At 43.5% G+C, this 71,593-nt stretch overlaps 1 protein-coding gene across 5 annotated transcripts; it reads left to right on the top strand.

The window, feature by feature from the left end:
• The first annotated feature begins 12,991 nt into the window (after window positions 1–12,991).
• On the top strand, window positions 12,992–47,349 carry PDGFA (platelet derived growth factor subunit A). 5 transcript variants are annotated; one of them, XM_069870469.1, is made up of 8 exons: window positions 12,994–13,539; window positions 14,167–14,263; window positions 21,503–21,607; window positions 23,741–23,928; window positions 31,239–31,365; window positions 32,971–33,053; window positions 34,036–34,149; window positions 34,266–35,524. In XM_069870469.1, the coding sequence occupies exons 1-6, from the start codon at window positions 13,477–13,479 to the stop codon at window positions 33,024–33,026; spliced, it is 636 nt and encodes a 211-aa protein (XP_069726570.1). In that variant the 5' UTR covers window positions 12,994–13,476; the 3' UTR covers window positions 33,027–33,053; window positions 34,036–34,149; window positions 34,266–35,524. The 5 variants fall into 5 exon arrangements, with proteins under 5 accessions (XP_069726569.1, XP_069726570.1, XP_069726574.1 ...); XM_069870468.1 differs by lacking the exons at window positions 32,971–33,053; window positions 34,036–34,149; window positions 34,266–35,524 and adding exons at window positions 39,233–39,406; window positions 45,389–47,349 and having other exon boundaries at window positions 12,992–13,539; XM_069870473.1 differs by lacking the exon at window positions 32,971–33,053.
• Window positions 47,350–71,593: the final 24,244 nt, after the last annotated feature.

Genomic DNA, 71,593 nt, shown 5'->3' with positions numbered 1-71,593 from the left:
CAAAAGAGGGTCTCTAGACCAGCACAGCACCCACCCCTCTTCAGCTCCCCCAGGCAGCACACAGGGCATGTCTATGGCGGTGCTAACTGGGGGAGGATTATCTGTGTCTGGATTCCACACAGCAACGTACAAAATTAGATTATTAAAGGGAAGAAAAGCAGAAATATAAACTGATAAGAGCTCTTCTTATGTGGCTGCCAAATATGATCCTTTGGCATTAGCAGATTAACGTAAAAACATTCTGGCCTCTGGTTTTTAATCTGTTTCATGTCCCACCCACCACTACAAGGGAGGCTGCTGGCAGACCTGGACGTGTATCTGAAGGATTGGAGTGTGTCTTTAGCGTGTCACAAGGGGTCCTGAAAAAACATCATCACCTTTCGTCCGAGCAGGCGCGACGGAGACAGGGTGCTGGGATGGGAATAGACAAACCAGAGCTCTGATTTCAGCCCACGCAGCAGGTGAGGAAAGAGAAACAGTCTGCACAAAGCAGAAGGCAAGGGAGCAAGGGTTATTCCGTGTGCTTCAGACCAAGCAAAGCCCCATGCTGCCCATTAACCAATACGTGTGACAGCATCTCAGCAGAGCCCCAGGCAAGACCTGCCTGTCCACCATCCAACAAACGCTCCTGAAAACAGCCTCGCAACAGCCTCCGGCAGCCAGAATGCTTCGTTTTACCCAGAGAAAAACAATTACGCACCAAACCTCAGTTCCCAGCAGGGCATGATTAAAGGAATGTATTTTGGCTAACAGTGGGAATGGATCAAACCCACATATTTGCACCCAGCAGCATGGTCCGTTGGGTGCTGTGCAGGTAAGGGGAGGGCTGTCTGCGGTACAGGGTTTGCCTGGAGCTGCTGCTAAACTCATCTTTAATGCAGCGTTTTCGATTATTTCCTATTCACTTGATACGCCATCAAAATAGATCCAGTTCTCCCCTGTTTTAGCCTCTGCTAAAACCCTCAGACCACATCTTCTCCTATAACAAAAAGTATGTGGAATTGGCTAAAAAAGAAACATTCCTGTTCTCGCAACACTTAAAAAAAAAAAAATCTACTTCTTTTCTGAAGAAAAAATAGCACTTATAAAACTTTATAAAACTGCTTCTGTCCAGAAGGCTCCTGCGTCAGATCAGCTTTGTCTCTTTAACCATTGCTGTGCCAAGCCTCACTGTAAATTATTAATCATCCAAAAATAGCTGCTGAAAATAGAGGCAAAAGGGAAAGCTTGATAACAGCAATGCGTATGACATAATTTATTTTGATCTTACTGAAAGTCTTGAGGAAAATCTTTAAGAGCTCGGGGCAGGAGAAGGGAATGATGAAGCTGTAGGGATGCAAGCAGCAACCCAAGCACAAGAGCTCATGGGCTGCTGGGAGGGACGAATGTGGGACTCTGTGTTAGACTCAATAAGTAGCTGCGAAGGGAGAACGAGAGAGAGAAATCAAGCAACAAGCTGAACTTGCAAATGTTTTTGGCATGAAATCATGAGGGCAAATGCAAAACTATCCGCCCACGAGCACACACGTGGAGCTGCCACTCTGTAGGGACAATCCTATATATATATATAAATATATATGTGTATAAAAGGGAGCAAATTAGATTTGCAAGGGGCTTTCACAGGCTCGTCACTGCAGAGGAGAAGACTTGCAGGTTGCACTACTCTGCTTGTGGGCTCAGCACAAGACACCAGCGCTGCACGACGGCAGATGCTGAAAGGGTGATATGGGTCTTACGATGAAATCTGGATAAAAGCACATTTTCTTGGCAGCGTGATGGCTCCGGGCAGGCACCCGGCTCTGCAATGGGGACAGCAGTGGGGTGACCCTGTTGCCTGCAGTGCCGGAGAGAGCAGTGCCGAGCGCTCCGTGTCCCAGCTGCGGGGGAGTGTTGGGAAAACCGCACCCAAGCAGAGCAGCCGGGAGAGAGAAGGACACTTTGTTATGAAGGGTTTTTTCTTCTTCTTAGATTTTTTTTTTTTTTTCAAGCTGTATTTCTTTGAGAGGCTTTGTGGACAGTGTGGGCAGAGCCAAGTGGAAGGAATTTAAAGGGAGAAGCCAGTTCAGGGTCATAGCCCGGTATGTGACTATAAACCAAACAATTACTGATAGAACGAAGCAGATCCCCAGAGCCACTGCAGGGGCACCGATGGGCGATGCGGGACTGGCCGCGGCACGTGGGAGCACTGGGCTGTCTGGCTGTGTGCATCTAGCAGCCAGGAGCACCGAAGGGCACGGGGAGCAGCCAAAACAAGGATGAAGGCACGAGACAGACCTGCACGGGGAAGCAAAGCAGGGCAGATACCTACATAACAAGTCTGACTCGGCTGTTGCCTTCACATACAGTAAAGACTTTACCCATGAGGGGTCTGATACCCTCTCAGACTATTATGGCTTTAGTGAATGAAACCCAAAAGGCTGGATTGCTTTTCTCCTGCTCCGTGTGTTAAGGACCTTAGTGCCATCTCACACTCACCTCTTCTCCTGTCCCTCCTTCTTTCTAGTTCTAACAGCTAGGTTAGAAAATAACCATCATCATGAAGGAAGCCTATGCTACGAGGAATTTTGGCATGGCTTTTGGCTCCCCTGTGCTTTGCTAGGTTTTGTTCTCACAGTTTTTATTCTAGGGATGCTCCAGACACAAACTTCATACCTGCTTCTTACTCTTTTTACCAATACCTCTGAGGAGTCTTTCATTAGGAATATGTGGGATTGAAGTCAGACCGCTAGAACTGCAGAGTTAAAGGCTTCATGAGACTTAGCAACAAGGCTATTTTAAAAATGGCTTGAAAGGTAACTTGGGAGAGAAAGAAATGTTTTTCCTGCAGAAGCCAGCCAGGTGGACAGTGCTGTAATTGGAATTTCCCTCAGCACAGACCACGCGCAAGTACATTTCACTCCGATTTGAAGCAACTGCCACACACCTCTTCAAGCTTCCCAGCCAAAGCAGGTGGTGGAAGGTAGGGGAAGTTTTTCTGGCATGACCATGCGTACACTAGAAATTGGACTGAGACCACGAAGTTCACTGTGGACCAGAGCTGCATTTTGAAGCAGCGAGGTAGAAGTTAAAAGAGTCCATCACTGATTTCCAGTCTCTTGAGCCATCTGGCTCCCTATCACTATTTTATCTTTCTCAAGTGCTGCGAATGCTGAGGCCCTGTTCTGGTGTAACGGCGTTTCAAATTAAATCGACAGCCAATTTGGATTATGCAACCGTGAAGCAAAGAAACACAAGACGGAATGCAGAAAGTCTCTCCCAGCAAAAGGTTTCTGATGACATTTATGGGAGTAGGTGGCTCAGGGGCTTCAGGGGAAATTCCAGATGGATGGGAAAGTAGCAGTGATACAGCAAACCTCTATGGAGGGTGAGACCAAGGGCACATGGTGAACCACCAGAGATGATGTGGTTATGAGATCAGATGGATGGTCTGGGGAAAGTCAGCGGAGACGTGTGGAAACCCAGTGGGCAGCTAGCAATGCGAGGCTGAGATGAGCGTGAAACGGGAAGGGTGTGGCAAAGCAGCGCCAGAAGACTAAATGCCTGCTTAATGCCAGGAAAAGCAGCAGGTCCATCCTAATGATGTCAAGAGAACAGTCCATGCTGTGGGTTAGTCATGCTATTAAGCGCTGGGGGGAATCTGGGCTGCGCTTGACCCTGCCTCTCCATCCCTCAGAAAGCCAGGGTTGAGTAAGACCACACATCACACCACACACCTCCGGAGGGAAGTGATTAAGCCATGAATAAGAGATCCACCAGCTGTTTTGCTTTGTGTATGTGCATACAGCATGGAAGTACTGCAAAAAAACCCTAAACTTTAGACCAAGAGAGCCTGGGACCAGAGGTAAGACCTCCATGAAGGACCATGACATCACCTACAGGACTAAAAGCATGAGCAGTGGAAACAGACACGATGCTAGCCTGGATGTTTGAATTCAGCATCTTAATTTTAAACAAAGGAGGACAGAGGAGAATTTTTCAAATCCTTCTCATTAACTAATGCTGCCAACTCCTGTTTCAGTGGGAGTTGAACACGCACATTTCTTTGATGCCCGAATTTCTACCTAATTTCAGTACCAGCCCTACAGAGAGAGGTGTGGGGTTTTTTTTGGTAGAAGCCAAAAATAGCTGGCTCAGATTTGGCCCTTCCTTGTTTCTGAATGGCTTTTGTGTCTGGCCACAGAATATTTTTAAAGTAATTGATAATTATAACAGAAGACTAATCCCCAAAGGCTTCTACCACTGTCTTCCCTAAAAGCAGGATTTTACACTGGGTGTTGCTAAGGGCAAGTATTTTCCCCAGAGACTTTGGACTTGGACACAGATGACTGCATTCAGAGTTGAAGTGGAGGCACTCAAACAGCATCAGTCCCTGATTTGGCCTTTTTCATTTCCATAGCAGCCACTGAGAGCATCCAGAGTTGAAATGGTGGTGCCCCCAGTTAGCAGCACTCCCAGCACTCCCAGACATGCACCGGCTGGAGGAGCATCCCTTCGCTCTGGGGCTGCAGCCTTCATCTCTGGCATCCACAGAAACTGAAATGAGACAGGAAAGCTATGACAAAAAGATGGAGAAAACGAGATGGAGGTGATCTGGAAACCACAAACTATGGAAGGGATGGGCAGGAACAAGAAAAAGAATGCAGCGAGAAGAGGAAAGCAAGAAAAAGTCATAGTGAAGGAACAGGAGTCATAAACCCTGTGATGCAAACAGAAGCAGTTTAACGTTTTACACATTGTGGCTGGGCCCACGGTATCTAACTTCACAAACTAACCCAGCCATTCTGCACTGAACGATAGTTAATGCAGCTGATACAGCCAGATATATGTAGGAGTGTGTTAATATAAGGCCTGATGTAAAAACCACCTGCTAGTTTGGCACGGTGTCTCAGCAAAGATACATGTGGCTCATGTGATTGTCCAGTATTTACCAAGGTTTCTGTTGGTTTCTCATCACACCACGTGTAACTCGTATTTGCCTTAGCGGGAGCTTCACACAACGATGTATAACAGAGATGCTGGACTGAAGTTAAATGGAGCTGGTCCCATTTACACTAGCAGAGAAGCTGACATCTTAAATGTTGTTCTTTTTTTTGTTTCCATCTGAAACATCTAGGACACAGGGAGGAAATGTCTCTACAACACCTAGGCTCCAAGGCTGCCTTGTTTACAATGGCTTGAGCTTTTATAAGCCTAAAAATTGCACTGATGCCACAAAGTTACACGGGGAAAAGACACTTTTGGAAAATTATCACAGTGTGGCCTGCCTTGTCCTAATCCCCAGCGCCACACCACTGAAATGAGTGTCATCACTGAAGCCTTACAGGGGCTGACACACTCTCCTGGTGTAAGATGCTCTTACAAACCGAAGACTGGGCTGGTACCAGGCAACTCAGCTGCAGTACAGGGCCAGGCTTTTTCCCGGAGCATCTCAGGGATGGAGGGCTCTGACTCACATGCAGAGAGCAAACAGCTGCAGTGGTTTAAGACGTTACCCCACAGCTGTCTGCCCGGGCTCTCTGTGGGAGGCTGCCCACAAGCAGAGGACATGGATGGATGTCTGGGGCTCAGCTGTCCCAGCTCAGGGCCCAGGGGGATGCAGTGCGGGCACCGATGCTGCTGCCGTGAACTGAGGAGGCACATCTGGCACAGGGGCAAAGTATGATGAAGGCAACTCCAATGACTGTTTCAGCAAAACTAATTAGAACTCATTTGCTTGGACTCTCAGCGAGCAGGTTTTTTTGCTCTGTTTCCCCTTTGCTCCACGGGATTTCTTTCCCAGGGTTTGCCCACTTTTGCCTCTCTCCTGGTCCGGTTGCTCTTAGTGGAGCCCTGGCATCCCCCACTTCCCATCTCTCCACAAGGTGCATGCAAGGGAGAAAGCCCCCAGCACAGGTAGCCCCACCACAGGGGCAGTGGTGGGCAGCCAGAGCTACAGCCCTCGCAGTTAGCCGGGACACAAAGCAAGGATGCAGAGAAAGCTGCTCTTTTATGCCCTGTCTCTTGATTTTCTTCTCAGTGTTTGAAACCTTGTCTGCTCACCTTTCTCTTCTCAGATTTTCCTCTAGCCTAAAATAACTGCAGCAACACAACCCGCTGCCTTGCCTTTCGTTCTCAGTCTTACAGTCTCCACTTTATTTTGCCTTTTCCCAGTTTCATGAAAGAACGCAGTCGCATGAATAACAGGATTATTTATCATCTTCTCCCTCCCCTTCCAGGATGACTTGCTGTTTATGGAAAGCACTCGAGTGCAGGAGAGAGCGTGCTACAGTTAAACAGACAATGCTTAAAGGGGCATTGCCTGTGCTCTGATTTAACATTGCATTTCTCACTGATTTCCAAGAAAGAAGCAGTTCTGTACCCAGATTGATGAGTAGAACATCACAAATCACTGCTGAAAGGTAAACAAATGCTCCGTTCAACAGGATGGAGAAAATGGCACTGCACTTCACTTTTTGCAAGAACCAAGAAATTCACTTTTGGTGTAAACACAGGTACTTGTCCCCTTTGTAGCCCAGCTGCGTGTGAAGAACGTGCTCCTAGTGGACAGGCAGTGGTGTCTAGCAGGTGACAGACTCCACTAAGATACCTGCGTATGACACAGCCAAATGATGGGACTGCTGTGTGCTGCTAGGAGGACTGTTGGTCCTGGAACGTAGCAGGACAATGCTAAAACTCGTCCTGAGGTGGGTAGCTGAGAAAAAAGAGCTATGGAAATGATTGTTCCCAGCTTCTCATCTGCAGCTTGGCAACAGTCACATGGAAGGCTCCCTATGTAACTTCGCTATGTTCTCTTTGCATTTTGGATTACTGATGTGCCTTGTGGTTACAGAGGATCTTTATCAGCTTTTAGTAAGAAATTGCCTAAGTATGAAGTGTTGAGAATAAGCAGCTGGAAAGCATTGAATTCTCTAGGAATTTCTGCCGAGGAACACAAGACACAAGGCTGGTTGACTGCTCTGGTCTGTCCATCACCACTAGTGGGTCTGTGTGCCTCGAAAAGATGGAAGCGCTCTGAGAGGCTGAGGCTTGGGGGACCGTTAAAGTCCTCTGGAGAGTTATTGCGCTGCACTACGGACTTCATGCATGGTCCTCTGAACTACTGTGCAACTGAGTCCACGTGAGGACCAGGCTGCTGTATTCCTAGATGTAAGAAAAGGGAAAGAAAAATGTACAAAACTCTACACCGGACTTTCTGTTAAAAAAAACCCAACAAAACAAAGAAAAAAAAAGTGGAAAAATCAGTCCTTCTATTTGTTCTTCTCTTTCCCCTATATTAACTGGGTTTCTGTGACAAAAAGGGTCAGAAATTCAATTAGGAAACTTCACAGCCATTGCAAACATCTGCAGTTCAAAATAAATTATCAATTCCACTACAGCAGCTTTCCTGTCTCCTTTATCCTTTAGGTAGTGCTGGATCCCGCAGCCTCTGGTGTGAGCAGAGCTGAAAATGTGTGTATCGTTCTCATGAGTTTTTATTGTAAGGGAGGGAATCTCACAGGACAAATGTGTAATGTTGTAAGACCAACAAGGTTGCATGGATACAAGAACACAAACGGGCGGCTTGCACTTTGAGAATACGAATTCTTCCAAAGAACAACCATCTCACTGTGTTTAGAGGGAGCTTAATAGAATGGATTGCTCCAAGCTAGGCCTCCTCAGCCTTCCAAGCTACAAACAATGAAGAATAATATCACAGTTTTATGGAACTTAACATGAGTTACATCCTGGATGGTCTCCACAGAATTGTCCGGCTTTGACTAAAGTCAGAGGAGACGTGAGCACACGAGGCACGGGACTCAGGGGGCTGAGCCTTGAGCACATTGCTTTCATTTACAACCTGTATCAGCATCCCTTGAGCTGGGCTGGTGCTTTTACACTTATTCAGCTGGATGAACTAAGTATTACTGACAAAACACAGCTCATTTTTAATAGCTTTAGCCACCAAGCAGAGGAGATCCTGTGCTCACAGCAGCTCTGTCGTCCCATAGGGGTAGAGAGCAGGGAGCAACTTCATATACCCACTAAAATAGCGGCCTGTGCTGGTATGCAAGTGCCCTAGTTTAATGCCTAAACATGGTCCTCGCTACCCAGGCTGGCAGGGCTGCCAGTTCCTGCTCCAGCCCTGAAGGTGAAGTGTGTGTCACTCAGCAGTGGCTCCTGCAGCAGGCAAGGTCAAACAGCCCCTCGCTTTCGGCTGCACTGCTGAACTTCCCGGTAAGAAGCAGCTGGGCAGGGGGGAGAAAACAGCTTGTTAACAAGAGTGCTGCTACCTGACTTTCTTTGCCATTAACACTAACTATTTCTCCAGGGAGAGCTGGGTCCAGCCCCCCCCTCAAGTCAGAAGGGTAGTTTTTGAGGGGGTGGATGAGCTCTAGTGGGACCCTGTGCCTTTCATAGGAGGGCAAAGCATCTCCAGAAATAGTGTGGCTTTAAGAGTCAAGCTGCATAGGTGGTGGAGACCATGGCTACCCTCTGGGTTGAGGGGCAGGGACATCATAAAACTTTTCTGAGCCCCATCTGATCACTCCATTTAGCTAAAACCTTGTAGCAGATTTGCATCTTACAACTATTTAAGAAAATTAGCAACTGTGAAAGCATCTGGAAAGCCGCACCAACAAAAATTTCAAAGAAAACAAAGCTCAGCCAGGAGGACGAAGCCAGTGCAAGGATCCAAAAGGAAGAGCTGGAAAAGGAGGAAATAATGTTTGTAGGTGTACCAGCTGGAATAATAACTGTCTTGCTTGTTCTTGCAGCTTTCCTTGTTGCTCTTTATGGGCCAAGTTTCAGGAAAGGGAATGGTTTGCCTGCCATCAGCACTTTCTGCATTCGTAACCCATTGCCTCGACTTCACCTGCATCTGCGACAGCTTTGTGCTTGCTTCTCTAGGCAGGCAGCAGTCGAGCAGAAGAGGGGGAAGATGACCTTCCTCCACCATATTCAAGACCAGAGAGGACCCCCCTCCCCAAATGGGTGAGCTTTCTGATGAGCTTTCTGGATTTTATGTTCTAACTCCCATCCTTTGTATTAGACAGCATGGCACTGACGCTGAATGACACGGATCCAAATCACCGAGAGCTCCCTTTCCGGAGCCAGGACACTCCTGGCTTGTAGTCCCTTTTCAGCTGCGGTGGTAGGATGTATCCTGGTGAACATATCAAATCACTTCGGCCAGCCCCAAACAACCACTACAATAAAAGCACACCACTCCTCCTCCAAGAAAAAACAACAAAAAAACCCAAAACCCAACCCCAAACCACGCAAACCCTTACCCAAACTCATTCTGTTGTCTTAATTTTAATATGATAATCAGTGAGGCTAAATCAAGTCTGAAAAAGACTCGGATGGGTTTCCCAATGCTCCTCCATGTGATTGCAATGCAACAATTCCTCTTGCAACTTTAAGGCTTGTCAGGAGGGCCAAACAAGCATCGACATTTCAACCTGACCACCGAAATTGTCGCTATGGCTTGCAGGTACCTCTTTGAAGCCAGCCCAGTGCCCTCCGTGGCTTCAGCCCCCTCCCAAGCACCACGGCGCCTGCCTTGCTGCCCACCCCAGACCCCGCTTCCCCCAGTGACCCAGGCTGCTCTTGTGCATCGTGGCCCCGGCACGCTTCTCTGAAACATGAGTTGGTCCCGCTACATGGCTTGACCTGTATTTACAACCGAGCCAGTGATTTAAATGAGCTTTGTGGCCGGTGCTGGTAGCCTGCTTTGGGGCACCCTGTGTCACCGCCTGCAGAAAGTGCTAGTGCCACTAAAGTAGCTTCATTTTGTGTCAAGGAGCTTCTGCATACTTTCCCCCATGCCTAGTGCCGTGCAAACCCTGGAAATCCTCCCTCTCAACACTCTGTCATAGCATAATTCTATTACAATCCCTGACATTTGACATTTGCTTTAAATTAGACAAGCAATATCTTGCTTGCCGCTCTCAGATAAATAAAAAAAGTGCAAACCCAAATTTTTTGGTGCTCTGTTCTTTGTACTGATTTTCTTTTAAACCTATAAATACCACCCTGTCGCTCTTTCCACATGTGTGGCTTGTAGGTATTACATAAAAGCTGGTATTTCACGTTTGGTGCACACATGTTTAATAGACTTGTAGACTGTAGGAGGGTGCCACGCTGAAGAAAAGACGCACTTGTGTGGCGCTTACAGATCTTTGCACGCTGGTAAAGACTTACACAGCACAAGGCATTTTTAGATCAAACAATACAGAAGGAGAAAATGTGTTGTAAGCAGACAGACAGCCCAATTATAAAGTTGTTTGCAGAATCTGTTCGAATTTTATTTATGTTCCCCGGTCTTCGGTCTCTTCTGGGATCTTGCATATTTTGCGTGATTATCAAATATTTGCAATGATCCATATAAACAGTCTAATGTTAAAAGCTACTCCAAGTGTAACTCGACCCAAAGGAAAGATGCTTATCAGAGCTCCACAATGACAGATATAAAAAAGATGCTGATGCCGTGTGTTACTCACAAAATGAAGGAAATAGAAGAAAAATCAAAACTGCATAGATTTTTTTTTAACCAATAGATAACGCATGATTTCTCTCTCTGTTGGCTTTCGTAGTGGAATACCACTTGAAAGAGCTACAAATAGCCAGCACTTCTGTTCCTAGACACATTGACCATGGAGGAAGTAGAGTAAACGTGCAGCAAGCTGACGCTGTCAGAATCTATTTCTCTGTTGGGTAATTATTATTATTTTTTTTTTATTACTATGACACCACAGACTGTAAGAATTGTTTCTTCAACCCTAGCAAATAACACGTGCAGGTGAGACTTTTTTTTTTTAACTGAAGTGATTGGTTTTTATGTCTGTGATGTTAACTCCTGTGTAAGGAAGTGATGGCAAGCACCAGCACCACCTGCCCTGCTCTGCCTCCCACTTGTCTGTGCCCAGGGGTCTGCTGCACTGTGGCACTTGGGTCATTTTTTTTTTTATCTCAGGAGGCATCAGAGAAGGCTACACACTAGCTCAGAGTTTTTGTGGGTTTTTTTTTTTTAAAAAAAAGAAGCATTCCTCTTCTTAAAGTGCTTCCAAATCTTTTACATCTCTTTTCCTTTCCTCTCTTTTCAACCCCCCCTCCCCCGTGGTCCCGGAGACCACCCTGTAAGCCTACATGACATCACGAGAGAGAATTAAACGTACTTGAAAGGCCACTTCTGCTCTGGTGGGAACTTCTATGCAATTGCAAAGTGCCCATTAAAGCACAGGTTGTTTCCTAGAAGCATGTCCGAGCCAGTAGCGTGCAAACCCCTCCAGGGCTTCTAGAAAGCATTCGCTTTTGAAATGCTGAAGGAAATTCAGAGATGAAAGGGTAAGTCTCCCTGGCTGTGCATTTACAGTCTATTGTCTTCCATGAGGGATAGTATCACTCCTCAGTTGTGTTATTGCAGTTAATCCACTTAAACGCTATTGGATTTTCAGATGAGCTGAATTCTTTGCATCTGCTATTAAGATGCTTTGTTTCGAGGAGAAAGGGCTGTTATTTAAATCACAATGAGTTCAGGGAGATGTCGGGGTGCAGCAGGCACCTTGTGCCAATCTGCGACTGGGAAAAAGAGGGATTGGGGAGGGGGGGGGAAGAGAGATTCTCTCCGGGGAGGGGGGTGATGCGAAAGGAGGAGGGATGCGAAAGGAGGGGGGATGCGAAAGGAGGGGGGATGCGAAAGGAGGGAGAGGGGGTGCCCTGGTGCTCGGGGTGGGGGGTGTGTGTCTGCGGCGAACCCCGCTGCGGGGAGCCCCCCGCCTGCCGCAGCCGCTGCCGCAGGGCAACCGCTTCTCGCTGGTTTATTTTCGGGAGGTGCCCTTCTATGTCTTAAAGGTGGTGGTGAGGGGGGAGCTTGTCTCCTTTGCAACCAAGGCTTCGCTGAACCACAGCCAAAAAAAAAAAATAATAAAAAAAAAATAAAAAAAATCCACTGCCACCCTGCCCCTCCCCTTCTGCAAAAGGCACCCCCCTCCCCGCCGGATAAATAATAACAGCGATTAAAAAACCAAACAAACAAACAAACAAACAAAACGCAAAGCATCCAGCCCCTCCGTGGCGATGGCGAGCTCCTGCACCTTATATAAAAGGCAGGGGCTCAAGGTGGATCCCGTAAGGTTCCGCGGCGGCTGTGGCGCAGCAGCAGCTCCCCCGCCCCAGTGCCGCAGAGAGCCCAGCCCGAGCCCTCCGGTGTGTTTTTTTTTTTTTTTCCCTGTTTTTTCTTTTCTCCGTTTTTTTTTTCCCTGTTTTTTTTCCCTTGCTTTTTTTCCCCCTTTTTTTCCCCTCTTTTTTTTTCCCCTTTTTCTTTTCCTCTTTTTTTTTCCTCTTTTTTTTCCCCTCTTTTTTTTCCCCTCTTTTTTTTCCCCTCTTTTTTCCTTTTTTTTTTTTTCTTTTTTCCTTTTTTTTTTTCTTTTTTCCTCTTTTTTCCTCGCCCCCTCCCCTTTTTTCTCAGGAGTGGGCACACCCCCCTCTCGCAGCCGGCCCCGCAGCTGCCAGCAGCCCCCACGACTTGTTGTTTGCGGGTCTGGGAGTCGCGGGAGGAGGGCCGGGGGAGGCGCATGGCAGGGAGGGGAGCGCTATATGCTGCTCCTCGCCGGATCCACGCTCCACACCGGCCACCGCTTCGGAGCCCGCTTGGGAATCCTCCCTCCGCTGGGACTTGCAGTTCGTCTCCGCTCCCCTTGGGATTTAAACCTTCTTGCATACATATATTTTTTTTTTTCCTCTTTCCCCTCTCTCTCTTTTTTTTTTTATTTTTTAATTTTTTATTTTTCTCCCGTGCAAAGTGGAGAAGGAGCAGCGATCCTGCAATATTTATCCCTGCTGTTATTCCTAATTAACCCTTATTTTTAACCTCACCGCAGCCGCGGAGGGCAGCGGGGACCATTCCCAGCCAGCGAAACGTTTCCATCCCTATCAATAAAGATTATTATTATTTTTTTTTTTATTTTTTTTTTTTTGGTTTCCCGTGCCCCCTCCCCTCCCGAGGAAGGGGCCGGGGGGGGCTCCTCCGCCAGCGCCGGCGGGGGGAGGCGGGACCCAGCGCCGCCCGCGCCGGGGGGGGGGCAGCGGCCCCAGACAGGTGATGGGCGTTTCGGCTGCGCTCCGGATCGACTCCTTGGGTTTCACTTCGGTCTGATCTAAGCAAATATGCAGAAGTACCGGCTGGTCTAGTCCCGAGAGCCAAAAGAGGAGCGAGAGCAGCCGAGGCGGCGGAGGGGGGGGAAGCGAAGAGAGCGGCCGCGCTCCCGCTCGCCGGAGGGGACCGTACAAACCAGCGGCGGCGGCGGCGCCGTCCCCCCCGAACCGACGCCGCCCCGAAGGCGGCCCCCGACCCACCCTGGATGCCGAGGACCCCCGAGCCGCCCCGCTGCCTCTCCCCCGAGGGATGGTTGTGAAGCCCCGCGCGGCGGGAGCCGGCCTGCAGCTCCTCTCCAGCAGCGTTGCCTTCCCCGCGGGGCTTGAGCGCACGAGACCGCGATGAGGACCTGGGCTTGCGTGTTGCTGATAGGTTTTGGCTACCTGTCCTTTACCTTCTCCGAGGTAGGTGGCTGGCGGCGGAGCGGGGTGGGGGGCGGTTACCGTCGTTCTGGGTCCGCGGGGGCCGGCGGGGGGTACGGGCTGACCCCGCGGGGCTCCGCGGGGCCGAGGCGCCGTTTCACGCCCTCGCAGCGCGGACCGTTCCGCTCGGGGGCTGCCCCGTGTAGGGCTACCGCGCGTCTATCGCGCCCCGCGGGCACCGTTAGCGCCTCGGGGCTGGAGCTGGGGGTTTAAACCCTCCCGGAGCGCCCCCCCCCCCCCCCCCCCCCCGCTACAGGTGGCCCCGCCGCTCCCAACTTTTCCCGGGAGCGGGGTCGGCGCGGAGCCGAGGGACGCGGAACCTTGGGACGCGGTCGCGCTCCCCCCCCGGCCCGGCGGAGCCGCGCACCCCGCGCCCCCCTTGGGCCGCTCGCCTGGCCCCGGGTGGGTCTCCAGCCGCGGGGCGCAGGCGGAGCGGGGGCGGGGGGCGCGTGGATTTCTTGTTTTTCCTCCCCTCTCCCCGGCCCCGTCATGCGAAGACGCGCCCGGCAACCTCCCCGTAAGGCCCCGCGGCGCCGCGCGGGCGTGGGAAGCGCGGGGCTGCGCGGTGACCCGCGGTGTGTGTGTGTGTGTGTGTGTGTCTCTTTGAAGGAGGCCGAGATCCCGCAGGAGCTGATCGAGCGGCTGGCGCACAGCGAGATCCACAGCATCCGCGACTTGCAGCGCCTCCTGGAGATTGACTCCGTAGGTAAATTAGTCCCGTCCTCCTTCCTTCCCCCGGGGGGAGGCTCCGCGGGCGCCCCGCACGCCGCTCGGGGCCCAGACCCGCGCGGGGAGGCGCCCCCAGGCCCCCCTGGACATTTCCAGGCCCCCCCTTCATTTCCAAGGGAGGCGGCGGCCCAGGGGCCGATGGGGAATTAAAACTTAGGGGGGTTCAGGGTGGAGAGGGAGCTGGGGACCCCCCACACCTCTCAGTCTCTCAGCGGAGAAGAATTTCCACAAGGTTTGTTGCTGGTCTTGTATCGCTCTGTTATCTTTAAACTACTGTCCTGGAGGTATTTAAAATATTTGAAACAATATTTATGAATGAAGTCATGTCTCTTCGAGCACTGGGCTTTATTAAAAGGAAAATAAACCGTCCGCACTGATTTTAAACAGGAACCTGCGCGTGAAGCTTGCCCTGAAAAAATACGCTTTTTTTTTCCTCAGTGCAGGGCTATTTTCTGCATCATTAGGCATGCAAATGGGTGTAGTGAGAACGTGCAGTTCAAACAGATCGTTGCAGCAGTAAATCAGATCTAGAAGCCCTGTATTGCTGTGTTTCTTATCATTTGGTTTCACTTGATGCACTTTGTGCCTGGTGGTTTCTCCCCTTAGTTGAAAGAGAATAAACCCGGCACCTTTGATGTGCCCAAGGGAAACCTGCATCTTTCTGAAGAGCAAACATGGAGAAAAATGAATGAGTTCTTGCTTGCGTTGGTACTGGGCCATCTCCTTTTAAACCATATGCTGTGTATTTTTGTAAAGTCTGTGCCAGGTTCAATCCCCTTCATTCAGTGTTGCAGGATCCTTCTAGAGTTTAACTCGCTGCTTTTTGTGTAGTGTTGTATTAATGAGCAGGAATGCACTAGGAATGTGTTTTACAGGCATAGCTTTCAGTTTTCCTCTGAATAGGGAGCAAATGGTTTCCCATTACACTGAAAATGTGAATATTTCTCTCTTGCACAATACTTCACCAGAGAGGTTAATTGCTAATAGCCAGATTTGTTGGCTTCAGTGTAATATTTTTGGAGAGAGTGCTTCATCGTTATTGCTCATCACCGTGGTTAAAGAAGCTTTCACAACAGGGAAAGGGTATGCAATCCGTATTTCCTCACTGAAGGCTGTTTTGGACCAGACAAGTGCACTGCTGCTCAAATCCTTTTCCCAGTGAACTCTGTGGAAGGCTTGGCTGCTGTTGCAGTAGGGCTGGATCTGAACACTAGCATTATAAAATACTGCATGTTTCTTCTGTGTTTGAGTCAGTATTCTGTAGCTACCAGAATGCGTTATTTTTTTTCAAGTAGCCCAGTGTAACAAGCACTTGCTTCATTTTTAAATACCGTTTACCAGGAGAGCAAAAGTTCACTCGGCTCCATTGCAAGAGAATCGAGCAGACAAGTGGAGCAGCGGCAGGAGCTGAATAAATTAGTAGATGTAGCAGAGGAGAGAAATTTATTTCAGAAAATAATTACTGAACTCAAATATTAACCAGAGCATTTGTGATCAGAAATTGAAGAGATCAGTCACAGGTTTGCCATTTCATTTTGTTGTTGTCATGCAATTTGTCAGTTTAGAAACCCTTTGAGAAACAAGGCACATACATCTTCTACTATTTCAGCATGAAACAGCGATGCCTTAAGACATGATCTCAGTATTAAAAATCAAAACAATAAATTGGGCCTTTCACCCTGTTCTTGCTTGTGTGCTCGTTTTCTGCGCTACACAGGCAGAATTGGAAATTCATAGACAGTAACCAATCTTTACTACCCACATTCATATTTTCTGGGCACAGTCCTGCAGGTTGCAGTGTGATGAGTAATTCTTTTTAAGGGTGTATCAGAATGATTAATCGAACATTGAAATTTCTGTGTTTTATTCAGTAAACAGGATCGGGCCTGTTTACTATATTTAGTGTTAGCTTGGATTAGCGAATCAAATGTTTTCTAGTTGTCACTGGTAGGATGATATTTCAGAAATGTATTTCCTTAGGGCTGCAGTTGCATGTAGGGAAGGTCTAGTTCAGTGAGGGCTTGTACAGTAGATGTGTTTATCTTCTGTAGCATGTAGTGATTTTAAACTGAGGATCAGAATAAAAACACTCCAGTGATTCTTTTCGCCTTCATTTTAGTGCATGGTATTGCCAGTCCTTCTGCATCTGAGTAGCCCTGTTTAAACTCAGTGGGTGGACTTGAGAATTAAGAATGATCTTGTAGGGGAAGAGTTTGCAGGATCAGGCATGCTTGCAGAAAATATCTGATATTCCTGAGTAACAAGGCAGAATCTGTGGAAAACGCAGGAAGAACAGTCATTTTTCTCTCCTGCAATGCAAAGCATGCATTTTTTAATTGGAAAAGTAAGTTTTGCAAGTCAGAGTGGGCAGGTTTTTCTTCTATTCTGACAGATTTGGTCTCTATATTGTAGCGCAGAGATGACTGATAACCCCCTTCATAAAATTAGAAACCACACCCCCAGACCATCTGGCATATTACTTAAAGAAAAACACTACCCAACATGGAGCGTATCATTGTATTCAAAAAAGAAAATCCAGGCCAGTTTGTCAGCCCAGTGCTGCCTGTCCAGTTCAAAGAGAAATCCCTGTAAAGGCCATGTGAAAATCCTCAGTTAATGTCATAAAACAGGGGCTGATCTGTGGTGATTGGGATCCGTAGTCAGCTCTGGCGTGATGGAGAGCAGAGTCTGACCCTGTTTAAAACAGAAAGCGTGCACGATCCCAGGAAGTCGGCAGCTGTAGCGTGCAGAGTACAGTTTTACTACTAACAGACTAAATCACCGAAACGGGGGCACTTCCTATGTTCCGCCTGTGCAGTTCTCTTTGGCTTAGCAGTGTGGTTTTTCTCCTCGTGCTTCACCTCTTCCATCTGTCCTGTGGGAGGTAGAGTTCATTTCATCACCTATTATGTTTGCCTCCCGCTGGGAACAGATTTTTCCCCCAGCCATCACCCTGCGTGGGGAAACACAGGGCTGAGTGTGCTTCTTTGCATGGTTTAAGGGCATCAACCACCGGGTCACCTTAGGCCATGTGAATTTAACAGCCTGTGATTAAGAACTAGCAGAGCAGCTTTTGTTAAGTGGAGAAATGTTCTAAATTAACAGTGTACTTTCATGGAAAAGTGTATTCAGATTGCTGCAGAGCTCAGTCTGTTGGAAAATCTTCTGTTGACTTTGTGGCTTTTGACGTGGTGCTCAAATTAAGGATGTTACAATGCAGTGTGTTAGCTTTCCTTGCACCTCTTCAACGTTAGGAGAGGCGGGTATTTGCCATGTGTATCCTGTGTTTTCCCTTAAACAGACAGAGGGAATACTCCTCCTCCTTTGCAGTTGGTTGATCGCATCGAGGTGAAGGGGAAAAAACCAAAACAGGATCTTGCAGGCTGCTACTTATATTTCCTTTAACAGATCAAAGTTGAAAACTTAATGACATCTCTCTGCATTTGGATGTCAGAAGGGCATATTCTGCATCAGCCAGAAAGAAGATCAGACGAACAGGTTGACGTTGCCTTGGGCTTTCTGGCTCTAGGACTGATATGTAAGACAGACCATTTCACTTTTTTGTACCTTGCACTGAATTCCTGAAACAGAAAGATAATGAGAATCTCCTCTAAGCTGGTGCTGGTGGTACTCGAAAGTCTTGGACCTGTGCTTCTGGGATGTGCATCAAAGTGACGTCTAGAAGGGTTTGTGTGAAGACTGCATTTATTAGGGATTGTACCTCACGTAAAATAGTTGGGAAAGGAAATGGCAAAGCAAAAATATAAATTGATAAATAGAAAATAACAGTAATCTTAGGATGCTTTCCACATGCTTATTTAGGGAGAAGTGTAATCATGTATTGGCAGAATGTCACAGGAACTCTGTGATTTATACTCCATGACCCAGTGGAAAAATGCCAATCTGACAAAAAGAACAATTTCAGCTGCACTAATGGATTGACCAAGGCTAATTGCAAGAAGTTTTCTACCCATCATTGATATGTTGTCAGTACAGAAAAGATTAGAGAGAAATTTTTTGATCAGCTGCCATGAAAACATTTTTTTATTATTAAAACGTTAAAAGAGAGCTGTATTCATCTGGCTTTCTGCAGCATCCTCCGTCTTCCCTTAGTGACAAGCCATGTTCAATTTCTAAACTAAGAACCGCTAGTTTCTAAGCTTTCTGCTGTAAGTCTTATTTTGTGAGGTGCTAAGCACCCATAAACTCCCATTTTTTTTTTTGCTAAGAGCTGAAACACCTTATACAGCTACTTCATGCTACTAAGCCGGTACGTTTAGTGGAAAAAAATGGTGCAAATCAGCTATCGAACTTCTTTAAAGTCAACTAGAGAGTGCTGTTTGTAATTACTGTAGCATCATTGTTTCAATGAAGTAAAAGAAAGTCTTCTGGCCACACATCCAGAGTCAAGTCTGGGTTTCTGATTCCTCAGTCCTGCTCAGGCAGGATTTCCATTGGCTTAGACTGCTTGAAGTGCAGTGATTTTCCCATTGACTTCACTGGGAAATGAAATTCCTTCCAAATGCCTGTGGGGATCAGAGGGACGCCAGGTCCCTTTAGCATTATAGTGTCTTCTGGCATCAGCCACGTGCTCCATAATTCTGTTTATTAAAGAAATAAAGAAAGGCCCTGTGCTGATAGAAGTAATACAGTTTGTGTTGCGTAATGCGTCAAGGTTTGACTAGAACTTGTTTTGCAGTCTGCTATGCTAGCTGTGTAGATCTTTTATTTTATTTTTTTTTTAAGCCCCACAACAAGACATGAACTTACGAAATGATAATACATGCCGAAGATATGTAGCGAGACAGGGAGGTACTGTATGAGCCAGAGGCCTTCTTCACCTTAGAAATCATCTTATAAGCAACACATGCTCCTCGACATGTCATTTTGCTTTATAAACATGATGATGGAATATGGCTAATTGCAGCTGAGTTGAGCAGTTATATATAAGCACATGGCTTAACATATTGGTTAGCCGATCATACTATTCCTTTAGTCTTACCGATTTCTTTAAACAAGACAGCAAGAAATCAGTGACGTTGAAAGGGAGCTATGCCAGCGTGTTGAGTGTAGGATTAGGACCTGTGGCTCAGGCCTGTTGGCATCGTTAATGGTTTCTCTTTTCAGCAAGATGTCTGTGCCCACCAAGCAGTTCGGATTAGAGGCATTAGTTCTGTATTTAATCTTTTTTAAACACTGTTTGTATGAGGACAGAGGTGCTTCTTGCTCTGAGCCTGGCTGGGACCTGACTCCGAGCAGAATTCATGCTGTTTCTTTTGAGTATCACTTCATTGCCTCAAGTTGAGGGAAAGGTTGTGACAATTCACAGCTGCCAAAAAGGAGGTCGGTATTAAGGGGTTGGATGGCTGAGCGTTAGGAAGCGGAAAAGGGCTGGAGAAACATCAGAACACATCCTCATTTTGCATCGCACCATTTGGAGTCAGGTGGATGGCCTTGTGCCATCGGGATATGGGAGACCTGGCTTTGCTCCCCAGCTGAGTTGCAAACTTCCTGTGGGGGCTCAGTCAAGCCATTTTATTTACTCCACTGATGAGTTTTCTGGAGTATGGAGTACAATAAAAGAAGAAATGAAATCTATTAGTCATTGTTGTGTGACATTGCAGGACTGGGACTGCAAATGAGGCCCACTGTCGGCTAATTAGTTATGCTGCAAAATTTCTTATGGAAATCAACAAGCAATTGTTGCGCCAATTTATTTGGGTAAATTGAGAGCGTGGATTGCACACTGACTTCCTTCAAACAACGATCTGCTCTGCTGATGAGGAAAATGGGCAGAACCAGTGGGTGATCCTGGCATTACACCTTGGACCTCCCCTTTCAACTTCTCTTATCTACCAATGATAATGTTTTCCAAGGAGTGAAGATAGACTTTGAGACACAGAGCTCTTTCTAGGGTGCTGAAGATACCAGTCTTAATGTCTTACCAGGCTCTGCAGGTGATTTCACCAGCTGGGTGGTCTTTAGGGCAGGATTTCTTGGAGACAGGAGAAAAGGAGTTGGTTGGTTTATAGAGCAAACCCTTCTGATGTGCGTTACTAGGAAAGCTGAGAATAAAACAAGTTCCAGAGTCACAGTCAACTGTGCATACAAAACAAACTGGAAGCTGGGAGCATGACAGTGCATAAGACAGAGGAGTGTAGGATCTTGGTAGCACATAGAGAGGGTAATTGAATCCTGTGTAATAACAATTTACATTTTTTTAGTGCACATCACTGTTTTCTTTGGAGCCAGCATTGAAACCTTGAAACTCTCCAGTGACGTTATGGAGGGCACTCCAAGCAGCGCAGAGCTAAACATCATAGTTTTGGTGTACTGGAATCTGTAGGCAGCCCTCAGTTTGCTTACCTCTTCTTGATCTCCTGTTTGCAGATTATGCTTGTCGTTTTCAGAACCCCACGGCATGGGACACGACCTGGACTGCTTCACTTAACAAAACTAAATAGTTGGAGCAGTTATTTTGTTGTTTTTTATGATAAATGAAATGCCAAGTTTTCCATCTTTCCTTTTTCTCATGGCCCTTTAACCCATGTGGTAGACTTATTTAGGGAACAAGACAAGCCTGGATGGCGTCCCAGAGTTTTCAGTAGCTTCAGATGCCCCTCCAAAAGTTAGTATACTTCACAGGGGATTTGTTCTGCAACAGAGAGGCTAAAAGGAAACCCATGCTAGTTACTTTTTGCTTTTGATTCTGTCCTAGCACTGCCCTGAAAACCAAGCAAGAAAAAAATTTACAGAGGCTGCATTGTTGCTGTTGGGTGTGTAATACCATATTTTCTACTGTAGCCTCGTGCCAGAACTTCAAAAAACTTTTTGTAAGAAACATGTCACGTGAAGTATTGTTGTCCTTATTTCTACACCTTTTCAGTAAGAAAAGCTTCATTATACTTTTCACATAAAAATACAGCTGTTTAGATTAGATGTCATTCTGTGTTACAGTGTGTGTACTGTTTTTGGGGACTTTCAGTAAAATAGGTGTTAGAATTAAATTGTGCATGCTTATATGTGATATTGAATGTCTCTGTCTTCCCTGCCTCATGTCCTTGCAATTACATTGACAGGAGTTAAATTAGACTAATTGCAGCAAGATTTGGTCTTGTGCACGTATACAGTGCAGATTTATATGTGTGGAATAGCACTGCAGCAACGTCGATGCGAGTTACATAGCTGAGGTTTAATATTTTATTTCCTCTTTTAGGGTATGATGATGTTTCGGAAACAAACTTGAGATCTTATAGTGTTCATTCTGCTAAACATGCGCAAGAGAATCGTCCTGTGCCCATTCGCAGAAAAAGAAGCATTGGTAAGAAACGAGCTATTTGTACTTTGTAAATAACAGAGGGGGTGCGTTTGGTCAGCCAAGCAGGACATTTCACTGGAAAAATGTGACACAAAGGAAAAAGGCCATTTCTAGTTTCTGCCTTTCTTTTTTTTTTTGCACAAAACAAGTGTTTGCCTGAGAAGCTGTCTTCTGGAGGATGTCCATAGGAGACAGACATGCACAAATTCTTTACATTCACTTTCTTGTTGCAGCACGTTAGAAAGCTAGACCTTGGTTAGAAAATGCTGTGATATTCAATGTATAATTCATAGTGTGGGGAACAACTACAGCAGTGTGCTTTGAAAAATATAAACAGTTGGTAGAGTTTTCAGTACAGAAGCTCCACAAAAGGAAACAGCTTGACTCTTAATTTAAAGAAAAATGTGGTTTATAAAAAGAATTAAAAGCCATTGATGGAAATGCTGGGACATTGATTTCTGTCATTGCGTAGGGCACCAATCATGTTTCCAGGGTATCTTTTTCTTATTAAACAGCAAAGGTGGTGGTCTAACAAAACTCATACATAAATTTAGAGATATGTTTATGAGTTTTAGAATAGGGTTTGTATGCATTGCTAATTAACGTGGTTAGGTCTGAGTGTTTCACCATTCCATTTGACTGTGGAAAACATCCACGATCTTATCTATTGTAGGTAATTCAGAGTCAATATATTTGTACTTTAAGCTGTGGTGGCACACAGTAGATAGCACAGCATGCTGTCAGCATGGATTTGCAGTGAGAATTGGCAAGTGCACTCGTCACATTGAATGCCTCTAGAGAACAGCGGTTCTGCAACAGTCTGCTACACTTGGCACCGTACGCTGCAAGGTGTTGAATGCCTCCCCATAAAAGTCAGTGGGAATTGGATATGCTTAATAACTTCTAGGAGTTGCCAGCTGTCCTGAAGTATTGCATCTGTTGATTTTCATGAGTTCATGGCATTGGGGATTGAGAAGAATTTTCACTCTATTTACCCAACTGAAATGCATCTCTTTCAATACTAAGCTTAGATTTTCATGTAACAGGCCCAGGGCAGGCCTGAACTTCTTGTACTTCGGAAGTAACTGAAGAAGTACAGGCAGTATTCCAGTTCCCTGACACATCTAACCCAAAGCTATCACAGTTCCGTTGTATGGCAAAAAAATACAAGCTGTCTTCGGAGAATTTACGATCAAACAAGTTGTCTCTGCAATTGATGTTGTTTTCTGGACTGTCTGAATTACCACCTTGACTTCTTAGGCAGTCCCTGGGTTGAGGAGGATACGTGTTCTGAATTTTTATGGCAGCATCATGGAGCAGTACAGAGCTACTCTTTATGATTCTCGTGTGGCTGAAGCTGTTGCCTACAAGCTCACCATACCTGAGCGCAGCAGAATATTGGCTTATTTGCAGGTCTTGTGGTCATGCTACTATTGTAGTTTTGCTTCATTCAAGAAATCACAGATTAAATAAAACCCACTGTGTACAAAGCTTTGATAACTTCATTCAGAAAAAAAGGCAGTTGCCTTTTGGGATGGCAGATGGACCAGACTCCATGGTGTGGAGATGCTAAGGTTTTGGAAATGGAAACCCACGACACAAAAGTTTCAAGCTGGTGCAGGTTGTTTCCCAGCTCAGCCAACTTGGGTGTGATATAAATATCTTCAGTGCAACTTCTTTGGTGATGTTTGCCAGGTGTTGCATGTTTGTATGATAATACATGTCCAATGATGACCCCAGTATTGTAAAATAATAATTCCTGTTACACAGTTGCTATGAGGCTGTGTTGGAGGATCATCTAATCTGGAGAAGCCCCTGGCTTGCTGTCGCTTCTGAAGAGCTGGGATTGTCTTATCTAATGGCATGTGCTCTGAGCTATGCTGGGGGCCAGGCCATTGTAAACTCGCATTTTAGGACCGGCCTTCTGGGTGAGAGTCAAGCTTCTTTCTAAGGTAGCAAACACAGTTAAGTGATAGAGTACTCAGCATTGACTTGTCCGTGAGCAGTGGGAACTGAGAATGTCATCGCATCCTGCCAGCTAAGGGTGCCACTCATAAATTGGTGGTGTAAGGTATCTGGGTGCTCTGAGGTAAGAGCAGCTGCTCACCTGGAGGTGTGAATTTCTTGTGTTCGCAGAGGAAGCCATCCCTGCTGTTTGCAAAACACGGACGGTTATATACGAGATACCTCGGAGTCAGATAGATCCCACCTCTGCCAACTTCCTGATATGGCCACCCTGCGTGGAGGTGAAACGTTGCACTGGCTGTTGCAACACCAGCAGCGTGAAGTGCCAGCCATCGCGGATACATCACAGAAGTGTCAAGGTGAGTAAATGGTGGCTACAGAATCCCCAGAGAGTGCTCTTAGGTCTCAAAACTCCAGGTATTCTTCTGGCTGTTCTGTGCGACCTGGATCTTTCTTATCATCCTCACAGCCACAGGACCGGATACAATCCTCCTCTCCATTTTGAGTGAGCAGATGGCCTTTTCAAATTAGATGATTACTGGGAACTCTTGGGTTTGGATTTGATTTTCACAGGATTCCCTTTGGGTTTTTCATCTTTTGTAACCAAAATAAAGTTGATCGTGTCTTTCCCATGATCTCGCACAGTACAAATATTAAAGTTAAGAAGATAAAATGACTCAAGGGGCATTGGACTTAAAAAAATAAATCACAGTATGGAATGCTGTTTTCTTAATTAAATATTATGCAGCTTAAGTGGAGCTTTTATATTTGACAACATAACACTTTTGATCTGAAAAAATGTGTTTCAAATTATCTTACCCTAGGGATAGGAGACTGTACGGCTTCATGCTGTATTTACTCATTAGATGAAATCCCTGTTGCAGTTTTCCAGTAAATATTATGCGAAATATTTCTTAAGTTCATTCAGCTTCACTATGTTCTAATTTTTATCAGTATTTAAACAAGTAATGTTGATTTACATCTGTGTGTAGGAGATTAGACTTACACTTAGCATTTATATTGTTAAGTCTCCAAGTTCTAGTTGCCTTGAGTATTTTAAGAGCAGAGTTTAAAAAAAACTAACCACAATCTTTAACATTAAATTGCTCAGCACATCATACTGATCACTAATCTTGCAATGGATTTCTTATTGAGAAAGGTGGTGTTAACCCATGTAGCGCTGTACATTTTAAACACAAAATATGGCATCTAAGCCAGTTCATTGATTTTCATACACACAGGCACGGATCTGAGCAGGACTTCTTTTTTCTGTTTCTGAACATCTGAAAAATGTTTTCACACCCAAATAGGCTGGAGAAACATCTGAACAGATTTCCTCAGTCTTTCAAAAAAATAATTATACTTTACAATTGCTTGCTGTCCTTCCTCTGGGGGATATGCTTTGCAGAAACAATTAAAAATGAGGGAAAAAATGGGATCAGTAGTTGTTTGATGGCTGAGAACAAACTGTGGAAGTTGAGGCACTGCAATTTGCAGCCATTCAAGGTAAGAGCTAAACAGCAAAGCACCTCAGGGTTATAGTACCTAGTGCTGTTCCCTTTGGGTTTTATACAGTTTCCAGTTCATTTTGTGTAGCAACAAGTACATAAAAAGCAGCTGGAGATGCCCAAGGAAAGAGCTGAGCCCTGTATTGTGAACTTGCTGTTGGTACTTGTGGCATTGCAACCTGTGCTTGTTTCTGACCCCTGCAGTGATGGGTAAGATTATAGACAGAGAGCGAGAGAGGTTTGGCTGTCAAAGTCCCCTGCTGCTGGGAACACTGAGGGTTCCCTAGGAGCTGCAAACTCCACAACTGGCAGCTGCTTTGCAGTGTCATTGCTGGGGCTGCTTCTCCAGTGCACCAGCAGAGTAAAGAAACCTTAGTTTCTCATTCAGTCCGCTGATGCTGTTTTAGCGCTTTTAGATTTGCATTCATTTTAGTAGGGCACAGGCTAAAAGTAGGCTCAGCTGAGCAGCTGCTTTTTGTGGCTGTGTAAATATCTTGCCACCAGCAATATCAATATGCGTCAGCCAGCTTTGGAGAACTTCTTTTTTTTTTTTTCCCGAGCTCCAAGACTGCTCCAAACAGTCATTAAGTAGAAGGGGAAAAAAAGGACAAGAGGTCAAGCAGGAACAGGATGTTCATTGTAAAGGTTGTAGGCTGACCCCACTGTCACACCAGAAACCTCTGAACAGAATCCATATTTATGCCCTCAAGAGTCAGATCCTCTTGTAGCTTTGATATAATTGATGGTTTTAAGAGCCTTTTGGCAATCCTGCATTCAGAGCTGAATGTCTGCTCATGCCATTAAATGGCTGGTCCAGAGTGAGGGTCGCTGGAGAGGTAGGGGGAGTGGTTTTGGAGAGCGTTCTCAGCTGTTGCTGCAGTGTGGTTGGAAAGCCGTCTTGTGTTTTCCCCTTATGTCAGACTGCATGAAAGGCCTCTTTTGATTAAACATTGAAAAGGCTTTCCCCACTTCCTCTTCATTGACAAGGTAGTGAGATCATAGCTGGCCCATTCACACTAGAAAAATGTTCACCCAGAAAGGTCAGCAAGTGGGTTTGCATCATCCAACAGGCGAAAGCAAAGGGTGTTTTCTTTGTCTTACTGAGGGCCACTGTAGTCAAGGTTAAGAGACAGCCATGGCAGAGTGGGAGGAGCAGCAGAGGTGCTTGTATTGGAGCATTCCATTCCTGGGACAATGATTCAAAGGCTGTAGGATTCAGGGATGTCCTTACTTTGCCTTCACTGAGCCTTGGTCAATGATGTATCCTTAATGGCCTTGTGGAATCGGAGGTGTAAGGAGGCTCCAAGCTAGAGGTGTTCGTGGAACACCTTCCCTGAAAAGCGTCCTTTAAGTTTTCCCCTTTATGTGGTATATTAATAAAATTCCTTACACTGGAACAGAGTAAGCCCATGAGAGTACAGCCTCCTGGTCTTGAAGAGATATCTATTCAGCAAGCTGTATGTGTACAGCACTGCAAAAGTCGGAGTGAAATAGAGGAGCTGGCTGGTAGTTCTCTTTGATAAAAAGCAAAGAATTGCATTTCTCGGCTGGTAGAGTAAAGGTGACAAGTACTGGTGAGTTAGGGGTGTCGGTGTCTGTTATGGATATATTTCCTCCCGTCTGCAAAAGCATTTCAGTAACATCTGCACATTCTGTTGCTTCTGCACGGTGAGATCAAATATTTACCAAGTACCACACCATAATTTATTTGGGGGGTTTCTGAATGGAGTCTTCCCAAGAGGTTTCTCGTAATGTTGAGTGTGATGTTCTTCATATATTTGGTCATGGCAGCAAAACCCAGTTAATATTACAGTGCTAATCCTGCGTTATACTGTTAATCTGAGTATTATAGTTGTTTGCAGCCATGCTCATTTCCAAACTAAGAAACAAAAAGCTGAATCAGTCCATCTATCTCAGCTTTGCCTTATGCTTGGCCTTGAGCCATAGCCATACCAGTTTTAGCCATTTCTGAATAGTCAATGTTGAGCTGATTTGGGGAAATTTTACATCGTACAATCTTACAGTAAATCAATATGAGGGAAAGATGCAGACAAAAGGAGCTGGAAAGGAAGGAATGCAGGAGCAGTTAGTTCTTCAGCTGTCACCTGGGAGTTGTTCAGAGAGGTTTTGAAGAGAGAGGGAAAAAAACGCAGGAATTCAAATGAGCAGAGCTGCCCAGCCTCTGAAGAGGTTAAAAATGCCTCAGAACAGATTTCATGTGTGGTTAAAGTGGCTGTGTGCAATGTTTGTGGGTTTAAGAACATTTTTCTTCGATTACTGTTTCTATCGTTGGGATAAACAGCACTTTGATTTTAGCTATGGCTGAGCTGATTACTGCTAGCTCTTGGTGGGACCTGTGAGCAGGACCAGCTGACAGGTATCAGAGCTCAATTTAAGAGTTGGAGAAATAAGGGAAACACGAATATAGGTGAAGGTAAGAAGGAAAACCAGAGAGAGAGGTGCCCTCAGAGTGCGAGAGGAACCCTGCCATTGCAAGCTGCCTGACAGAAGGCAAGGCTTGGCTGCTCCTGCTTGCAGGGAGAGGACACAGAGACCTCCCCCCATTAGCCATCCTGTGCCCAGAGCTGTGACAGGGCTCCCCCGGGCACAGATAGGGCTGTTCTTTGTGCGCAGAGCTGTGACGGGGCCTCTCTGTACTGCCAGGACAGTGCACCCTGAGCCTCCACCCTAAATAACTGCGCGAGGCTTTTCTGGGGTAGGGGTTTTGCCAAAGGAGTGCCCTGTAAATGTCTTCAGTGGGTATTTTAGGATGGGTGGCTGCCAGGTTCTGAGCTGCCCACGCTGGGGACGCCTGCACAGCTGCCCTGGTGTGCTCTGGAGGGCAGCATGCCAGTCCTGCCCTCCTGGCCCGGGAGCCGCAGCTCCAGCCCTGCAAATCACTCAGTCACTTGCCAAGCCCCCGCAGGGTCCCTGATCCCTCTTCAGCGCTTGTGGTGCCTTTATACCCTGTTGATTTATGTCTGCTTTGCGGACCTGAGAGCTGTGAAGATCATAGTTGCAAGGGGAAGGTAGGTTTTCCCTCCGTTATATCAGCACATGTTTATTTTAATACAGAAGAAATAGATGCCTGCAAAAAGCATCCTTATTCAGTTTTTTTTTGTTTTATTTCCCATCCTGTATTTAACTATTAGCCACATGAGTTTTCCTGTTATGAGGATTTTTCTGCGCTGAGACTTACTTTGCAAGTTCCTGCCCGTGATAAATTTTGTGTTTGTGTTAGACGTTACTCCGTGATTTCATTTCTTCTGGAGAAGCTCTAGAAAAGGTTGCTATGATCTAGAATCCAGATTTTATTAGCCACCACACCATACTGCTAGATAGCAGTAGCGGAGTCTACAGTGATACAAGTATGGTGCCACCTATTAGATCCTGTTTAGCTAAGCTAGTCAGTTATTTCACTCCTTTTCTTAGAGAGTTCTTCTATGGTGATATTTTGTGGGTTTGGAGGATTTGAGGTTGTCATGGTTTTCAGTTCTGCTGGATTAGAGATAAGTAAAAGAAGCGGATGTTGGTTTGTTGAGGGCTGACCATCTCAAAGCATTTGGCAATACTCTTGAGAGTAACTGTGAAATAAACACCTGGGAGAAAAATACAGAGAAGAAAAAAGATGCTAACACTAGGCCAAATCCATCCTATTAGCATAGCTATCCCTGTTTATATCCACTGAAAATCTGACCTGCAATCTCTATCATTTTAGATTGACATCCTGTATAGCAGCAGGTGTTAACAGATGGCACAAGCACAGCAATTCACCTGGTTTGTGCTGCTTCAGTTTGAATATTTGCAGCCTCTTACAAAGCAGCATTCCTTTAGACTCATCTAGCGTGAAGCAGAGCAGTGGAACATGTGCTGGATTGTATTTTAACTGGAATACAGTAAAAACCAGCTTTAAATTGCTGCATAAACTCATTAGGACCCTATTCTTCTTAGTATTTTTTTTTCCTTTTACCATTGTTTAATGCCAAATAGCCACAGGAATCGCATATCTTTTGGTTTGGAAAACCAAGCAAAATAGGCAGACTTCAAAAAAAGCTTGATTACAGTTTATTTTTATTGCATGTAATTTTCAATAAGACTGCTTTATTCTAACAGCTGTAATAAGCATGGCAGATCTGAAAGATGTTTTATGATTGCTCGGTCTCTTTCTTTGATGATGGAGGTGTCTTAATTACTGTTTGTTTTTGTAAATTTTAAGTATTAGTCATCCTTTGATTCCAGATGATTCAGTTGTGCCATGTATTTTCAAATCTTTCCATTAAAAGTCTTGATGGAGTTGGGTTCTGATAGGAGATTTGAAGTATACTCCTTTAACCCATTGTGAAATGGGTGAATTGAATTTTAGTGAAAGCATTCTTGTATGTCACAGCCAGCTCTTTATCTATATGGAGATCTGATTGGAAGGTAGTTTGCAATGTGGACGCTTTAGTTCTTGCATCTGACTCTGCAACTTTTGTTTGCTGAGTAAATGAAAATCATCTTCAGATCCTATTGACACAAGAGGCGGTGACTGAAATATGGATCTGAACTCCTCTCTCCATGAAAGCAATGCCAGAGCTGCCATTGACTTTATTAAGGCCAGAATTTTGCTCTAGCTTCGGTCATTCAGAGGTCCTTGGCGGTTTGTGATGCACAGAGACAGAAGAGCGTTTCTGGGATCTTGGAATGTGATTTTGTTTTCTAACCAGCACTCTTATTCTGTGACACTGTTGTTCCAGTTTTGGGAGGGCTAGGCAATGATTTTTATAATATGAAGGTTGATTTGGAGCAGTAAATCGCCACCAAAGGCACAAGTAAACTATTACCAGGATAGCAGAGTGCAATTGTGGATGCTTTAGTTGGTAGTAACTGGAGCTTTTGGTTGAATCAGACTTTATGGCTTTGTCCTGTAACTTCTGTAGAGACGACCACCCTCTCTTGTCCTTCTGCTCTCTCATCTATCTATCGAGTCTGTGTAGCCTTCTTGTTTGCTGGGACAGTCACCCTGCAGCCCCTTTTGTCAAATGGTAGGTAAATCATTAGTAGGACTGAGAAGCTATGACTTCATTGCAGTGATTTCTGTTTCAGGCAAATGATTATCACCTAATCATGCAGAGTTTAACACAAACGTTGTAAACTAAACATTGGACCCCTTACACTCTCTAGCACTCCCTGTGAACCCACCCTTGCATGGCCCTAACCATCATGCCCATTACTCTCTGCACAAGCTGGTGCCCAGCATCCACAACCCATTTCAGTGCTCTAGCACAGCAGTGTTCCTGCCTCCTGTGCCATTCCTCCTCTCCTGGCTGCTGTCACCAAGTTGGTCAGGAAGTCCTCATGCTCGGTATCCCCCCACCCCAACATCTTTCTCTTCTGCATTGATTTCCTTCAGCTGAGAGCCCCGCATGTACCCAGAGCTTCTCTGGCATGCTTCTTCCTCCAACCTCACGTTACCCTCCAGACTTTCTTTTAAGGATGACAGTGCAGTTGGAAACAGTTGAATGGACTGGAAGGAAATGGTGTAGCTACTCGCTGTCCACAATAAATCCAAAGGCTGGGTCCAGTTTGTGAGCGGTAGTTCCCTCGGACCTATAATAGAGCATGGGGACTTTTGTAAATGAGTCCTAGGTCATTGCAGGAAGTGATAAGGATTGAGGGTGCTGCTTTCTAAGCTGATACTCAGATCTTAGTTCTCTAGAGTTGAGCACTTTATGTTCAGAGGTCTCTGGAGACACCAGTTTGTGAATTATAAAACCTATTGCAAACCAACCTAATGCCCTTAATGTTTGCCTTCATCTTAAGAACAGTGGTCAACATATTCAGAAGATGATGCTAAAAGTAGCAATCTGCAAGAGCAATCACTGATTTGAATCCGTGTAGATGTAATTTATTGTAATGTATGGGGAAACTTCAAACTGAAATGAATGGAAAATTGTTTTGTCTCTTGGAGGAAAATTGTTTCAAACTGCTGAACTTGAATAAACAAATAGTCTGTGCAATAAATAGTTACGTGATGCACAATTAAGATAAAAGATGATTAGTATGCTAACATTTTATATTTGTTTGGCTACATTAAAATAGAGGTACATAGTTACCTGTCTTCAGTTCTGAACTCTTACTATGTTAATGTGTCTCAGTACATACCTCGTCCTATTTTATAGGTGGCAAAAGTGGAATATGTTAGAAAAAAGCCAAAATTAAAAGAAGTTCTGGTGAGATTAGAAGAGCATATGGAATGCACCTGTACATCATCAAATACTAATTCAGATTATAGAGAAGAAGAAACTGGTATGTTTTCCTTTTATTTTTGCCTTAATGCTGTTTTCATATGGACCTTATCCTTTATATTAGTAAAGAATGTAAAGTAAATCTTGCTTCTAGTGAACTCAATAGTGAAGCTTCAAGCTACTTCTCTGTGTGTTGAAGATGCAAAATCAGGGACATTTTGTGTTGGATAAAGAGTTTGTATTTGAAGTTTGAAAGGTATCAGTTCTCATTAGATTAGCCTTTTAAATAAACGTAAATGCCTGATAGTATTCAGGTCTTGCTTAACTAAGTTAAAGGTTGTTATGTTACAGCTTATTGGTGAACTCTGCTGCCTAATTTCTTTAGACTTTGTGGAGACAGGGCTAAGGTTGAGATTTACATGACCTTGGGAGATATAGTAATGAAATAAATGTAAAGCACTTAGGAATAAACTCAGTATTCAGGAATAAGGAGTTTTTAAGCAACATTGCCCATTCCTGTTGTTTTCTTATTTATATATGCTTAAGAATTTATTTTCAGTTGTCATATTAAACATAAATTTGCCTTATCAAGACAACATTCAAGTTACCTTGGAGAAGGATTTATTGGAAAAAATATTTACTTCAAATCTAACTTTCATAAAAAAAACTAAAGTCGTTAGCTCAGATCCTTCTACTAGGGTGCAGACGATGCAGACCTTGACACATGTTCAAGGAGACCCTCTACAGCAGAAAGGACACTTCCTGCTGATTTGGTTGAAGGCATCCTCAGAAGTTTGCTTTCACCTCTGCCAGGAATTTAGGGGTGCGATAGACCCATCCCCAGAATTAGCGTCCGTGAAGAGCAGTAAATATAGGAGGAATTTGTAGGTGGCTGGATCAGGATGAGTCTTCTGTACTGTCTTCATACAGCACGGAGACAAAAATCTGCTTTAAATGAATGTAAATTTCAGTTCCTATATACAGAGTGGAAGAACTAGAATTTGTTTAAAAGCAAAGTTAGGCCTCTGCTGTGATTTTATTTGACATCAATTTATAATGTGAGCTTAGTGTTTTAGATGGAACTAGGTTGAGTTATGGGTAGATAAAACCACATCTAAAATGGCTATTTTTTATGTCTGTATGGTTTCATTTTTCTTCCTATGTCTTCTGTTTGGAAAAAAGTTCCATCATATCAGTTTGTTTTCCAAAATGTCTTTAATCACCAAAGACTAGCAGTTAAGATTTTAGAGATGAAAACTTTTCATTTTGGTGTGTTTGAAAAATGGGGTAGGACTGTCATGGAAGAATATAAATTTCAGGGATTTAATTGCTGATAGGAACAAAACTTGCACAAGCAAGTAGACGGTGAGCTGAAAATAGCTTAACTACAGAGCTGAAAGCAAATGTTGAATACTGCATGGTAACAGTAATTATAGATGGATCTTGGAAATGACGTATGCAATGCCAACTTCGTTTATTATTTCTTTACTTTTGTATAGTTACTATATAAGCAGAATGTCAAATGAGACTTTATAAAGTTATTACTTCAATGCAAAGGATAATGAGATTTCTTTGAAATGTAAACGATTTGAGTATTTATTACTTCAGTGTTCGACAAAATGTGTTACCTTAGGGCGTTTTACCAGCCCTACCCTTATGTTAACAGGAAGGCCTAGGGAATCAGGTAAAAAACGGAAACGAAAAAAGTTAAAACCAACATAAAACCTACTGGAACTATTTGATATTCAGGTAGGACCTATATGCTGAACACCCTAATAGCACAAGTACTGGAGAACTTAATCAAATATCATCACTTCAACTTAATCACTGTTCAGAATCTTGGCACTTGCTACCTCAAGGCTGCAAAGAGATTAGATTTGATTGGCTTTGATAATTCTACTTGCTGGTATTTTTCCTTTAAGCTCCACGTCACCATCGGCATCTTACATTTCTAGCTACTTCCTTTCTTGCCGTTTGTTTTTTTTTTTGAGGGTGCTAATACTTCAGCTTCTGAAATCTCAAATTCCATTCTCTCTGCTTTTGTTTCATTATTATTGGTTTCTGAGGTCAAAGCATCACATAATAATGCATGAATGATTGCCAGGTTACAAATTCTTGTATTCCCAGTTGTTGTCTGTAAAACATTGAGTGTACATACAGCAAATATTATTGTATGCATGACCATCAAACCCGTGGTTTTGCACGAACTGGGGTTGATTGTACGTGCACCTGAGATGGTCTCATGGTCTGCCTACCTGACGAGGAGGATGCTTAGAAAAGCCATATTTCTGTGTTGCAGAGTCCTGTTGTTACTTACACCAGAAAATTAAGATCTTTCATTCGGTCTGTTCGGTCTCAATAGGATGATGACAGTCATCAAAATTCATGAGGTTTTCAGTGTAGTGAAAAACTAACACTCTCTCAGTGCAAAAATGTATAAAATCCTCCGGCTAATGTCTTAATAATCCGTCATAATGGTAATACACATTCCAAATTAAATATGGCATTTCCATTTCTTAATGACTTGAAGTAGTGTAAACTGCAGCACTTGCAATTGGTTCTAGTATTTGGAGTGGGAATGATTTGGATTTTGCAGTGTATGTGCCTAACACCTGGATTACGGTGAATTTAATTTCAAGCACCTATTTTTGCACATAAACTCCCAGTGGCATTTTTCATTTATACTGGTGTATCGTTTGTAAAGAATGCTAAACTTGATATCCTGTTTCAGATTAACAGGTATTTATTGGGAGTAGTATGATAGAAGCAAAGATTTTCTAAAATTCAACTTTAAAAGTGAGCATGTAAACTCAATCAAAGCAGCATTTAGAACTTCTTGTCCCAGGTTAGTGACTCTTCATGCAGAACAGTCTTTTTTTTTTTTTTTTTAAGTCATCTACTTAGCAGATAGGACCTTTGATTCTAATCATAGAGTTATTGTATCTTTTTTCTCTCCTGCAGATGTAAGGTGAAAATAAGCTAGAAAAAAAACTTCTCTCTGGGACATGGATGTACATGGTTTGTTACATTCCTGAACCTACTATGTATGGTGCTTATTGACTGTATACTTTATTTGTTCTCCTGTGTGAAAAAACTGGCTCAAAAGAACACTTTAATGAGAACAAAGAGACAATGTACATTTGTTTAATGTGACATCAAAGCAAGTATTGTAGCACTCTGTGAAACAATAGGAAGCTTCCCTGTCCAAAAAAGAAAAAAATGAAAGAAAGAAAAACAGAAAAGAAAAAAAAAGACAGTTGAATGAATGGAGGATACCAAAAGTACTCAAAAACATGACAAAAATCTAAGTGAATAGTGGATTTCTGTCAGAGCAGTCAACGGTGCTTTACGTCAAGAAATGTGCCTGCGTTCTTGATGAAGATGGATGGACACTGATGGACTTCAGGCACAAAAAAAGCAGGAATGTATGAAATGATCAAATGCCACGCAAACACTATAGAACAATACATCCCTACTTGGTGGTATTTTAAAAGTCTATACAAAAAAACCTACTGGGGAGCCTTAAGTGGATTTTTTTTTTTTTTACACCATAAAGAAATTATTAAGTTTTCTTTTTACTCTTTGCCTAGCTTTTTATTATCTCTTGGACTACATTTGCCAATAACACATATAAAAGACTGGTGTAACAATAAGCAGAACACAAAATATTATGGTATTTCTCCTAGTGGGATGCAAACTAATGAGATGTATTAAAATAAAAATGGTATACCTATGCATAATTTTCTAGATATTTCTTGGTTTATGTTCCCCAACCTCCCCGTAATTTAAAACATTACATAAAAAGAAAAAAAGATGTGCGTAAACAAATCATAGGATATCCATGCAAAAATCCTTTTTTTTTTTTCTTCCTTTAAGACTTATGCCAGTTGCCTACTATTGATATTGTGTTAGCAGTTGTCATTCTTATCAGTATACAGATACTTCTATTTCACATGTTGGAGCTGTGTGAAATGTACAAATTCTTGTATCTGCATTGTACAATGTCATGGTGGCATGGGAACTACCTTGCTGCAAATATTTGAACAAAACCTAAAATTCTTTATTTTTGGTAAAATGTTATGCTTTATGTGTATTCAACAGAAATATGTGTTTTTGTAAAGGTGAAGTTTGTATTTTTATCTAAAAATTAACAGTTTTATATACCTGAGAAAGCCTGCTATGTTTTCTTGAACCAAAAAAAAAAAAAAAAAAGAGAAAAAGTGCATTTTGTGGTCATATTTTTGTAGTAGAATAGCCCAAATAACATCAAAATCTATTTTAACTATAGCAGGGCAGATAAAATACTCTGGCACCAGCTCCTGTGTTTTCAAAGTGCCAAAGGATTAAATGTTCAGTTCCCCACGGATTGCAGTGGGAGCCACATGGCTAAATCCTGCTTCGGAAATGTAGGGCTCTGCCAGATACGACATGGCTACTCACTTGGCCCAAATCACTGCCCCTCCCCAGTAGTTTGAATTACGTACCCTTTGTTTGAGTTGGATTATCACATTGGATACGTATAATGAACTACTGGATTCTTTTATTTGTGAAACTTCTACAAAAAGATGAAAGAGTCTTCTTAGTTTGGAACAGCAACAAAGTTTGTCTTGAAGACAGTGTTTCCACTCAAATAAAAACTTATCTTCAAATGTGAATGAACTGCAGAACCTTAAAATATCGAGAGAGAGAGATTTTTAACTTTTCCATTTCTTTAAGTATAGTTCAAACATTCCCCTCCTGTTCCTGTAGCTACATCCAATGTCAACCGAACAAAGCAATGTTAGCTAACAGGCGTTATTGGCTTCAGATGCTAATGCAGAGACAGAGTTAATCACCGTTCTATTTTGTGATCATTTTCCCAGTGTATTTGTTGAGCACCAAAACTGGAAATGCATTTAGCTAAGATTGTCTGTGCTTGTTTTCCACTAAGTGTACTGTTCACAATGTTATGCACATGAATGTATGTGTCTGCGTTTAAAAAAGTGTATAAAATGTAATTTATATATTTATGTTTCAGTGGGATGCCAATAATATTGCTCCGTTTCTTTTTTTGTCTAAAAGATATCTAATGAAAAAAAAAAAAAGACGTATATCCATTAAAATCATGTAGATGAAAAGCATGATGTGACCCACTCAGACACTGTGTAGGTGTGAAAGGACATCAAAGTCACTTCAGTGGAATAATTTGCAAAACAACTTATTGAGAATCCTGTGGTTGCACTGGCATAAGAAGGTTGTGTTGGGATCTGTGGGCCAGCTTCCCTGGAGTTACTCCATTGAGTATAATGGAGCTCTGCTGATTTACATCATGAGTGAGCCTGGCCCTGTGTTGGTGTCTTGGAGAAAAAGTAAACGGAAAGGCATGCATTTTATCGGTGCCAGCAATTAAATGTGTTATGCCAAATTCAGAAAGCCAGGAGAGAATGAAGACTGAACGGAGTCTTTTCCAGTAGTTGTTTGTTTGAGACTTGTAGTCTCGAGTTAATTTTGTTACCAGAAATGAAACGCACACGAGTCTTGGTTCTCAAGCACAGTGTTTATACGGCACGCAGCAGAAAACGCAAAAATCTCAGGGCTATATTCTCAGCTAGTATAAATTGGCAAATGTTCTTGACTTCAGCTGCCCCTAAGCTAATTTACATCAGATGAGGATCCAGTCCACGGCTTTTAAAATGTGGGAGTGTCATGACACATGTGTCATTTACTGTAGTCCAGCTGAGATACTACCCAACAGCCTTGTGAACACTACTGGCTATAGTATTAGTCCTTCTTCAGGGTGGCAGATACAACCAGAAGGAATAGTGACATTACAGGTTGTGACACAGGAGACATTAATTCAAAGTTAAGTTGGACATTTCAAGGGCCATATCCTCAGCTGGTGTAAATCACCATCACTCCGTTGCCTGCAATGGAGCTGTACCAGCTTACACCACTTGAGGGGCTGGTCCCTCATTCTTGCTCATCCCTTTCACTACTCGATCCTGCAGGGATCTCAGATTGTCGTGTACTGTTAATGTAATCCTGTGTTCTCTAATACTTAAGCACAATAAGTGAATATAAGAATGGGTGTCAGACTTAACTTTGAATGTCCAAGCTCTGAAATGGTTTGTTTCACCATTGTGGCTGTAAATTAAACAGTTCTCTGTGCATTTGTGAATGCCGTGTCATATCTTCTTCTGCTGTCTGCTGGAGGTGGACTCCATCTGGACTTTTAGAGTGCAACATTTGGAGTGTTACAGGGAAGGGTGTGAGCAATTGGAGCCGTAAGATATCTGATTGACATCTCTGTTATTGGTGGGGTGGGGGACCAGTAGGGGACTAAATGACGGAGTTGAAGATGGTAGTTTTAAGTCACATTTCTGTGTAATCCTCTAGCACCTTGTTGTTTTTGTCCTTGCACATGCTAGGTAGAAATTTCAGGGTAAAGCATTTTTCTGTTTTACTTTCTGCAGTCGCTTGCTCTGTCCAGAGATTCAAAAGTTGTTGGGTCTGTTTTCATCCTTTTTGAAGAATTTTCTGGTCAGAAAGTATATGTGTAGTGGACTGCCCCAAAAGAATCTGAGTGTTACAATATGGAGCATGGTTGCTGATTCTCCAGTCAATTGCGTACTTTTAATTCTGTCTTTCATCTTTCCAGAATTACACTTCAGTTGCTTTTGTTGATTGAAAACAAGGATTATGTGCCAGTTTGCTTTCCTTTTCTCCTGTCCTCCATCCTGCTTGACATCTGCTTTATTAGACAGTGGACATTGACTGCAGGCAAGTTGCTCCTCTCCTGGAGCAACTCCTGGAGGTTTCCAGGCAGCTCCAGCACTTTTGTGTCTTGGATTTAGGCTTTTTACTCTTGTTTGGAGCAGCATCTCATGGGTCTCCTTCCTCAATGGGCTTCAGCATTCCATCTATGAGGTTCTTTTGGTGGTCTACCTTGGGTCCATGTTGCCTTTCTGTAGTCTGTTTTCTAGCTATTCTCTGCCTGACTTTTCCATCCCTCTGTTTCTGTCCCTCAAAAATGTTTTCCCCTTAGGTTCTGTCTCATCATATATCTATCTATCTTCTCTCCTCCTGCTTGCCAGAACAGCCTTTGATCTGTCAATCCCCAAATCAATTGCTTTATCCAGGCATGTGCCCCAGGATCCTGTCTCCCAGGCCTGTAGGCCCATAACTGACCTGCACATGAAAGACAAATGCTGTAATAGAGACATGTGTTTGTCGAGAGAAGAAGATTCATCTTTGGATTTGGAAAAATATTCATTACTGAATGCTCCCTGCTAAAGCTCTGTCTAATTCCAGCTGCAGTGTAACTGTGGAATGAAGTGGTGTTGAAGCTATTCCAGACATCTGAGAGTTCAATTAAGATCAGTGACCCCGTGTATAATTTCATTTGAAAGTGTACCCAAAAGCAAAGATGACGTTTCGAAGCTACCTCAGCTTTGCATGCTCATATTTTACTGTAATTTGAAGGAAATCATGTTTGTAGGCTTCTTCCATAGCTTTAAAAATCTTATACCTGAATATTTATCTGACCCTCTCTTGGGCTGGAAATCATGGTTGCTTTAAAAAAAGAAATGATGTGGAGCTCTTCAATGAAGTAATTTTCTTGGTGTTTCTAACACACAGATTCTAGTACTGGCATATCTGAGAGACAGTCAGGTAAAAACTGTTTAAACTCATAAGAATCCCACTTAAGTTTGCTTTAACTTCAGGTAACAGAGAAAAGCTTATCAATGTTGCATTCCTCAAGAATCACCCTATGTTTTGTACTTATTATTTCATTTAATTATTGTGTGTTTTGTCACATTTTAAAAGTGAGGTATTATTCCATATCTGAGATTGTTTTGTGCTGCTCTTTGCTGTAGCATCTCTGTGGCTCAGCCTTGAACTGCCTTGTACCTCCTCTGAAATAAAGAACTATTGTCATCCCATTTTAGGTGAGACCGAGGCATGGAGAAATGACTGTGCAAGGTCACACAGCCAGGTTATGACAGAACCAGGGATAGGACTCAGATCTGAGTGCTCATCCAGTGCCCTAAATCACACGACCATCTTTCCTTTCCAAGAATGAACCCTTGCACCCTTAGAACTTAATACTGAAAAGATTGAGGGTAAGTAATTTTGCCTAATTACTGTGCATAGGATATATGATTAAAAACCTCTGCTGTTGTCGAGAGAATGTAATGACTGATGAAAATCCAGCTTTCTGCCATGCAGTTATGCAGCTTTTTATGCTATCATGAGCTAGTCATTTCCTGCATCTCTAAGGAGTCAACCTTTCGTGACTTACAGTGAAAATTATGCACATAGAACAGATCAAGACTCAGATTTTATGGGAATTTACAAAAATTTAGTAGGCAATTTTCATTGTACTTCCCTTCAGTTCAGTGTCATTCGTTCCTTTTATGGTGTGGGTAACATTTCCTAAGGGAACTGTTTTTATCGTGGGCCCAATCCTGTTTTTTTTTTCCCAGGCCCTAATGTGGAGAAGCACTTTAAGAGGTGCCTGTGTTTGCCCTTCTTTACGCTAGTGCCTAAGCATGCTCGTAACTTTGGACAAACATCCCATTGACCTTAAGCAAATGGAGCAGAGTTGATGCTTTATTACCTTTTTTGAGTACGGTGTGGCTTCTTGACATACAATTCCAGTTGTGGGATGGGGTCCTTCGTGCCCTTGGAGTGTTCAGGTATGTTGTAAGCAACCCCAAAAATGAAGTATGAAGAATAGGGTCTGCAAGTAGAGAAACAGCTGGGAGAATTCTGCTCTCTTCTGCTCCCATGGTGGTTGCCATTTCGAAATACATATTTGTTCTTTTAGGAAAAGTACTATTCCAGCATGGGTGGATTCAGGACTGCAATTAGTAATATCAGTGAGCCCATTTAAGATTATCTATTTGGGTACTTCAGAGAGTGTAATTTGAAAACACACAGTTGTACCCATAACAATCATACCCATAACAGACAAATTTGAGATGGGAAAAAATGATAACAGCAAGTTTAGTGTGAAATTTGGTAACTTCTGGTTTAGGAAAAATAAAAGGGAATTAGAAAATAAAATTAGCACAATCAAAAACTTGATTATTCATTTGCCAGTTGTGGAATGTTACCTGTCCTTTTAGTCATTCCAGTTATTTGCTGCATCAGGCTGAATTATGTGCTGAAGCAGCTCAGAATCACTGCAACATGTAAAAAGTTACGGCTGATTCTCGTTGAACTGCTACCTATTATCATAGCATATGACTGCAAGGTGGGGCCTGCAATCATGGTTGTAAATCAAAGAACAAGTCATAGGTTAGGTACTGTTTTCCTTAGATACTGTCTCTAAGTTTGTTTTCTGTATGCTAGTGTCTTGAGTGACATTTGGTGAGCATTTCAGTTAGGTGTAAAGTCAAGAATACATAGTTCCCAACACGAAACTATGGAAGTGCAAACTCTTAGCCTTGTTCATAATCAATAGATAAAATTCTGGCAACATCCAGGCGATAGAATTTCTGTCACTGAAGGTTTCAGTGTTACGTTTTTCTAGTGTTACATCTTCCCTTAGGGAGGAATCCAATCATTATTGTATTTGACTCATTAGCAAGGCATCAAATCTAACTTGGTTTGAGCTTTTAGTATCTAAAAATTTTCGTTGTGCGTGCCGGATGTCTTTTGGCATCTTAGGTAAAAATACACAAAGAAAGGCTGATCTGTGTGCTTCAACAGAAAAGTAATCCACATATGAATACTGGAGGAGTCCTTCAAACTAGGAAATAAGGAACCTAGTTTGTAACAAGGGTTGCACACTCATCTTCCCAAGATCAGACCTGGTGCTTTGGCCTCTATGTACTATCTTTGCAGGCAGATGGTTTTACTGTCCATCTTTGAAATTGAGAATAGCTGTTAAGATCACGTATGCAAAACCGAGAAGCACCCAAACATGCAGTCCCCCCAGGGGACTTTTAACACTTACGAAAATCCCACCCTGGTTTATTTGGCAGGTGAAAAAAGAATTCAGGAAATACAATACATATAATGGTCATTCTGTGGCAAAGTTGGTGTTTGTAGAAAATGCTCATGCTTAAGTCTTTCAGCAGTTAATGATCATCTTTACAGACCATAATACCTGAATACTTCACTTATCAATCCATCAGGGCTTGGATGAACTTTGAGTCATATGAAAATGGGACACTCCTTAGGCCAGCGGCAGGTCTATCTTCTAGCAAGTGATCAATGAATTACATAACTGTCCAGATTATTCACTTGCATAAATAGATACAACTCTCTTGACTTCACTGGAGGTGACAGTTACCTGAGAACTGACCCGAAACTCTTGCCATGAAGTAGATAGTGATTTCGTATTTTGCTGTTTACTGTTATAAAAATAGACTCATTTCCTGGAGCAGTTAAAACAAGAAAAAATCTGGAAAAGCAATTTCCCACAGAGACTTATCCACACTGGAATTTGCCAAGGTCCCTGGATGTGGACATGTGCTGTCAGAAAACATAAACGAGCAACTTTGTTTAGGGAAGCCTCTGACCTGTCAAAAATGCAAAGCATTTGTTACCAGACTTTTCCTTGGCAATTAGCGGGTAGAATTGGTCATAGAAATTGTTTTGTTTGCTCACAAGGGGAGAAGCAAGACGTAAATTCAAGATATTCCCTGTTGGGGACCACAAGAAAGAAGATTTTGTTCACAGAGGGCCTGTGGGTGAAGTGCCAAGTGGCCTTAGCTCTCTGTGGGGATGAACTCAAACTTGTAGACCTCAATGAAGTATCAAGAGCCCTCCAGAACTACTAGTCATCCCTGACTGTGACTTTTTTTCAGTAGTCTAAGGAATTTTGGCAACCAATTTTAGCTCATTTTTTACAAGATAATAAACCTCAGTTGGCTTTAAAGCCCCTCTGCCTGTGTTCTGCAGAGAGGCTGATTTTGCCCCAGGGATGTTGCTGTGAGTATTGCCTTCCTTTCCTAGGTGGTGGCACTCGAGCCTCGGGTAGTGTTCTGCTCTTTGGTGTAGGTAGTTCCCAGCAGTGACTTTTCAAGGGCCTGTTGCATGTCTTGTTCATTGATTGGGCAGCCTGATACTTCAGAGGGAAGCCCTTTCCCCAGCCGCGTTTCGCCTCTGTCTTAGAGCTTTGGGTTTACGTGTCTTTTCTGTGTAAAGGTGGTGCTGGTTTAAGCTGGAGACCAGGGAAGTTTCAAGAGGCCAGATTTTCTGCTATGGGCCCTGTTCTGCTGGAGCTTGTTGCCCAGCTGGGCCAACCAAGGAGGGAGAGATGCTGCAGCACTTCAGGGAAGCTAAGATGCCTCCTTGTGCTCGAGTGCTCCTGCCTGAAGACTCATCCTCCTTGGCTGCCACCAACTTTTCCCCTTTCCCCTTTACCTTGAGGTCTGATGTTTCCTTGATGCCAACATGTCCCTCATGCAGGGGAGGGTCTCATGCTGCATTATGTTGTTGAGGAGATGTGGTGTCTACTCAACAGCGAGATTCCTGTGCAGACTGAGCGCTCTGTGCTCATCCACTTGGGAGTGAAGACGTTTCTTGATCCATACTCTCTCACAGTACAGTAAGCTGCTCAGAGGTCTCCTTGGAGCCAGGAAACTGCTGAAAAATGTGCTCAGGATCTGAATTCCCCTTGACTGCAGTGGGTTTCCACAGCGTGACAGATGAAATTTGTCACAGATAAAGTAGTTTCTTCAACAAGCTGTGTATGAGTCCTGCAGGTTAATGCTCAGCTTGTGTACTTCACTGGTTGCCATAAATGCTGCTTTTAAACAAGATAGGTGCTTTTTATTCAGGGATGTCTGTTTCTCTTACATGTGCTTCAGAAGAGCTTGCCTAACAGCTTGTATTCATTTGTTGTGAAGAACCCACTGGCCAATCCAGAATGGTTAGGCTATGGGGGTTTTGGGACCTTGCAGCCAGGGTTAGCAAGTGCGAATGTTTCCCATTAGCTCCCTGCATTCCCCTAAGTTGTGATTCAGCAAGGGAGTCAGTGGAAAGCTCAACTTGAGGCATGTGAGATGTTTCTTTGAAGTTACTCCTGCTTAAAGTTAGACATGATCTAAATTGGCTTGCCAAGCTAATACCTGTAAACTTAAGTCTTTCCCTTTTATGCACTGGCTGGAGTGATGGTGGTTTCAGAAGCATCTGTAGCCACAGCTGTTCAGTAAACTATTCCATAGTATTGAGGGAAAGCTTTAACTATTCAGTAGCTTTCGATCAGTAAGCTCAGGTCTGCTAGAAAGCCCATAGCAATGCCTGCCCTCTCTGGGCCTCTTAAGTCCCTTCCTTCCTTCCTTATTTTCTTCATCATGTTTCTTTTCTAAGGCCAGTGAAAAAAAGTCTCAAAATTGTACCTTAAAAAGGTGGGAAATTAAGGAGATCATGTAATCTTGATTCCTTTATCTCGCTTAATTAAGGAGAAGTTTGCCAACAGTGATCTGGTATTTCCTAAAACAAGCAGACGTGAAGAACACTTTGAGCAACTTCAAAAGAGTTTTCAGGCTAGATCAGGAAAAGATAAAACCAGAAGTGGAAACTTCTAATGCACTTTATAGCTCATTACTTACAGGAAGTACATTGTTGCTTTTGATACTAATGAATTCTGCAGGATGAGATTTCCAAAGGAAAAAAATATGGCACTTTCTCAGTCTTAGAGGAAAGGTCTCAGGTCTTCTGCAGTTATGATAGTCACACAGTGGATGGGTGTGATCATATCACCTGGAAAAATTCTACCTCTGGGAAAAGGCTTTTTAATGTTTCAAGTGTGTACACTTTGGAATTTCTATAGCAACTTCCTTTTCTAGCTGTGAAAAGTGATAATGGGAATGGTAAAAGTCTATCTTGTTTTCAGTTGCCCTTTTCTGCACCCTAGAAGGCAGAAATACTGCATTGCGTATATCTAGATGCAGTGATGACAGGAGGAACACTAGTTGTGTGACTTAGGATGAAAGGGATAACATTGGTGCTGATGTCCTCAGTCAGATAGTGAGGCCAACAAAGTGAGAATAACAAATACTCAGATTTACCAGTGACACTTGTCAGGAAAATTAGTATTTGGCAGACTCTTAACTAACTCAACTGAAGAAATAATCCTGAAATCCTGGATTTGGACTGGGGCCCGAATCCCAAGCTAGTGGATTTACTGTTAGTGAGTCGATGCCCTCAGAAGTATTGTGAAATAGGACTATTTCATAGTTTGCAGCACCCAGAGATCCTACATGTGACAACTGTTTTCTGCTATTTAAAGATTTCCCTGGTGGGAGCAGGTCCTTCGATGGTGACTAGAGAATTGAGGGGTTGTGCCCCAGATGCAGCTCGTGGTTTCAGGTCCAGATGGGCTGTCCCCACGCTAGCAGCAGCTGGTGCAGGATGCTGCACGTGTGCTGGTTACCTTGCTGTCCTCTACCACAGGAGATATCTCTGCATCCCAGCTCTTGCAGTTCACTCAGATTGCAAGGACAGCTTTGCTATATGTTTCAGTGTATTTTAGGCAGCAAGGCATTGGACTAAAGCACATGCATAATGAAGCCTGAGCGTACTTTTTTCTTTGATATCAGCCAGATACTTGAATATTGGATTAGTTGCTTTTGTATTTTTAGGCACCCTGATACTTCTAAACTTGTTGTCATTGGAAGGCTGTCTTATTGAAAATCAAGAGGTGAAAATTTCTATTCGTGCTTGAAAGTGAGATTTGGATTCCTAAGTCACAAAGATGCTTTTGCAAATGTTACATGTGTCTTTCTGCTTCTCTATAAATCAACCTGCTTGGCCTGAACGGAATATTTAAATAATAAACAGCTGAAGGACAGTCTGATTGTTTCTTTCAGAGTGTTTCCCTTAGGGAGTGCTTGGGGTCGCGTGGCATCTGCTCTGACCTTAAGGACCAGCTTTCTGGATGGTTTTTTTTACAATGCTGACAAACCCCACATTTTAACTAGCTGTTAAATAAGCCAGTCAGTGGTGACTGTCCAGGACAGGGATTAGGAGAGTATTCTTACTGGGATACAAGATGGCTCTGTCCATGTGCTGGCCAGGGATGAAGGGCTGGAAAACTGTGTGGTGGAAGAGACTACTAATGTGATTTTCCACAACTTTCTTTGCAGCTGCATTTTTGAGGAGGGAGAGAGAGATGGCTAGGCTTGCAGTAACATGTTGTGCCGTCATAAATGCTACAGCCACCATCTGTTTCCAGCCCACGACTTGAAAGAAAACTGAGCAGTAATATCTCATAATTCACATGAGCATTTTACACTTGTGAACCCTTCCCAACCTTTGTCTAATAATGAGGGGAGTGCATGGTGCTAAGGTTTGTATTTTTTCCTGCACATATTAGTGTTTATTTGTATGTCTCTTTCTGTTTTGTTGATTTTTTTTCATGAGCCCATGAAAAAAATTTCTCTGGGAGGAAAATCAGACCAGTTATACAGTCAAAAGAAACATAATAAAGGCAAAATCACAGTTCCATTGACCTTGCTGGCAAAATTCTCCAGGAGGAGGTGCATTTAACATTCCTCACTGTGTCTGTCTTAATTACTTGACTGAAAGAAAGAAAGAAAGACATTAGAAAGTGAAGAGGCAGGTTGCTGAACTGCCCTTTCCCTGCAGAAACAGAGCTGCTAGAATAGCTGGACATGTGCATTTTAAACCCTCACAATCAGATAGGGTGGTAATGGTAGGTTGGATTTTAATGAAAACAAATTCTTCTGCTAATCTTGTCTTCGGGCTGGTCCTCCATGGGATTAAGCACCACCTGCTGTGCCAAAGACACGCTCAGGTTCGAGGCTGCTGGTGGGTGGGAAGAACACAAACATCTGAGAGTGACTCTGGTGAGAGATCTCAGTCTGTCCCCTTAGTGCCCTCAGGGAAGCCAAAGATGTTGAGATCGTTTAGTTGATGGAAATACTGCTCCCTTCCAGCCTGCAGAGCAAGGCTAACATCATGAAGGATTTCTGTTTGACTGTTCTGCAAAACCAAAGGCTGCTCTGCTGTTTCTCTGAGCCTCCTCTTGTCTTTGGACCCAATTTGCACACCTCCTCCTAGCTGAGCTGGCTGAATGAACTCCTGCTCCCCTCTGGCCTTAGAAACAATGACTTTCATCATCTCTACCACATCGCAGAGCAGTTTAAGGATGAAAGGGCTTCTCATTTTATATATCCCTCTGCTGCTAGAATTATAAATCCTTGATGGACTGAGTTTATAGCAAACTGCTACTGCAAGTAAGTGAAAATTATTTTGTTTTGTCATATGTATGCTCAAACTGTCCAACGTGTTGCCAAAGAACTGAGCTGCTGATGGGCAACCGATTCAATCTTTTCTCATTTTATTTAAAAAATAATAAATAACTATCAATCAAAGAGGCTTATTCTGACATGAGCTACCTGTTGGGTGATCCTCAGTGTCTCCAAGATGCGTCTGTAAGTGGAAGAAAGCTGGCAGCTGTTGACAGGTCTAGTAGACACAACATGAAGCTCCACCAAGAAAAGGTTTGTGGGCTCACTGGGGTTGGGAACGGGTTAAGGGATACTCTTTTTTTTTTTAGCTCTACTTGCTGTTCTGAGTGTATTTGTTCAGGGAGCAAGGATGCATAGAGGCCACATCCAGCCATTCTGACCTCTGCTTGAATCAGTGACAAAGCTTCATTGACCTGTATATGGCAGTGGCGCTTCTTCTGTCTAGCAGTTGGATCAAAGATGGATTGTTGGTGTATCTCTGGGATCCAGAACGTGAGCTCATGTCTATTTTGGTCCCTTGTGATGGTAGGTGAGCTGAAAAGGAGATGGCAGAAACTCTTCAAGATTATGGGGACTGAATCACATGTATTTCTGTATCATTTTCTTACAGAGCGAACAAGCTCGGAAAATTACCTTATTTTTATTTTTTACCCTGGCTGATTAATTATAGCTGGTGGTGTTGTGAGCTGTGGTATTAAATGGCCTTTCTCTGCTAACTCCTGTCGTGCTGGATTCGATTCCTGCTGCCTCCACCCCCTTACGTGGAGTTTGCAGCCACATCTGACATGTCTGCCCAGCACACGTGCTGGTAGGAGCCTTCTCCCAGTGCACACGTCGTGGGTTCGGTATCTCTGGAGCTATAAGCATCTTTTCTGATGCTCATTTTTGCGTGACAGGGAGAGAGAGAGAAGGCACGGGAAAGGGAACAACAGGGAAGGCCTCCAAGATGAAATTCCCAGGAACAGGATTTGCACATTTTATGACCGTTCAGATGGAAATGCAACGAAGCTGAATTATTACTCCTTAATCCTGCTTTCTCACTTTCCTCTCAGCAGCCTCCTCCCCTCGATCTTAGGTAATACAGAAGCTTATAAACAAATCCCACCACATGAAAAATAGCAAGAGGGGGGGAGAGGGGACCTGGGTTAGGGCTGTGATGGATAGACAGGTGGAAGGCAGGCACCAGAAGGGAGGATGAATGGTAAAAGCCTTTGATGGAAACACTAAAGGGCTATTGAAAATCTAAGGGGTGGGGGGAGGGAGGAGAAAGAATAGCAGGAGGAGGGAAAGCAAGGGAGCTGTGCCCCCCTTCCTCCCCCTCTTCCCCCTCCCGCCCTCTTTCTCAGGATGTTGAAAGTATTTGTCCTTCGTTACAAAATGATTGAACTGCCGCCAGGCCAGGCCACCCTTCCAGCCATTGCACTGGGAAACTGGCACTTCTGAAAGCCTTGTTGCCTCTGAAATTTTATAGCTTTCCCTTTTTGTAGTTGTTTTTGTGTTATGCTGTTTGCAGGATTGTTTCAAATTTGTTGCCTATCAAAGAACTATATTTTGTTGCTCTGACAAACACAGAATACAGGTAATGAAAGTAAGAATTAAAAAATAAAGGCCCATTTTTATCAGAACACTCAGCTGTCTGCCTTTTATTGAGTAGGAATTTCATGCATTTGGCATTCACCGTCTTGTATTAATACTCCTTTGGTTTATCTCTAGCGCTTTTTGAAGGAGGAATTTCATCCTGTAAATCAGGCTTCTACTTTATTGATGTCTCTGTCTGCTAAAAAACAGTGCCTGTTTTTCATAGTCAGTGAAGATGATCCTGTTATATCATCATTGAAATGTTTTTTGTGTCAAACAAATGCGGGCAGCAGTGGGAAAAGACAATTTTTCCCCTTTTCGGAATAGTCCCCGAAGTGGGACTTTGTCCTGCAAGATCCTCAGGTGGAAAGAACTATTGAAGATCTGCAGGAGATTGTTATTGCTGCCAGAGGCTGTATTTATGCCAGGTATTGATATGTGTATGTGTTTCTATAAGCCTGATGTTTGGAAGGACCAAAGCTGTGCGTATGCTGAAGAATTAGATCTGGGTGACTGTGGATACATCCTCTACCCACACCCTTGTTGATCAGGGGAGGACCCAGAGCCACGGTGTCTGCTCAATGCCACCTGTGTGCTATTCCTGGGGTGTTGGAGAGGTCAGTGAGCTTGAGGTGCCCTGGCCAGGTGGGGTGAGTGGGGTCCTGGTCGTACCCTGCGCGGGTATCTGCTTAGCTGGGCTCTGCGTGCTGGGCGGGTGCCCGTCTCCATCGGCTGCATGGCCCTCAGCACAGCCCCAAGGGCTCAGAGTAAACAGGGCAGTCAGCTGTCCCTTGCCTCCAAGATTAGATCCTGGGATTAGTCTTTGATGGGCTGGCTATGCCGGATAATTAAAATAGGCCTAGGGGAGCAGAGTGGCAATATACAACATACACACAGCTGAATATCAGGGGTGATGTTCCCTTGCAGACCCTCTGCAGCTGAAACCACGTCTCTCCACTAACATAACTTTGCAATAGCACTTTCTCTCTGAACGTCTCCAGTGGCTGGTTACGGTCATTAATGTTTGCAGTGCCCCGAGAGAGGTAACGCTGCCCTTATCCCCTTCTGAAAGGTGGAGAAAGGGTAAGGTCAAGGTTAGGTGGGGAGTTGCTGGAGACGGAGCCTCAGTCACCTGCCTTCAAAGGAATTCATAGAATCATAGAATCACCAGGTTGGAAGAGACCCACCGGATCATCGAGTCCAACCATTCCTATCAAACACTAACCCATGTCCCTCAGCACCTCGTCCACCCGTGCCTTAAACGCCTCCAGTGATGGGGACTCAACCCCCTCCCTGGGCAGCCTCTGCCTGTGCCCAATGACCCTCTCTGTGAAAAATTTTTTCCTAATGTCCAGCCTAAACCTCCCCTGGGCAGCTTGAGGCCATTCCCTCTCATCCTGTCCCCTGTCCCTTGGGAGAAGAGCCCAGCTCCCTCCTCTCCACAACCTCCTTTCAGGCAGTTGTAGAGAGCAATGAGGTCTCCCCTCAGCCTCCTCTTCTCCAGGCTAATTCGCTGCAGTGACCAAAGCAAACAGCCCCTGCTGGTACAGAGCTGTGCTGTGGCGTGTCATTTGCACTTTGTAACTGAGATTCTGTGCCTGGGAAGGTCTCACAGTTGTCGCAAACTAACTTTTAGATCTTGAGTGTGGGTGAACACTCGTCATCACGCCAGGATGACACGAAGTCTAGAAATTACGATGGCAATTCAGGTCATGGTATAACGGGGGAAAAATGCTGCCTCAGGAGCGTCCTCGTGCCACTGCTGGTGATTTTCTAAGCTGCAGGACATGGATGTGGCAGAGACCAAGTTGTAGCTGATAGGAATCATGCCTTGAAATAACACTTTCCTTCTTACATTGTGAAAATTGCAAAGGTATGGGAAGTGAGGGAAAATGGGATTTCCTTGGGGGGTAAAGATTTTCCTTTAATCAGCTTTCATAATGTTAATTAAATGTTTGGAACAATGGCTTGGTCCTGGGATCCGCCTGCTCTTGCATAACTATCTCACAATACCATTTTCACTTTCATGTTTATTTGCCAGCTTGATTCAAAGCCAGGGCTGAGCTAGACTCCTGCACCAAGGAGCTACTTCAGTTTTGGGAAAACTCAATTCCCTCTCTTACCTTTCCTAAAAAGAGAAGATCTAAACTTTCCCCTCCTGAGAAAGAGCAGCCTAGAGGGATGACAGCACTTCGTCTATCATCATTACCCCATCTGCAAATGGGGCTAATAAAAACTTAGGGCTATTTTGAGACTGGTACATACAAATATATACCCACCCATATGGAGAAATGGGTGTGTTTATAGAGATCGGTACATGGATAGTTATATTCTGGGTAGGTATGATATATTTCAGTGCCATTGTTCCCTGAATCTTTCAATCTTTTTGTAGTTTAGCTTCTATTTATCCATGGGAGTCATTGTCTGTGGGCCTTTGAGCAATGGACTTAATATAACTGAAGCTTGTGTCACACACACACGGAGCGCTCAGAGCATGAGAAAATTTGAGGAATGATTCACAGGCAAGGGATGACATTGATTTCCCCAGGGACTGCACCCCATGGGAGGGAGAACTGTGCTGGGCATATTTCCACAGCCCAGGAGGTCCTCTTGGTTGCAGACTGGGCTGTCTCTCCTGGTGGTCTAAGAGATGTCTGCATGTCCCCGAGCTGGGCAAGTGAAGTGCTCAGGGCACCCACTGACCACATGAAGGCAGGGGGAGCACATGCACATAGACCCACAGCCTGACCACCTTTGTTCTTCAAGTTCGAAAAGACTCTTTTCAAAAATAAGGCTTTAAAACTTACAAATGTCAGACATTATCATAAAAAAAAATACCCACAACCTATTATATTTTAGGTCAAAGTGTTATCTAGCCCAAGATTTTTAAATATGCGCAAAATGCAGTTTCTGCAGAGGGACCATTAATCAGCTGCTGGAATAAGTGCCCTTTTTAAGCTGCAAAGATGAAAACAAAAAGCTGTGAATGCAGGGGCAGCTCCATTTTCCCGTTGTACGGATGGCAGGTCTCGGTGCGGGAGGGCACTTATATCCACGCAGGCTCTTGCTTCCCTAGCAACATGTTAACATCTTTGCAAAAGCTGTTTAAATACACTGAGCTGCTTGCCACGCAGGCTCTACACGGCAGTTTCCCTGTTGACACATGCTTTTGTCTACTCTGTAAACATAAAATGTGAGACGTTTTTTGTGTTACTTATTCCTGATTCATTGGTTCTAAATTAGTAGCTCACAGGCACGTACCTTTCGTACAGGCAGGGAAGGGATTGCTTCTCACCTCCCCACCTTAGGAAACTTTGACCTGCTAAGATCACAAACTGTAGGAAATCTCTGAGGCGAAGTCCCAGGTACCGCCAGCAGTAAAAGCTTGGAGTAAACAGATTAGGTGTGTTTGAGAGACGTTTTCAGGGAGCTTAGACTATCTAGCTCAGTTTCCATGTACTACAGGCAAGATTGATTTCAAGACTTATTTTGATAGTGTGGAGGCTTCTTCCTTAACATAAGAATTGGCTGTGTAATATATATATATATATATGTGTATTTATATATATAATTTTGCTTGGCAGTGGGGGACATGAGAGATCGAAACTTCCTCTCCACGCCCCTTTGATTAGCACAGGAGTGGCAGGAGGAATTTTTAGTCTCACGGTCATTCTGGGCAACCTTTGAGACCATTTTTTCCACCCTGCTCTCGTTAAAGAGCTGCAGAGGCCACGCGAGTGAGCCCCCAGCCAGCTGGGAGCCGTCAGCCACCTTCAAAGCCTCAGCCAGCCCTTCTGGGATAAATCCATGGTGAGGTGTGTAATGTGCTTGGTATCAGCCCTGTATCCCACGCAGTTCCTGTCACACCAGGGGCGAAAGTTTTTAAAAAATTGGAGTACAAAAGGGAAAACCCATTTCTTGGACTTCTAAGTCACTTCATGGAGCAGCCGAGGGTGCTGGAGTTCGGTCTTACTCGTCTTTTACTGTGGTTTTAGCATGAGTGGAGTGCAAAGCCCTGGAAGCTGAGCTGCTCCCTCCTGGATCCTCCTATGCAGATGGCAAAGGACATTGTTAATTTAGACACGAAAGAAATGCAGAATCCTGTCTGCACATTTTGGGCCGAGACAAATAAAAATTTTGTTGTCAGTCTGGCTTGGAATCACCTTTCCAATCCCCTTTTGTTTTCTCTCCCCGTGATTCATCTCTCCGTTTCACTTCTCTTCTGTTTGTTCCATAATTGCTGGCTTAACCTGGAGGCACGAGGCTTCCTTGTGGAAACATCACCCTACTGTCAATCAGCGAAGGAGAGGTGGTGCAGCTGGTACAGTCCTTCCTCCCTCTCAGGAGGGAGTGACTCATCTCCTGAATATGCAATATCATCCAGGACAGGAGCCAGGATCCTCAACAGGCACACGAATTCCAGCATCTCTGGAAACATTATTTCCACATTTTGGGCAGACTAAGAGACAGTAAGTAAATAAGCAAGCTGTGGCACTTGCAATCTCTATAGTTTGATTTCAAGCGACTGCGTGCGCTCTAAGTGCTTGTGTGGGTATTTAAAATACAAAGAGAAAAAGCATGTATCCTTGATCTGATTCTGCCCAAGGCAGCTTCATGGTATAGTCCGTTTAATGCCACTGAGCAGTCCATTGAGCAGCTGAGAACCCACCAGAAATGGTAACTGTCTGCTCTCCTCCTGAAAATTCACATGAACCAGCACATCCCAAACCCCGTCTGTCACTGGCCTCCCTATTTCTCCTTTGAAATAGTGTCACTGCTGTCTCTTGGTCCCCTTTGGCAATGGTTCACATCACCCTTGCACAGGAGCACTGAGGAGCACACAGGCTCCTTTTCTCAGCTAGATTCTTTTGAAAAAGTGTTTCCCTTCCAAGGCAAAGGCCCATTTCTCATGGTTCCTCCTGAGCTGCTGGTAGGATGTAGCCAGGGAATCAGGGAAGATTCACTAGGCGATCAGACAGTCCACAACACAGCATTTTACAACATCCACTGGTTTTCCTAAGCTCTTGTGTGCTGTACTCATGATTTAGAAAAAACTGCCCCTGAATGTGTGTAAAATTGGATTTCCCTGTTGGATGCATGAGAAATACAATGGGAGAGGAACTCTGTTCTGATCGAACGGAGCAGTACTGGTCAGGAGATCTACAATATTGTTTTCTCTGCTCTGTTATTAATACCAATAACTAAGAATTTTTCTGCTTTGTTTTTGTGCCAAGGTTATAGCTACATGTTAACCTTCATCAGTCCTTCTGATGATAACGGTGAAAGTGAAATGCCATTAAAGCTATCTTCCTATATGTTTAAACCTCTCTGGTACTTTTCCAGGCAGTATTTGTGCCCCTGTTTATACCAAAGACCCTGGTGACCCTCAAATACTTTTATTTACGACAGCATAAGCATAATTTCCATGGCAACATGCTTTTCAAGCTGCAGATTGAGGATTGCAATTTCCTAAGCAATAGAAGAAGCAGCGGTGGATTTTTTTTCCTAATCAGCTAGTAGCAACTTTCATGTGCAAAATGATCAGCAATGACAAATCATTTAAAAGCTACATTATAATCAAGGTAATTTTAAAGCTCAGCATGGTTAGCCTGAAAATAAAAGAGAGTTAGACCCAGTTGTTTAGTAGAAATGAAGATCATGCAATGATATCCTCACTGCACTCTATTAAATTGGCTTCAACTCACTCCATGATGCAGCTGAATGAGGAGAAGAGCAGTTTACTTCACTAGAACAACACATTATTTACAGGAAGACTACCACATAATTATAATCCTATATGGTTTTGGACAATGCTTTCCCATATTGGAGGAGATGACAAAGCCCTTTTGAAAACGATCCAAGCTATCAACAAAGGAATGTTATTAACAGATATGTTGGTTGGCAGCTCATGTGAAATTGCACTTAGTGCTTTCTGCCTTCAGAGAGCACCAGGGTGGAGCTGATCCCTGAGATGGAAAAGCCACCTGTGCACACAACATATGCCAGCAGAGGCCTTCCCATTGTTGACAGCGTTGCAGACAGAAATACAGAACTAAGTCAATGGGGAAATGTTGCTCAGCAGTGTCACAGCATTGCTTCCCTCCCCAAAATCAGTTTTCAGAAGTGGTAAGTGTTGTCACTCAAATAGGGAAGCTGAGGTGCAGGAAGATGCAATGGTTGTTCAAGGTTGCCCCAGCTGACAGCCAGAAGTCCTCCCTGGTGTCCCAAGACATCACCCTGTCTACGAGGGGCCATGGAGTAAGGTGTTGGAAGGCTCAATCTATCCCCTGCTCAGCCAGCTTGGCGTCCAGCACTGCTGGGATCATCACTACTTGCTGGAGGACAAGACTTCCCACAGCTGCTCTTTCTCATCCTCTCTCACTGGCAGAAAATTTTCATTAAAAATACTGCTCTAAGGAGTTCAGAAAAAGATGAGGATTTTATTTTCTGTTGGATTGTCCATGAGAGCAATGAAATCTTCTCTGAAATTTGCTTTGGGCTTCCAGTGTTTTTTTTGTGCGAAACTTCCACTGGTTTTGAAATCATCAAGGCAGGAAGAGGGGCCTCCAGGTTTAGGAGACTCTCATATCTTACAAGGTACGGTTGGTCATTAACTCTCCTGGGGGGAGCTGAGTAAACATTGCTTTTAAACACCAGATTTTCCATCCCAGAGACCAGTTAATTTAGCATTCTGGGGTGTTACATATTGGCCCAAGTGCACCGCAGAGCTCAATGTCAAAGCTTTCAGGACATCAAGAACTGCAAGGTACCTGTGACTAAAGCCTCTGCATACTAATGTGTAGCACCCCAGCATCCTCCCCCCTTTCAAGTGAGTTGTCAGGCTTGATTTGGAGGTCAAGTACCTGGGTTAGGAAATCATGGAACCACTGAATGTGTCCTACCCTAGGGAAAGTGCTCACCCTCATGTTGGCTGGTGATGGAAGAGGAGGAAGGTTTTTCAGCCTGCTCTTACGGTTTCAGACTTGAACTTGGAACTGTTTGTTTTTGCTACGCCACCCCTTCCGCCCTGGTTAATAGTCAACTTTGAAACCTGGCTTTATGTCCCGTGTGTTTGATTTACATTTCAAATGCAGGGCCAGCAGGGCAGGCTGTCTAAATCACTTGTCAGCACAAGGGAAGGAGGTGGCACAGTGGGAGGAAAAAGTGAGATGCGGCTACGACCCAGTATAAACGCTCCGGCAGCTGGGCGATGCTGTTACCGGGAGAGGCTCCAGCAAGCAACGACTGCTCACCTTGCTCAGAGGTTGAGGTCTAACCCAGGCAACACACAGGGACCAGCTTGTCTCCTTTGATTTATGCTTGATTCCTCCAACACTACAACCCTGCATCCTGTTTTCCTTATCCACTGCAGCTGTATGTGGTGGTGAGGGCTTGAAAAGACATAGCCAGAGGAGTTTCTTTTGAAACCAAAAATAGCCCATCGTGATTTTTTTTTTCTTTTCTGGTCAGCATGTTGCAATCTTAAATATATCACCAATCTGTAGCTGAATTGACATACAGGAAACCTATCTAATCGCGAGTTGGAGGGCACAGGGCAGAGCGAGTTCACCAGCCACACTTGAAAACCGTCTAGCTGGAAATATAATTTTCAGCTGCTCTTTGATGAGGTAACATCAAGGAGCAAAGTGACTGCACACAGAACACAGGCAAACACCAAATGGTTTGCAGGGCCAGTCAATGCAGCATTGAGGGAAGGGGAAACATTTGCAAAACCAGTAAAAAATGAATTAGATGTGTTTTAAAGCAATTACTTTCCAGACTATTTACTCTGCATGACACGAATATGATTGACCCACCCTTAGAGACCTTCACAGGCTTGATCTGATGGATGTGGTGATGCTGCTTGGAGTCATGCATGTTGTGTGTTTTGACAGCTCATGAGCGGAGTGTTGCTGGCTACACGGCCGTGCCCTGATGCTCTTGTGCAACAGGATAACTTCATTCCTAAATTAAACACAGGACCCTTGGGTTGCAGAAGGGACAGCCGCTCATGTAGATGGTAGGTGGTGAAGCCAACGTGGAGCCACAAGCCCAGCAGTGTCAGAGGCCATTGTACCTCTGCACTGCACCTGCCACAGCTTCACAAGGTGTTCCTGGAAATAGACACATCACCTTCTTGTGAGCATGTTAAAATCTACCTGCCAGATTCAGCCAATGTAAATTCCCATAAATTCATTCACCAGCTTTATTCCCAGAGAACTTCTTTTTAATGCCCTTTTCTTCATAGCTGCAATTTCTCTCAGTTTATTTTAACAATGGTGCCTTGCTCTAGTTTCATGACACACGTCCTCAATATTGCTAAAAAGGCACTGATGAACATAAATTCTATTACCAGAAATCACACTCCTGTTCCTGTTTCTTGGCTTATTTCTCCTTCATTTCCTATTACCTTCCTATTTTAAGACTGCACGCGTGACATGCCCTGTAATTTAATCGGTGAATTTCATGGTAGGTTGATAACTACATTGATGATTTTCTCCTGCTTCGCATAGCTTGGGTTGCAGTGCGCTAGGGAACTGGAAGGCTGCAGCTTCAAACTCAATAATAGGAAACTGTTCCCCATAAAGCAAGCTCTTTCTCAAGCAAGTCCCAGCTTCTGGGCTAGAACAACTTCAGGAGACACATTGGACCACTAGACTGCTTTTGGAGTCCACCACGGTCCCATGCTGAAGCACTCCCAGCCAGAACAAGCTCTCCAGAAGCAGGTGCCAAGGCTGAACCCCCAAAGCATCCCCCTGTGTACCCCAGTGCTGATAAGCCCCAGAGCCTTGTGGTTTGGTCAGTCAGCCCTTTCCTCACCTCAAAATGGGACTTCCACGAAAGGGAGCAGTGAGAAGTGGCTCCCTTTTGTAGTGTGAGTAACAGCCCAGCAATATGTTCCCCGGGGGCGAGGTATGCTCCTTACTCAGTAGTTTCAAAAGAATTTTTTTAAAAAAAGGGGGAATGAAGAACTAAGTCAATACGCCCTGTAGGTAGGTTCTGGCTTCCCCAGGAAGATGATAGTGTAAACCTCCAAGCAGTGTCTGTTTTAATGTGTTATAAACAGCTTTCCCTTTTTCGTATTCCTCCTCCTCAAACCTGAAACCACTGCTTCTTTACCAGATAACGCTCTGCCTTGACAGGATGGGAGAGATGTATACGTGTAGATACAGATACTCTATCATCTGTTTCCATTAATACATTTTAAGAATAGGGACAGAAATGATAGGCTTAGTCTGTTCCATTCTGTGCTCAGTCTCCAAGAATCCTGTTACTCAATGTTTGAAACATCCTTTGGAGGTAAATGAATACAATTGCCCCCCACTCATTCCTGGAGCTGGAAGCGGCAGAGCACTTAGAGGCAACGCTCACTTGCAAGCTTGGGCTTTGGCTACAGCAATTCTGCGCTTAACATGTGTCTGCTTAGGGGCTTTGCTGGATGGGCTGAGCTGGTGTGCTTGATATCTCACAGGATAGAGTAGGAAGGCAGAGAGAGATTAAGGATTTTATCATGTTCAGTGCAGAGTTTCATTGATTTCTGTGGCAGAGAAGCCATCCCTAAAGAGTTTGCACAGCTGGGAAAGGAGCCCAGGAGGTCCTAGTGTCCTGTCCTCTCCTCTAACCATCAGGCTACACTTCTCAAAGACAAATGGGACATGTGGGAATTTATACAACTGTGCAGGCTGCTCCAAAAAGAAGCAATATTCTTCTATGAAAATTAATGTAAAACTGTAAGAATTACACAATAATATAACTAATCATTAGTAAACTCTGCAGAAAGGCTGCATTAAATGTAAGTGCAAGGCTGGAGACCGTGCCTTTCAGAATACCTTGGCAGTCTTACCAAAACAGCAGATAAGAGGAGATTGATACAACCTTGTCAGAAGTGTGGATTTTTCTCCCCTGTAGTACCCATACTTAGTTGAAATTCCAGAAGTGATTGCATTTTGCTTGGGTATGTCTCCTGCAGAAGTGGCACAAGATGTATTAGGAAATAACTTCAAGCTTATTGAAATTCAAAGCATTTTTAGTGTATCGGTAACCTCAAACAGTTCGTGTTAATTGCTGTAGTAATACTGCCTTCACTTCTCAAACAGCATTAGCTGATTTTAGCGAAGCTAGGAATAGGAAAATGTTTCTAGTCTGGGACATCTACTCTTAAGACTTTTGTAGATGCAGTCAGACTGGGTAGCTCAATGTGTCATGGTTTTCTCAAAGCTCTCTGAAAAAACTATAATAATAATTGCAGTATATTAGTTAGTCCTCAGGGATAGCTCCATTTTCCATGCATGTAACCTTTACTGCTTTGGGATGTAAGCTATTTGTTTTGGCAGCCTGAAACAGCCCATAACTTTACCATGATAACCATTTTTAGGTTAGGTTGTAGACTTTTCTTTCTTTTTCAGATCCATCTGTCCTGAGAAATCAAATTCCTGATTTTATCTTGCACCACCCACCCTCTTCACTTACAAAGGGGACGTCAGAGCACTCCCTTATCCTCTTACCTTACTCTCTGGTTCTCTCTTGCCTCATTCTGAGAGAGATCCATGTTTCTGTTTCACTCTGCCTGTGTTAAATACTTTCATCCCTGAAATTTCTCATCTCTGAGGTAGGGATGTCCCATATTTATTCCCTTGCAATAACATCTGAAATTCCTTTATTGAATTTACAATTTTAAGAACAAAAAAACCAACACAGAAGCAGTTTTTTGGGGTTTTTTGGGGGGTTGTTAGTAATTGCATCAATCCTGGAAAGAGAGATTCTGTTCTTTGGACTTAGCAAAGCTGTTGATAATGGGTGTGTGCATGAGAAAAGAAACCAGCTCTTTCCCCCACTATCTCCCATTGCTTTCAGAGGGAAAAATAACAGAAACGTCTTGTTAGGAAAAAATCAGTCTAGCTGGCGGTGGTTTGCCATGCAGCAGGTTAATTCAGGCTATTTTTGGAAGTGATTCTTTTTTCAGATGTCCAGCATGCAAATATAGCATATGTAGGTCTTTTCTTTCTTTGAAAAGAGAAAAATAGCCATACTGACAAGGACAGTGGGACTAATGCAGAGCATATGCAAAGTGCAGAGAGACACTTGAGTACCTGGTGAGAGCCCTCAGCTGATTTTGATCATCATCCTGAGGGCAGCTGTAGGGAGGCTGTAATTAAATCCTAGCAGGACAAGAAGCTATTCCATGTTGTACTAGGACCAAGTGCAGGCCAGAATCTGCATAAGATAGAAGTTGTGTCAAACTTCTGTCAGTCTTTGCCCTGTTCCCTGTGAACTACGTAGCTTTTTCTCTGTGTGCTCTCAGCAGCTGCCTAAGCACAATTAGTGCTGAGCAAACCCAGTGACAGAGGGCAGAGTTATGTTGAAGAATTGTCTTAGGAGTGCAGCAAGAGCAGCAGGGATCTGAGAGACCCTGAAAAAAAATGCATCTGGTAAAATATGTATTTCTTCACCAGTTTTAGGTGAAGGAACAGACTGATGTTGATGCTTTCTTGCTTACCACTGCGTAAGATACTCTTCCTTTATGTTCATCCCAAATCATCTCTGTGTCTAATTCCTTCTTGAAGCTAGCAGGGAAAGACATGTTGCCCTGTTATGGAGAGAGTTAGCAGGGATTATTTGGTTTATCACAGTCAGTTTTCCTACACTCCAGAGCCACTCTTACTCCCAGCCAGATGCTAAGAGGCAGGCTCAGCATCTGCGTGCTGCTGCACCAGACCCTCTGAGTCTTTGCTGACAAATACCTGCAAAAAAAAGTTTTATCCTCGTGGATTGTCACTTGAACCATGCAATTCACAGGATGGATTCAGGTAGTTGGATTCCCCTTCAGCCATCTGTGATGGGCAGTCAGTGACTTTTCTGGGTTTTGAATCCCTGTCTCCTCGAGGGACTCATGCACTTGCCTGTTTTGCTGACAATCAAGATTGCTCAACAAACTCTACTGCTTTTTGAGAACTGACATATAGATATACTCAAGTAGTGTTAATGGTTTATTCCCATGACTAGGAAGAAAAGAACTTTAAAATAATTATTAATAATATGTTATTAGTAGTCTAGTTCATATTTTTATGTCAAAATTCATATATTACTGAGTTAACGTTAATTTCTAGCTAATCAGCATCAGGTTTCTATTCTTATAGGCTTTGCTCAATTGAAAACACTACTGCTTCTGGGAGTTATGTTTGAAATAGACTTGCAGGATCAAAAACTTTTTTTTTTTTTTAGTTACCATTGTTTTCAGCATCCCAGTCTGAGGAAGTGTTGGACCCATCTCTCCTAACCATAGCTGCAAGGCATCCTGTGTCATTTGAAGGCAGGTTACTGGGTGAGCACCACTGCCGCATGACAGGCTTCCCCGGGTGTCAAGGGGATGGTTTCCACCACACGCATGATGGCAGGGTCGCAATTAGCCTGCGAAGGGTGGGTGTAAATCCTTGTCCTGGCCACAGCACCACGCAGCAGCAGAGGCAGCTGGTTTCTGCACAGCAGAGCAGCTGGTTTTGGTGCTGCCCCCCCATTTTCTTAGTTTCCTATGGCCTGATTTAGTGCCTGCCCCTCTGCTGCTCTCTTGAGTCTTCCTTTTCTCTTGGGGAAAAGTGTATTTTGCCCCTAATATTTAGAAAGTACTCCAGTTTTACTTACATCTGTCATTTCCCATCCCCATGGTTACTCCTAATTCAACACTGTAAAGAATTTGCCTTCTTGATGATGTCTAGGAAAGCTTTTTGTTTAAATCTGCTCTGCCGACCCACTGACATAACCTAAGCTTTCAGTTATCTGTTTCCTTGCACACAGGTGTCATTCCTCTGGATCTTTTCACTTCTACGGCTAAACCGTGTTCCATTTATTCTGGTTATCTAGAAGTCCTCCCTACCCCTCCAGCCCAGTCCACCTTTCATCCATCTGGAAGACTGCTGCTAGGCAATGCTATCTTGTTCTAATTTGTAAGAAATAATTGATTTATTGCTGCTACATACCTTTCCTGATTTTTCTGGGCATGGCAGAAATAACAGGCTGTTCTAGTCTTAAAGAACTTAATGTAAATTGCATTCACACGCAACATATCTCAGTGATAAGGGGACCTGAGCTCAAAGGAAGCTGCATCATATCTTAACTCTCTGGAGTTTTGAGGGGTTTATTTTAATAATATCCTGACTTTAGCATATACAAGCCATGGTATTTGCCAAGCTTAAAACAACAGCCACAGGAGGATCCTGTTGTACGTTTTGCAACCGGTTCTCACATCAACAGAGCGCTGATCCTGCATGGAATTCATTCCACATTTTATTCATTATCTAAGTGAGTTATCAAGACAGCTCTCTGCCTGGCTGGAGGTACCAACATAGTGCAGACAGATTTTTTCCCACAGAACTCTCCAAAGTGATACTGTCAGCATAGCTATATTTAATGGACTCTACCCATGCAGTCAATCTCTCAGTGCAGAAGAAATAGTTTACAATCTCTGAAACCCTATACTCCTCTCTGCCATGAAGCAGGAAAAAGTAACATCTACCGTCATTCCTTTTGCTGGATTCAGGGGGAAGGGAAAGCTAATAAGACAATGAGGACATTGAAAACAATATTATAAGAGGCAGAGCAAGCAGAAAAAGTAAACAATAAAAATCAGCAGTCAACATCTGCAAGCAATCTTTAACCACAGGTAAAGACTGCTTTTAAATTCATATATGTCATTCCCTACTTACCTTTGCTTTAGGCTCAGTATTAGATTAAAAATAACCTGTGATCTTCGTATATAATTTCTATTCCTGAATGAAGAGTAAGGACAAAGACTGTTGCATGCAAAGAGGTTAAGTTAAATGCTTTAAGGAAGAAAATAGCTGACATTTTGTGAAGATAACGTAGGGCAGCTTTATATGCCCTCTGAGTTTTTCTGTGATGTCCCCCTGCAACATGCCTGAAAGAGCTTGGTGCCACATGCATTAAGGTAAAGGTCATCTGTCCAAAAGTGATTTCTATGAAATAAAATTGCCGGTTTCCCAATTTTGAAAAGGTCCAGTTCATGAATATGGCAGAGAAATGTCATTACACACTGATCAGGGGACTGAAGTGAGCAGCAGGGTAATGGTGTGACCTTCCCTTCACATCTGAAATAAAAGGCTCTCAGGGTGTGGAAGAGGGGCTGGTGAGTGATGTCTGGCAGGATATAGCATTGGAAAAATGACACTGATGAAAAATAAAATGAACAGAGGACACAACCCAGCCTGGGCAGCAGGAACAAGAGGGATGGAGAGCACCTTTCCTGGGAATAAGCAGCAGCACAGATGTGATAGGCGGCTCATAAGCTCGGAGCTTATACGAGACATCTTTCGGCTCTCTAAGACCAAAAGCCTATTTCCAGTGCCTTGTTGTTAGAAGTGTCACTGAGCTGGGAAGTGTTGAGGTCTTGAAATACAAACATTTAAAAACTACCTTGTAGCTCAATGCTTAAGGACCAATGTTCATTACCTCTTACCATGCTGTATTTGGTATGTGTGTAAGTCCCTTTTTTAAGTCATAAACTACATCAATTTTAATTGCCCAGCTCAAGATTTGCCCTTCTTCAAGGCACAGGTATAAAGTTGTCTGCTCTTGTGACACAGTTTAATTCTCAGTGCTTCAGTTAGACAGGAAAAAATCCAGAGTTTTCTTGCCCACTATGTCCTCCTCCTCCCCCTTTATAAAAAAAACCCCAAATGTGCACGTTATAAATAACGCAAGTTATCTAACATTTCACCATATGAGGAATGAGAAGAACTGGAAATGCTGATTTCTTTTTTGCCTTTAGCAGTCAAATTAAATGGACAATGTAGGAAATCGAATATTCCCTGCGAAACTGGATTATGTGTACTTCTGGTGTTCTTGTGCCTAGTCATACTGGTCTCTGACCAGTTTAAAAGCAAGAGAAACAGGGGTCTTCCACTCTTGTTTTACTAGGTATGGGTAGGGAACACATAGAAAGGAACTGCTTGTTAAAGCTTATGGGACATATATCTACTCACCAAAGACTATTATGAGCTCAGTAACATCTTCACTGCTGCCTTTAGCCACAGAACAGATATTCTGAGGGCAAGAACAGGCAGTTAGATCTGTTGTCAAATAGATTAATCTTGGGGTGAGGACAGAAGCCAATCTAGGGTTAAAATTTGAGTCTGAACTAATTGTTTGGCTTCACTGGTTTTTTTTTCCACATTAAATAACATTATCTTTCCAGATCCCTTTTCCCAATGAAGAGGAGCTGATTCGGTTCTGGCAAGCAGTCCCCTTCCCTCTGTGCTTCTCTGAAGCCTGAACTAGCCTCCAGTTAATTCATATGGAATTAAAGAAGGGGATGAATATGTGAAGCTGTGCTGAGCTTCTCTCTCTCTCTCTCTCATGCAGGACAATATCAGCTACTGAAAAGCAGTTTTGTATCCCCTGGTAACACGAGGCCCGAGAAATATTTAACAAATGAAGAATCCGACTACCTGGTCATTAACAGCCCTGCACTCATTTCCACTTATCTCCTACCCTATTTGCTCACAGCCAGGTATGAAAACATTTCTGCATGTCACTGAAAATAATGGAAAAATTCACTGATTTTGGAAGCAAAGTGAGTTAAAGCATTGAACTGCAGTAGATGGTTTTTATATGTGTATAACAGCATAAGGAAACTGTAGGAAGCTAATTTGCAAGCCTGTTTACTGAATACCTGGAACAACTCCCATTTCCCACTTAAATTATCTACAGGAAGCCAAGTGTCTAATTTTCTTCTCCAGTACCTGCTTGTTCCACTCATTTATGTTCTTAGCCTCATGCATTTTTTGTAGACCATCCCTCCAGGCATTTCAGATGTTTATTGCTGTGTCTACAGTCTGTAGTAGCCTCTCCAGGGGAAAATAAATGCAGACTGCAAGCACACCGGGCTGGCTGGCTTTGTACCTGCTTTGCACATCATGGGCACTAGCAGCTATCTGGAGTTCAGGAGAACAGCAGGTCAAGTTTATAACAGCCAACAAATCCCTGGGCTAAAACCAGTATGCAGTGCAGAGACTTTAAGGAACAGTCTCCTTTTTGCAGTTAATACAGAACCTGTTCTGTAAGCAGAATTGCCTGGATATACGGAGTTAAAGCAAACAACACCTAAGTAATATAATAATAGAATTTAATGTAATCCCTTCCACACATACCAGCATCTCAAAGCTTCTTTCCAACCTCATCTATTCAGGGCTAACCCAAGCTGTGAAGAAAGCTTCCCATGTCACCAGTTTTTGCCTTCTCCTTGGAAAAAGAGGGGACATGGCTTTGGATATGAGAATTGCTCATGGAAAATGTTCTCATTTCAGTCCCTGGTCTCAGGAGCCTGTGAGCCTGAGAGCTCAGCTGTGCGTCTCTAACCAATTATAAGCTATGTTAACATTGCTGCTTGTGTTTCCAGAGGTGGGTTTCTCAATGGAAAATTGTGACAAGTATCAATAAATGACAATTTCAAGAGCACTGGGCCAAGGTTTCTTGCCCATGGATCTAATTACATAATGGTTCTTCATCATCTGTGGCCTTTCTGAAACAAAGTTAACTTGGAATACGCTTGTAATATGGGCAGTGGAAGGGAAATGTCTCTTATTTAGCAGCTGAAAACTCATTTACTTAAGAGTAAGATTTGCAATGGCACAAAGCATGTTGAGCAGTATTTTAAACACATTCTCCAGCTGCTGCTGGTGAGATACTTTCAGCAGCCAGCCTGCCCCTCTGAAGAAAGGCTGGCTTTTCAACAGAACGATAAATGCTAGCTCACCTTCTTGCATTTTCCATATTTGTTTGTTTGCTACAGACAAGAAAAGAAAACGGCTTTATTCTTATCTCTCCTCTCCCTCCAGAGAGGTCAGGATTTATCCCTGAATGATTACATGATCTGTTTCATGCTAATTAAATAGAAAGTGAGTAAGAACTATCGTTATGGAGTCTTAAGCCCAGAGGTCTTATTTTACATTTCAGTACAAGACTGAAGGAAATTGAAAACATTATTCCTTAGAGAACTGAGATATAAAAACACTGGGAAACACTAATGTAAGCAGAGCACACAGAAATATCTTTCATTTGTGTTCCCATTTGTTAAAACAAAATGGTACTTTTTTAAGCAAATGATGAAAATTGAATACTTTCCTCACAGTAGGAATATCACTGCTATCAGTCCTATAGTCCGAATGACCATATTCACATTGGCCCTGGAAAACATCCTTTACAATACAATGGAGTCAGGATTTGTCCCAGTAGGTGACCTGTCTCCTTAAAGCTGTTGCAATTTGCTCAATATTCTTCTTTAGAATAATCATTTAAATTAGGGTTGGAAAAGAGAACTGTCATTCTTTGAGAACCAATGTTTGATCCACTGTTTTGACTCTTTTAAGCATGTATCATTATGTCTTCCTCGAATATCACACATAGTGAATGAAATGCCTAACCAGTAGTTAAGAACGACATATTTTTAAATCAATGCTGAACACTAAGTAGTTCAATGGAGTTCTGATACTTCCCATCCCCCCACCCCCCGACAGCCAGCAACCTGGAGCCTGCAGCTGCTTTTTGCTTCCACAATGATTTAGGATTCATTTTCCAGGCTTTATTACATTACATGATCTCACCCTCTCCATTCTCCAGGTGGATGAAAACATGTTAATTGAAATGATCTTCCCATGAAGCCGCAGAACTCAGTTTGGGGGAGGAAGAACAGGGCATAGGTGATAAGTTCTTCTAGGACTAAATCACCTAGCTCTTGATACTACTACCAAATTAAATTACAGTTCCTATGGAACCTGCCTGGAGAGAACAATTTTAAAGCGAGGATCATAGTAAGACAGGTAATCAATTGAAGAAAACCTTGTGGTCAATCAAAGTACTGCTGGAGAAGATGAACTGCGGAGAGACTGTGTCTTTAATTGGCTTGGATACAGTTATAGGTGAAATCCTTGTCTTATCTAAGGTCTAAGCTGACATATATGAACAAGTGATTCAGTGGAACATGTCGGGGGAAGGCAGCAACAAGCTATGAATGCTACATGAAATAGCCAAAACCATTTCTCTTAGCGACAGTCATTAAATAAAGACTGGAAAGACTCTTTCTCCAGTGGATGGTCTCAGTGAGCTTTGGGATATCAGTGCAGTCACCCGTATCATACCCGCAGAGCAAACTGAGGGCGTTTTCAACACTAACACAGAGTCAAATGAGGCCATTACTGCAAAATTTCAGAGACTTTGGAAAACTAGACCACGTGGATGTCCTCCCTCCAAATGTGGGAAATGCTAGCAGCGCCATCCTATCCTCCATGACACCTTCTTGGAGGACTGTGAATGTACCTATCAAAATCCCTTCAATTTCATGGTTTTTCACTGGCTACTGATACCAATGAAGTGCTTCAGGAATCTTTCCATGCCCAAAGCAGCTGTTTTGCACCTGGTTTTATGGGAAACTGTGAAACGAGATTTTCTCAAGATTTTTGGGGGGTTGAGAGTGGGACAAGACCTGATGAATTTTAAACAACTATATGAAGCTTTATTACTCGAAAGAAATCATACATGCTGGAAGAATTCATTACTAGCAGTACAATGAACCTCACGTTTCGTGTTTTGATCTTTCACTAATTCCCAATAAATATTTTTAATCAGAAAGGCTGACTACAGTGACTAATCTTGGAAAAATCTTTCATGCCAAGCTGAGGCCACAGAAGATTTGCTTTTCTGTACATAAATAACACACAGAGAACAAACATAACACTATAACCTGATTTTCAGCTATACAAAATACCGTGCTAAGGTTTCTGGAAAATTTTCCATCAAGATGGAAGCTGGATTGTTAGTTGAATGTTTTTATTAGTATCTGCTTCAGTTACATTTCCATTTTCTGTTAGAAAACTGATATTTTTTTGGCTGAAAGTTCTTCCCTCCTCCAGTTCCCAGTGCAAAAATGTCCAGCCATTTTCGACTAAACAGGTTTTTGGCTTCCAGGTTTCCAGGAAACAAGGCAAATATATCCACTGCATCCCTTGTCAAAGCTGCTTGATTTTACTAGAGCACTGGGTAGATTCACAGCTCAGTAGAACAATAGCGTGCAGAGCATGCCAGCAGATATGCAGGAAAATCATGTCTCTGCTCCCACAGGTTGCAGTGTGCAGAGAAGAAAAGGAGAGGAAGGAGAAAGAGGAAAGATGTGCTTCAGCACATTAGTTATATGTTATGAGCCCTGTCATTCTTCCTTGCATAAGAGCTCCACTGAAAATCTATGCCATGGGGTGAAATTTGGAAGAGAGTGATATGGGTGAGGTAGGAGGGAAGAATGGTGGAAAATAATAGTGGAAAGGAAAGAAGGAAATATGTGAAGGGGGAAAAAACTGATAGAGAGAGAAGGGAGCTCAGAAGAAGGCAAAAAAAACCTAAAAGTGAGGAGGGTGATGGTAGGTGGTGGGACACCTGAACAATTAAGAAGGAGCAGGACAGAGGGAACCCCACAGTCAGTGTCACTACAAGCAAGGAGAGCAAAGCCTGGGGTGTCAGAGCTGAGGAGGTGGCAGGGGACCAGGACTGTGCTTCTCCCCATTGCTGCTGCTTTTCCATGTGTGTAGTCACCCTGTCTTATGTTCCATCCAGGTTTCTCTAGGAGGAGAAGGTAGGAAGTAGAAGGCTGTGACTTTTCACTCTCCCCATCTGCTGCTGGGACAGCCGTGTTGATCCCAGGGCTTTTGACCCTGTGGCAGATCAGTGATGGGATGTCTGGGAGCTCTCGGTGCGTTCCCTGTGGGCAGCAGGGTGCACCGTATGGTGCGATTAAACTGGTAGCCGCAGATGAAGTATTTACTGCAGTGAGAAAAGATATACAGATGCATTTCATTCTTCTACTATTAAATCAGTAACAGGCAGCATGGCTGAGCGAGCCAGACGATCCTATTACATTTGAAAAGGTAGCTCTAAGGATTCGTCTTCCCCACACTCCATGCTCCCATATGTTGTGTGAACGAGATAGCTTTACTGAGGCTACTATCTCCTATTGGCAAGATGGGTGTATTCCAGGAAAGCTATTAAGTAAAATGACTAAGTCTGATGCTGATGGTATTTTCCTCCTCGCCCTTAAAAGCAAACTAACTTTCTTCCCTCTGTCTGTCTCGTGTATTAGCACACATAAAAATGTTACTGATATGAATTATATAAATCCACCAGAGAGGCTGTTCTGCAGTAGCACGGGATAGGGAGGCTCTATTGTAACACAAAAGCACATCATGGATGGATGAATGAACATAACAGAACAACAGAAAATCATTAACAGGCCAGATAAGTATGCCGACCATAATTTATTCATATTAGCTTAGGTTTCTCTTCTGATTCTGACTAGACATAAATTATAAAACCAGTTCAGCCATATCATGGATCCCAGGGAGGACTGCACCTTAAAAATTGATGACAGAAGTGCCTTCTCTTCAGCAATGCTGACTGGCTTCAGGAATAGTGACAGGCATCTTTTGGTGGATCGCATCCAAGCAGTGTAAGATGTCATCACCTCTCTGGTAGGAGAAGGTAGCACTGTTGCTCAAGTAGTCCCCAAACCTCCAGTAGCTTCCTTCATCGCCTTGTTCATACTGATATGCCTCAGACATAATGAAGCAGTGAAGTGAGGAAGAAAAGAAGGTGAAAGGAAGCCTCTTAGCTGGCAGGTCCTGGGGTGCTTCAAGTGTAAAGGTCCCAGATCTCCAACACCCCCTGGTAGAGCACAGGCAACCTGAGAAGAATTTTATAAGCAATGGAGTGGAGAAAAGCCCCATCCCATAGGGGTGTTTGGGCAGGGGGGCTTGGTGCTCCTTGCATACCCAGCTTGCAGGAAGAAGGAGAAATGCCAGGGATGCTCCTTGGAGCAATAAGGAGCCAAGTAACAGAAACATCTGGTTTAAAGCCATCTGCTTGAAGCAGGTTATGGGAAAAGGAGCAGCCCAGGCTCTTTCCAGCGTTCCCTGATAAGTCATCGAATAGTTCCCCAGCTGTCCCCAAATCACATTCACTCAAACACCACTTAGACACGCCATTAAGGTCAGTTCATCAATAAACATTTCCCTCCTCAGAAAGAGACAGAGCCCACCCAAGTCTGGCCAGACAGTGAAAATTTGCTCTGTGTTTGGCTGTCTGAGTCAGATACAAGAAAAAAACCATTGTATGTGAGAAAGTCCTTTTTGTCTTGCATGTGGGGGTGGGGGGCCCTGCTGGCATTTCGATGAGCTTTTCTGTTTTCCTGCTGAAGTTCTCATTTATGTGCCATGCTCTATTGATAAGCTGGGGACACTTCTGAGAAGCCTCGTATGGAGACAGTCCCATTTGTTTCCTGCAGCATGGGCTGACACAAGGAAAGGGCTGCACCATTAGTCTTTGCAGAAGATCTGTTTCTTGCAAGGCATTTGGGATTTGGTTCCCAGTCTGGATAAAACAACCAAATCCCCCTTCCCCCAAAATAAGAAATCAACATAGATCAGTAGGGAAAGGTGGCACTGGCTCCGTAGAGGAAGGAGGTGTATTTAATTTTCACGGTCTTTCCCCCGTATAGGAGGAGAGCTGCAACATTTGAGTGATAAATCAAAATGCAAATCTACTTCTTCTGAATGTGGAGTGCCTTCCTAGGGGCTTTTAATGTTCACTGGACAATTTAGTTGGATAAGACCACTGAGGAGAACCTGGCTTATAGTTTAGGTGAACACGTCACCACAAAATCGTTTAAAGTTAACCATCTATGGCATCTTCAGCCTTCTACCTGAAAACCCTCCATGTCTGCTGAAAGAAACAAGGGCAACGTATGCGACGGAAGAACTGATGTGAAATTTGGGCTAAGTTACTGACTGGTTTCATGGTCATCTTCCCCTCAACCGGTCAGAGAAATATGTCAGCGTCAGTGACAATCTCCAGCTAAACTTCTGCTCCTTTCCCTGGACCAAGGCCAAAAGTGGAAAATCAAGAAGCCATCGATGCTGCAGCCCTCCCACCAGATGTGTGCTTATAGACATGAGACCATGAGATGTGATGGACAAGGAAGAATAGGTGTTGGTAATAAACACTCGATTCACGTTTTAAGCAAAACACAGCAGGCAAGTTTCCCAATGAGCTCAACATTCGGTCAGGGAATGAGAGTTCCTATAAACACTTTGGTAGTTAGTCTAGTGACTATGTCAACCTCCCCCTCTATTAACAATCTAAGTACAGCAGAGAAACAGCCAGCCTGAGCTGTTTTCAGAGCCACTTTCCCAAACAGAAGGAGAGGGTCCCCTAGAGGGTGCAGCTCAATAGCTGCCTCGCCAATGAGGGTGGGATGAGGCCAGGGCGAGGAAATAAGAGATGCCACTAAGATAAAACTTGTATGACTGAGTTGCTTTGGTGATAATTGGCGTGTAGGGTCCTAATTGCTTTAGGTGACTGATGATGTTATTTAGGGGGGCACAGGTAGTCAGCAGCCCGGTTCTCATGGACTTTGAAATCTGAGCCAGAGCACAAAGAGTTGGGCTGTTTTCAGCTGCTGATCATCCTTTCAGCAAGGCAGTTCTGATTTCCAGGCCTCTCTGGAAAATAGGTCTTGACATCTGAGATTAACGTTTCCCAAGACACCTAAATAACTTAGGCGACTATTTTCAAGTATTAACATTTTTCAGCAGTAGTTGTAGCTTGGATGTTAGATTACTGCTTTTGGTTAAGAAGTTACCTAGATAAGTCCTCTAAAAAATGGTGCAGCTATTGTTCCAAAATACTGCTGGATTTCCAAGGGGCTCTGCTGCAGCACCCTCTACACGGGATCTGTGGTTCTTCGTTCCAAGGGAGCAAGTGACTACTCTTCTTTTCTTTATAGCCACATGGATAAAGTCCCAAAATTTTCTCTCTTGAAGTATGGGATCATGGTGCTGGAGAGGCTGAGAATCACTGGTCTGTACTTATAATTTCCTATATTGTGCTGGTCCTGTTATCATTCTCCTAATTTGCAGCACTTTTATCTTTCCAGGGCTCTACTTGCTTTGAAATATTTTCTTGGTCTTTTTCTCTTTCTTCAGATTTTTGTACTGACATTGTCTGATATAAAATCAACTATTTTACTTTGTTTTGTATAAAAACTGATATTTTTTAAGCAATATATTGCTACATTTCCTAGGACTTAAATTGTATTTATACGTGATTGTTCTTTATGTAAAATCCATTGCTAAAATCCTGTCAAACCAATAAGAGAAATTTCTATAAAGAAAAAAATATTTATATGATTATAAAAAGACTCCTTATTACACAGACTTTTTAAAAAATGGAAAGAGGTAGTTAACCAGTTGGACCGGGTTTGCGTGGCCTATTTATCTATTGAGAATTGTGAATGTTTCAGTATGTTTCTATTATTTATTTCCAATTCTCTGCTTAGCCAAAAATAATTAGGCAGAGGGTGAATTCATTGGTGTCCTACTAAGGGATAGCTTGCCTATACTTTTGTGATCCAGTCACTGTAGGAAAGTTAGTACCGTTAAAAAAAAA

This window comes from Phaenicophaeus curvirostris, chromosome 16 (assembly GCF_032191515.1).
Source record: "Phaenicophaeus curvirostris isolate KB17595 chromosome 16, BPBGC_Pcur_1.0, whole genome shotgun sequence".
Classification (NCBI taxonomy): Eukaryota; Metazoa; Chordata; class Aves; order Cuculiformes; family Cuculidae; genus Phaenicophaeus; species Phaenicophaeus curvirostris.
This window is presented reverse-complemented; position numbering and strand designations above follow the sequence as displayed.

Bases quoted from the DNA above. Each gene is read 5' to 3' on its own strand.
- PDGFA (XM_069870468.1), top strand. From the start codon at position 13,477: ATGAGGACCTGGGCTTGCGTGTTGCTGATAGGTTTTGGCTACCTGTCC. The intron at 14,264-21,502 runs GTAAATTAGTCC...TTCCTCTTTTAG, and splicing joins CCTGGAGATTGACTCCGTAG to GGTATGATGATGTTTCGGAA. The intron at 31,366-39,232 runs GTATGTTTTCCT...ATCCCATTTTAG, and splicing joins TTATAGAGAAGAAGAAACTG to GTGAGACCGAGGCATGGAGA.